Here is a 72,089-nt window from a genome sequence, read left to right on the forward strand (position 1 = left end):
CTTAGATATTACCTTCTTCCTATGGATGCAAGTTCCTACATTTATTAAGTGCCATACAGACTACAGTACATTGAATGAAATTCTAGTGGGTTACCAATTTATATATACAACTTGGACAATGATGCTACTTGCCTATTGTGTATCTGTAAGCTTATGTTTACAGAGATTTTACTATTTATTTAATTATACTTTTTCAGCATTTATAATTTGAGTACTTGCTACAGTGAGGATTGGCTGTGCAAAAGAGTTGCTGTTGTATAAAAGTTGTTATGAGTGTTTTGGAGAGGAAAGAAGACATTATGTTTCAGGACTTAGTTGTGTGCTGAAGCCTTGTTTCTTTTGTATACATTGCAGTTATGTTTTCCCTTGTACGTTGCTCTTATTTTTTTTTTATCAAGAATGGGAAACCCTGTTCCTTGGACTTGGAAGAACTTCTAGCATTTTGAAGCTTTTTGAGGTGGTTGACGTTTGTCAGCTTGATTCTTGCTGGAGGCTAATATTATTAGTGACTTTATCATTTGCTGACATGGGAAAAAATGGGCTAATGTAGCTGGAAGAAGTTTTAGCAATTTCTATTTTTAGCTTACTGTTGATCTAGTTCTTTGCTGTTTTCTTTGCTATAGACAAGGGTTTTGTTCTCCCCTTGATATCTTTTTGTGGATGTAAGTTCCATTTATTTAGACTTCTAGGAAAGTATTTTCTTATAGAAGTTTATTTTTAAGGTTCTAAAGGGAACAAGGACATTAATGTGTTTTTATCATTTTTTATGTTATAAATAGGTGAGAAGGAGCAGCCCTAACGCTAATCTCTTCTAATACAACATGAGTTCTTTTTCCTCTCCCACATCTTCAACCTTTCGTTCTCTATTTCTTCTCTGGTGTTCATGAATTTTCAAAAATAGAAAAGAGTCATGGCTTGAGGCATGAACCAGACAGCAGCCCACCATAATCTCCCTTGTCTCCCCCAAAGAAGTGCTAGTCTTTTCTTTGAAAGAGCACCTGCAAACCTGTATTTTTACCTGCAGTTGGTCCTAGATTAGACTTCTTTTAGCATCTGCTCATTGTTATTTGAGTTGTTATACTCGTTTCAGACTATAGATTAAATGCATTAACTTCAGTTGCATGTGGTTCATTCGGTTCTACTAACTGCATAATACACTAAAGAAGGGACCTTGAACTAGTTTGAGCGAAAGATTCCTGTGGTTTCAGAATCTTGGTCCTTTAGCTATCAGGGAATTAGTAATCCATATGTTCTGAGGATTAATTGATTAGGTCAATGAACTGGTCAAAGTTATGTGCATACCTTTCTGTATTCTGGTGATTATTAGCACTTTCTAAAAGTTAAGAGATATGAATTGTGAACATAAGGCACCTAGCATTTGCCACCTTTTTCATCCTATTTAGTTTCACAAGCAATAGTATGCATCTCTCTCCCTCTCTCTCTCTATCTCTCTCTCTCAATGAATGTAACTTGCCTGAAAATTTACTTCTCCATGCAGAGTTTTTGTCCGATAGTTCTCTTGCATCACCAACTTCAAACTTGAACTTTGAAGCTGAATTGTGTGCAGCAAGGATACATTTGTTAGAGGAAATTGAGAGGCGGAGTAGGGCAGAGCAAGCACTTGCTGACATGTGTAAACAATGGGACACAATTTGCCACAAAATGTCACAGGCTGGCTTATCATTTCCAGTGGCTTCTGCTACTGGTGGGATGCAGCTGGAAACAGAGTTAGCAGATGAGTTATGCCAAGAGGTGGCTGTTGCAAGGGCTGTTGCTGAAGCTGTGGGGAGAGGTTGTGCTCGTGCTGAATCAGAGGCAGCTGCTGAGGCCATAATCAATTCAAAAAATTATGAAATTACTCGACTGCGTGATAAATTGCAGTATTATGGAGCAGTGAACCATGAAATGTCTCTAAGGAATCAGGAAATTGTAGGTATGAATTGTTCACTTACTTTTAGGTCTTTCCATTTTTCTCAGAATGTTACTTGCATGATTATTTGCCTTTGATTCTCCAGAATAAAAATTGGTCTGAGTTCAAATCTTAGAAACAATCGTCTTCTTTGTTTCGTCATAATCTGTTAAAAAGTAAGATTTTACAATGTTTAGCACCAAGGTTATAAAACTTGATCCGGTGAAGCAGACAGGGCCCAGTTGGTTGTTTCAATTGGTGTGTTATGCTGCTATTTAATTTTTTAAATAAAAAATAAAAACTCTTGAGTAAGTAGGCCAAGCCCTGTCCCTCCGCTTTTGTTTTTGCTGGGGGGAGAGGCTGCCTTCCCTCCCATTCACCGCATGAAACTTCTGCAAGATTGAGGGGAGAACAGCAACCCCTCCATGAGGCAGTAAGGGAGAGAGGGCTGGGGTGACCTGAGAGAGTGACTGGGTTCAGTTGAATCCGGTTCATCCAGCTGGTTTAGTTCAGGTTTTATAACATAGTTAGCACTGCTGGGATGTCTTTTTTATTTTTATTTTTTTTTCCTTATCTGTGAATGATCCTTCTGTTCCATTGTTCACTGCATGGGTCCAGAACTGGCTCAGTTGGATGATGTTACTTGATGTATCTTCATATGGATCCTAACTGTATTCATGTTTATGCAAGTTAAGCCATATTTTGGACATGGTATCTGTTATATAGTTGTGGACTAAATCAGATAAAAAGATAAGACTAATAGTTGTGTATTGTTGAGTGCAAACCATGTGTTTTCACACAAATATGTTACTCATTTGGGTTTTCATAAAGTAAATTTACTTGGCTCCAGTCGTGGTCAAGTCTTCGCTTGCATGTGTGCCTTCCCTAGTCCTTTCTGCTTTGAGCATGCATTAGGGGTCTGCTTGGAATCCCTAGAAAAGAAAAGAAAATGAGAATTTGACCATTATTATTCTAAAAAATAGTTAGTGAGAAGGAAATAATGATCAAATTTTCCTTTTCACTAACTATTTTTGGGAATAATAATGGTCAAATTCTCATTTTTTTTTCTTTTCCATGGGTTCCAAACAGACCGTAGTTAGTGAAAACGAGATAATGATCAAATTCTCCGTTTCACTAACTATTTTTGGTAATAATAATAGTGAAATTCTTATTTTCTTTGTTTTTCTTTTCTTTTCCATGGGTTCCAAACAGACCCTAGTTAGTGAAAATGAGATAATGATCAAATTTTCCTTTTCATTAACTGTTTTTGGGAATAATAATGATAAAATTTTTATTTTCTTTCTTTTCCATGGGTTCCAAACAGACCCTAGTTAGTGAAAATGAGATAATGATCAAAATTTTCTTTTCACTAACTATTTTTGGGAATAATAATAGTCAAATTGTCATTTTTTTTCTTTTTTTTCTTTTCCATGGGGTTCCAAACAGACCCTAGAGGAATCTGAGCTGCCAAACAGTAGTGTAGTGGTTCCCATGTATGAATAATTGATTCTTTCTTGTATTCAACTCTTGAGTGAATCTTTATGCATGTGTCTTTTTCACACTCTTTTTTCATGTGTTTTCATTAATATCGTGTTACTAACTAACGCTACTCCGGTGATGCAGAAGCAACAAGACAGAGACGCCATCGGAGGAAAAGAAGGCAGCGATGGATGTGGACGTGTATTGGCACCTCGATTGTTCTCGGAGCATCTTTACTTGGTTACCTGCATCTTCCATGTCCTGGCAAAGCACCGTTGCCAATCTCATCTGAGGACTCCAGTTTACCTTCCGACCCCAGTGCTAGTCCATAGTATTACACCAATTTTTCTGGTCTCCTGGTAGAAGTTACTGTTTTTCCTAGGTGCTTCTGCTCAGATGCTGAGATGAGCTGGCCAGTTTCTCCCCCTGGAGCGGATTTCTTCTTTGATGTAGGGTCGAAAAGTTGAATAAGAGTGTTCAGAATAAAACTTACAAACTGAATGAAAATAAATAGGAATCCGTCGCCTACATTGTCTGGAATGTGTACATGTTGTGATTTCACTATTTCTTGGAAATTTTCACTTCTTAGCATTGATGCTGTCATTAGATTCAAAAGATGGTCATGAATGGTTCCAAAATGACTACTCGAAGTTAGACTATAATTTTTGTAACATTGATTTTCTCCAAAGTTGAACTAGGTTGACAATATAAATGGGTATAAACTTAAACACAGAGCTAATTAGGCCCAATTAAACACACATACTTCTGTACGTGTTTTATTAGGTTTAAAAGTTAATTCCTAATTGATTAATCGTAATAAACATAATAGAATTCTGAATTATTTCACACATTTAACTCATTTAACACAAATAGAAAATCTGAAATTCTAACTTAATCATTAAGGTTTTGTTAGTGTTTTTTCAGGAAATGTTAGAAAAGTACTTCCACATAGTTCTTGAGTTTATTAGTGCACCATTTTTCTAAGAAATGCATATCTGTCCGGAAATTCTTACCTAAAAAATTGAATGATTTTCAAACAAGGTTTTCAATCATCAGAGGTTGAAAAATCACTCACTGTAAAAACGTGGATTTGACCTTGCTCGACTTGATTCTTCCTGCAAGCATCCGACTTGCTACGCCGTCTTCCTTTACGGATGTTGTCTTCTCGTGACACTCTCTCCTCATCTCAATGCTCTCTTCCCGTTCTCGATCTACAAGTAATACTCTCTCTCTCCTCCCCTCAAAGCTCTTTTCTCATCCTTGATCTATAGGTTCTCTCCCTCTCCTCCCTCTCCTGAAAATTAACATCATCCTTTATGTGCTTTGTGCTCATTCTGCCCCTTCCTCTCCCTTGATTTCACCCACCTTCTGTGATGATAACTTCATCAACTTATTCAGATTCATCTTTTCCCCATCTTCATTCAATCTCTCATTCCCCTCAAGAAATTGCACATCATCTATACTCTATTCCTTCATTGATTCTTTCACTTCTCTGACTAGTAATTCTTGGTTCACAGTAAAGCTTGTGTTTTAAATTTTCAATGTATTTTTTTTCTTGATATGGTGATAGAATGCTTATATTTTTAATGTATTTTTTTCTCCATGTGGAGATAGAATGCTTAAAGTTTAATGTTTATTTGAGTACCCATATGAAATGTGAATTCCACTAGTGAAAGCAAGCATCAAACCATATTGTAGAAAGTTTGTTCCTCTTCAGACTCTTTTAACGCTTTGAAAATATATAAATAACTCCTTTCTTAATATGCAATTCTTTGATTTTAAATAACCCCATTTAATCAAGTCCCCGAAATTGGAGTTTCTTTGCCATATTATTTTTGGAATCAACACCGTTTCATATGAGAGATAAAAAGTTTGTTTGTAAAAATCATCGAAGTTCATGATCAAGTTTACTCAGACAGGTCTCTACTCATGGGTAGTTCAAAACTATACTGATTGGAGGCCTTCTGTTGGTACATTTTCCATATCAAATATACCTTAGTTGTTTTGATTACCTGTTTTGTCATGGGGATTTTTTAAATTATTGAGTAATTTTCTACAGATGTTAGGATATATGAGTCAATGAGCCATTATTCCTTAAATCTTTAATAAGAAGGAAACTATTATATCATCAGTTTTCATCAACCTAGCTAAGCAGAACCAGTATATGTCCATTTTAATGCTCTGATCTCAATATAAGAAAGTCCAATACTTCAAACATTGTGGCCCAAGTTTCAGAAGGCTATGAGGACTATACAAACTAGGGAACCGAAGTAAGTTCTCAAAAGGGATAGCTAACATTTTGCAGCCATGAAGGCCTCTCTGGACAGGTTCACTACCTGTTTTCCAAAAGGTAGAAGTCAGTTTCTATAGCTCAGTACTTCCAAAACAAAGTCATAAGAACCCTATGACACAGTGAAAAAAGAGGGTTAGACTTGAATGGTTTTAAACTTTTAGCAATATCTCTCTTTATCCATAAATGTATGAACATAAAAACTTGGTTAAAATCTTGTATTGCTTTTGAGGGACAAGAATTGGGACCTAAAAACCAAACATGTCACATTTCCTTTGTTTGGAAGATAGGGCCCAAACCCACACGACTAAGGAAGGTCTACATATCCAAGTGTATTAGAAGATAACCTCAAACCCATAGACCAAGGAAGACCCATGCATCCAAGAGATATAGAAGACGGGCTCAAGGCCCATAGATCAAGGAGAAGTCCCACATGCCGACATACAATGATGACATGATGGTAAATAAAGGGTCATCTCATAGAGATGACATTGATGTAATTAGATTAAAGTTCTAGGGTTAAAACCCTAAACCCTAAGTTCAGGGGTATTATTATAATATAGTAGTTTCATTAATATATAAATAGAGCTTTAGAGAAGGGTTAGGAGATCAAGTCCATAACATCTTCTTCCTCTAGTTTTCTCTCAATGAGTCCCTTTTTCTTTTTCTCCATGAGCTAAATCCATGGAGTCCTAAAAATCAACATCCTTTGTAACTGCTCATCTATCTAGAATTAACACTAAGATTTCCTACCTTAAATTGACAAAAAATGGAACCAATAAGAGCCAAGTCTTTTTCCTAATTTCTACTTTGAAGTTCTTCTGGCTAGGTTAGGTTACTTACTCTCTTGTTCTCCTCTCTGGTGCTGGGACAGTGTAAAAGAGCAGGTATGGAAGAGTCTTATGTGACTCTCACAACAAGAAATCTCACAAGAGCTATAATTAATATGGTGGAATCTAAGAGGAGTCTCATAGAAGAGTTTCAGTTAAAGGTGACTAACTAATTTTAGTCTTCTATTTATGTTTAGTTGTTCAATTATTCTAAGAATCTTTTAGTGTTTAAATTTGGGAGAAACTGGGATAAGGGTAGTTTAATTGTAATTGGATTCTACTTGTTTCCTCTAATATAAATAGATGCTCACGTACTCAAATTCCATCAAGTCAGTGAATTATTTTTCTTTTTGAAAAATTCAGCATAGTATCAGAGTAGGTTTTGTGAGTTGACTTGGTCAACCCACAAAGATAATATGATATTTTTCTGATCTATCATCTCTAGTAGTTTAAGTTCATATTTTATCTTTTTTCTTTCTTTCCTATCCCAATACCGATTATTTTCTTAGTATTTTCACCTTCACACTAAGATTTTCATATATAAATATATGTTCATAGAAATATTTTCGAGTGTACTTTCCAATGCAAAAATAATTTTGGTAATCAGAATTTTCTAGAAGGAGAAGTAGATATTTTAAGCAGCAAAGGTCAGATTGCAAGAGAGGTTCGAGCAGCAACAGATAGCTTCAACTATCGAGGCATTTTATACCATCAAGAACGATGCTTTCTTATATGGAGAACTATAGATGAAAAGAAATATTTGTAAGTCTATTTTCTTACCTATTCAACCAATTCTCAATCTGATTTTTCTAGAGGGAGATATCAATCTCAAAAGAGTCAATGGTCATGTTGGCCAAAAAACAAAGAGTACTCAGTTCGGCCAGATTAAAGAGTCTGAATTCTAACAAATTCTTTCTCTCAAAAGTATTATATTTTATGAAGAAAAATACGTGTATGAAATTGATCAAAATCTAGTTTCAAAAGTTGAAAATTTTATTTCAATCTGATCTATCTTTAAGGAGATATTTGCATAAGAGTCGGCAATAATAAAAGATTCAATAGGTCAAATTAGGTCATAAAAGATTCAAGAACGAAGTTTTTTGTGTCAAATTAGGTATCAATTTAAATATATTTGAGTCTAGTTTCTTGAGAAACAAACCGATCATGATTATGAGCAATTATTTGGAGATATTGATATCAAAAGTACCAAAGGTCAGTTTTTCCAAAAACCTTTTTTTTTTTTCCTTATTTTCTTTCTTATAATCTCTTCATGCATTGAAGTGAATTGAGTTTCATTTTCTCCTAAAATCCGAGTTTTTTAGCCAAACTTCTTTTCTAATCGGAAGCTTTTGGTCAAAATTAATAATTCCATGATGTGCACTTTCGAGGTATGCAGAAATTTCCGGTTTTGATATTGTTTTCAAATTTTACGTTTTTGTTATTTGGTTTGTGTATTTTCGCATTGTCAACTCCAAAAAATTGTGGTTACCCAAAACGAAGTCATACTTGGTCAAATTTATTAATTTCTACTATATTGTCTCCCCTATTATTTTTTTTTGAAAAGAAAGGTCATATTCTAGATTCGTTTAGAAGAATGAGTATTGCATAGTTGCCTCCTTCCAATTAAAGTTATTTTCCTCTAGTATTTCAGCACTTTTACCCACTACCTAAAAATTATAGGAGTATGCCCAACATCCAACTTGAGTCAAGTCTTTTGTTCTTCACCTAAGAGGTGATTTGTGTTTGAGCTACCCTTAAAAAGCGATTAGTCTTTTTGTTGTGCCCTAAAGTTGGGTTTTTTCTGCCTTTGAAATTGAGTAGATGTTATGGACTCAATAGCACACCGAGTCACCCAGAGGAGAAGACAATGACTCACCGAGTCAAGTAGTTTAACTTTCATTATTTATATTGTTTCAGTTTAAATTTAATTGATTATGTAATAAGCTTGGACGTAGGGGCATAATTGGTATTCATAGCCCTAAACTCTTATGTCGTCAAATACCCTATTTAAGGGTTAGGTTAATTTCGAGTAAGGAGGTTCCCTTGACGATCTCCTAGTTTTGGTCATTGACGTGCATTGTTATCATGGTGATCTCAGTGGACACCTAGATTGATTGTGAGAAGAAGAAGAAGAGAGTTAATCTCTCTTTTCCGAGCAAGAAGAAGAACCTTACCTCTTTCAAGGAAACCAGGAAGAGGAGAAGGGTTGCGTGAACTCTTTCAGGAAGGAGGAGGAATTCGGATTGCTGGATTGGCGTGCACTGTAAAGAGGTAATTCTAAATCCCTTTTTGAGTGTAGAAGGGTTAAAGTTCTGTTTCTTTTACATACATGACCAGTAGTTGCATGGTAGATAAACCATACCCTTGACGTGAATCATTGCAGAGGGGTTTTAAATGTTGGGTCTCAAAGAGTTCATTGATTCTCTGGTTTCATCTATAATTGAGAAAAGGAAACTCCTTTTCAAGGAGAATGATTACAACAAAGGGAAAAGATAGTTCTTTATGCATTACAGTGATTAAAAACTCCTTAACGTGCTAGATCCTCAACTACCTCGCCGAGTTACTAGATCCATGGCTATGGACCATAACAACTTGCTATCAGAGCAGGGTAACACGGCGGAGATCAACAACAATGAATTAAGAGAATTGATCCTCAAAGGTCAGGCAGAGAGTGAAAGAAAATTTGCTCTATTCATGGAGATGTTTTCTAAAATTGATCTTGATATAGAGACATTGAATGGAAGGGTGGATAGCATGGAGACTGGTCTAACAACTAGAAGGAGCACAATTCCAGAGCAAAGAAGAGGGGACCATTCACATAACAGAGGGGGAGATGAGTTTGGTGGGTGCACTAGTTTCTCTGGCTAGCAAGGACACTTCAACCAGGGGGACACTTCAATCAGGGGGGAGGCACGGTACCCAGATATACTAAACTTGATTTCCCTACTTATAATGGGTCAAAAGATCCTTTGATCTGGCTGTATCAGTGCGAAATTTTTTTTCACCATCAAAGAATAGCAGCTTATGATAGACTACAGTTGGCTGCCTTCCACTTACTGGGGGAAGCACAACTTTGGTTTTAGCAGGTTGAGGTAGATAGAGAGGTGGTCGAATGGGATGTGTTTAAGAATGTATGCTCTCTTCGTTTTGGTGCTCTGGCTTACATCAACCCTTTGGGGGATTTGGTTATGTTACGCCAAACTGGCTCAGTAGAGCAATATCAAACACTGTTCCATGAAAAATTAGCACGGGCACACAGTATGGTACGGGGGGGATCAACAAGTAGCACTATTTACGACAGGCCTTACGGAGTCGTTATGGCTAGAGGTGGAGCCCTATGCACCTGTTAACTTATCTAGCACTCTGAATATAGCCCGTGCTTTAGAACTTTGACAGAAAGTCCAACACAGACAACCCCCATGGCCAGGGGAACGGAGCACTTCCTCCACCTCACAAGGAAGGCGCAATTATCCACAAGGGGTTCAGGCAGCAATACCTCCTCCAAGACACACTCTGAGTAATACTTTGACAGGGAATATGAGATCTAGCATTCATCCACCTCAGTACATAAAAAAATTGACAAGTGCTGAGATGGCGAAAAGGAGGTCTAAAAATCTGTGTTACAACTATGATGAACAATTTCGGGTATGTCATCAGTGTAAAAGGTTGTTTTGGCTTGAAGTGGATGAAGTCGATGATCCAGAGGATACAGAAGAGATGATAGAGGAAGAACCACCGAAAAAATCCTTGCATGCCATTACTGGACAGAAATCGCCCAAAACCATGCAAGTTAGAGCTCAGGTCTTCGATCAGGAACTCGTGGGACTAGTGGATTCAGAGAGTACCCACAATTTTCTTAGCTTAACTGCGGCTCAACACCTGCGATTACACATTCTTCCACATCTGACAACCACAGTCTCAGTGGCCAATGGGGAGTTCCTAGCTACGGGATCAACAAGGAGGTAACATTTTCTATTGGCACTACTTTCTTTCATGCTGAATTTTTTGTCATTCCTCTGGCCGATTTTGATATGGTGTTGGGAATTAAATGGTTACTATTTGAAGATAAGATCAAGCCCAAACGACCAAGGAAGGCCCACATATGTAAGATTATTATAAGATGGGCCACATGACCAAGGAAGGCCCACAAGATGGGCCCAAGCGCATAAGAAGTAGGATCCACAATGATTACCAAGAGCTGGCATCCTTATCACATCAGTTGGAAGATCAAGAAGGACTCACAAAAGTATCTTTATCTTAGGGTCACAACCAAGAAGAGTTTTAGTTTAAGTTATATTTGTCTTTTATCAATATTGAGTTACCTAATTATGTTAGGACTTACCTTAAGTGTTAGCGTTTGGGTGTAATTGGGACAAGGGTAGTTTTATTGTAATTGGACTCTACTACCTTCCTCTATTATAAATAGAGGTTCATGTACTCTGATTACAACAAGTTATTGATGTCAATGAAGTATTTCAGTTTTCTATAAATTCAACAGTTACAAACATTGGGACTCATTCTGTGGGTCTTCTCTGCTTTGGCAATGAGTTTTGTCTTGCATAGTAGTCAAGTCTTTCTAAAGGGAAGTCAATTGGACAAACAACATCACATTCATTCTATGACTGCCCAGGATACTTCAGACAACACTATTGATACTCTTATTGATGAGTTCTCCGACCTTTTCTATGAGCCTGTTGTGGACTCAATAGCACACCGAGTCACACAACGAAGAAGACAACAACAACTCACTCAATAGGATTTAATTCTTATATTTATTTGAGTAGGATTTATTTCTTATATTGTTTTAAGTAGGAGTTATTTCTAATTACTTTATATGTAAGGGCATTATAGGGAATTATTGTAACCCTAACCCTAAAACTCCTTGACATGACCTATTTAAGGGAAAGGTATGAATGAAATAGGTAAGCTTTGAGATTTTAGAATAACCTAGTCTTAACAGGTTGAGATCACCTCTTGATCTCGAGTTTAGGGTTTACTCCAAAAATCCAACCTATCCTTCACCCTCCATTGCCATCCATCTTGACCCAAATTCATCCCTCATCATCCATACTAAGAAGAGGAGCTTCCTGCCCCTTTTCTGAGCCCAAAGAGAGGATCTTCTCTCATCACCAGCACCAACAATGAGTTGGGATCAATTTCCATCTTGACGAGTTGCAAAAGAGGAAGAATTCTGGTTCTTTCATGTGAAGGGTTAGAACAACTCTTCTTGCTTGGAATTCATCACAAAAATAGAGCAAGGACAACCATCAATGTGAGCCAAGGCTGCCCCCCCAAGCTAGGCCTTCAAGTCCTAGAATGAGCTGCATCAAATCAGGGTTGAAACCCTGATTTACATGAGCAAGAACAGGTATTCCTCCATTCTTTCTCCACCTGAATTACTTCCATTCTAGCTATAACTTTAGCACTAGAATGAGACCATAAAAAGGGAGACTGATCACTGGTGGAAGAGTACCCAAAGAAGGGATCTTTAACCCTCCTTACCGAGTCCAGCAACTCAGTACCAATACTGGAGTGCTGGATTCACAACTCCCACGCCGTGTTACTCGATCCATGACCCAAGACCGTAACAACTTGGTATCAGAGCAGGGTAATATGGGGGATAATATCAGCAATGAAGAAATCCAAATCAGGATACAAAAGATAGAAGATAGCCTTGAAATAGCACAACCAGTGTTGGGAAAGGTTAGTGGTTTGGAAGAAGAGATGAACCGAGTCATCAGCATGCTACAGGAGTTGAGGATAGAGAGACATCAGAGTCCAGAGGTGAGAGAGGTTGCTCAACCATATCACAGAAGAGGGAAGCAGTGGCCTGGGCGCACTGCTGTCCAAGGACCTCAGCATGGAGGCACAGTCCCAAGGTACACCAAGTTAGAGTTTCCCTCTTTCAATGGTTCTATGGATCCCTTAATTTGGTTGCATAGATGTGAAATTTTTTTTTTTTGAACCAAGGGACTACTGAATGGGATAAGGTGCCACTAGCCTCTTTCCATATGACAGATGAAGCCATGTTATGGGTGACTCAAGTAGAGAAAGAGAGACCGGGAATGACTTGGGGAGAATTTAAAAATCTATGAACAGTTAAATTTGGGCCTCCCGCCAACAGCAACCCCCTGAGAGAGTTAGTCCTATTGAGACAAATGGGTTCGGTGGAACAATATCTAAAACTATTCCAAGAAAAGTTGGCTCGTGCCGGTGAGAGGGTATTGGTTGACCAGTAGGTCTCCTTATTCACAACAGATCTCAATGAGTATTTACGGCTAGAGGTAGAACTCCTTATGCCCACGGATCTAGCTCATGCCATGAATATGGCCCGAGCAATGGAACAACGACAACAGCTGCAACAACGTAAGCCGGGTTGGTCGAGTGAGAGGAGCACTTCCTCCACGTGGCATGGGCACCGCTATAATTCATCTCAGGGAGCATCTACAACAGCACCATGCAGACACACTCCGACTACAACTCGGGTAGCCGATCCCCACCCTGGTAATTCCCTACCGAGCTTTATAAAAAAATTGATGAGTTCGGAGATGGCAGAAAGGCGGTAAAAAAATCTATGTTATAACTGTGATGAGCAGTATCGTTGGACACCAATGTAAACGATTGTTTTGGCTCAAGGTGGAGGATTCAGAGGATCCCGAGGAGCCAGAGGATATTATCGAGGAGGAACCACCAAAGATATCCTTGCATGCTATTACTGGGCAGAAATCGCCTATTACAATGCAAGTCCGAGCTCATGTCATCAATTGAGAATTGGTGGGACTCGTTGACTCGGGGAGTACACCCAATTTTCTGAGTTTGATAGCCGCACAACATCTCCAGCTCCAGATACACATTCATCTGATAGCCACCATCTTAGTGGCCAATGGTGAGAAGGTCCCTAGCTATGGGATTAGTAAGGTGGTAATTTTTTCCATTGGATTTAATTCATTTAATGCGGAATTTTTTGTTATTCCCCTGACGGGATTTGATATGGTATTAGACATTAAATGGTTACAAACGTTGGGGCCCATTCTTTGGGACTTTTCGGCTTTAACCATGAGCTTTGATTTGGCCGGAAGCCGGATGCTCTTACAGGGTTGTCAGGTGGATAGGGCCCACCGCATGCACACTTTGCAGACACGGGATCAGCCTGACAGTACTAGTGATGGCCTGGTTGAGGAGTTCTCTGACCTCTTCCAGGAGCCTTCGGGGTTGCCTCCCATGAGGCACTGTGACCACAGGATCTGTCTGAAACCAGGTTTTGAGGTAGTGGTCGTGCGACCATACCATTACCAACACCTTCAGAAGGACGTGATAGAGCGTCAGTGCCATGAGATGTTGAAACAAGGTCTTATTCGTCCCAGCCGCTCCCCGTTCTCTTCACCCGTCTTACTTGTGAAGAAACATGATGGGACATGGAGGTTCTGCGTGGATTATCGGGAGTTGAACGTGTAGACAGTAAAAGACAAGTTCCCGATTCCGGTAGTGGATGAGCTTCTGGATGAGTTACATGGGTTGTGGTTATTCACTAAACACGACCTCCATTCTGGATACCATCAGGTCTGGATGCACCCCTCTGGTATCGAGAAGACGGCGTTCCGCACCCACCATGGCCACTTTGAGTTCGTCGTCATGCCGTTCGGGTTATCCAATGCACCCTCCTCCACTTTTCGAGCTTTGATGAACGAGGTATTTAACTCCTATCTTCAAAAATTTGTTCTTGTATTTTTCGATGATATTTTGATGTATAGCAAGTCGGTTGAGGAGCACTTGGTACACTTGAGGATTATTTTTGACTTGTTAAGAGCACATCAGCTCTATTTGAAACATTCCAAGTGTTCTTTTGCGGCTTCACATGTGGGGTATCTGGGGATTCATTATCTCACATGAGGGGGTTACGGTGGATCCCGAGAAGATCCGAGCTATTCACGAGTGGCCGTAGCCACAGTCGTGTTCTGCATTACGGGGTTTTTTGGGTTTTGCGGGCTACTTCTGCAAATTTATTCAGAACTATGGGCTAGTGGCAGCACCATTGACGAGTTTACTCAAGAAAAATTCCTTTATTTGGAATGAGGGGGCCACCACGTCGTTTGTGACACTCAAAGCTGCCCTCGTATCCGCGCCAGTATTACAACTTCCCAACTTTGACGAATTGTTTGTGGTAGAGTGCGACACTTCGGGCGTGGGCATTGGGGCTATTTTACAGATGTTGGGCCATTCTATTACGTATTTGAGCAGATAGTTGGCAGTCCGTCATCACAAGCTGGCAGCCTATGACCGCGAATTGATTGGGTTGGCCAAAGCGGTCCAACATTGGAGGCCTTATCTCTAGGGCCGGGATTTTCTCATACGCACGAATCACTACAACCTTCAATTCCTACTAGAACAACGTTTGACGACGTCGCCACAGTAGCACTGGATCAGTAAGTTGTTGGGGTTTGACTTCTCGGTGGAGTATCATGCGGGGAGATTAAATAAGGCGCAGATGCCTTGTCACGGTGTTTTGAAGATCAGCAGTCGGTCTATTCTATCAGCCAGCCGAGATTTCTCATTCTGGACTTGGTGCGAGACGCACATGCCACTAATCCTGCACTGCAGGAACTGCATCAGAAGATCTTGGAAGGGACAATGAATTTGAATGACAGAGATGCAGTTTTCACGAGCACCTTTTGGAGGGAACTGTTTCGCTTGAGTGGGATGAAATTGAAGCTCTCCTCCGCCTATCATCCACAGACAGACGGGTAGATTGAGGTGGTGAACCACACCATCGAGATGTATCTACGGTGCTTGGTGGGGGATCGTCCGCGGCAATGGGTTCAATGGCTTTCGTGGGCCGAATACTGTTACAACACTTCATTCCACTCTGCCTTGCAATCTACTCCTTTTTGGGTTATATATGGCCGGGATCCAACTCCCCTACTCTCGTACAACCCAGGGTCCACCCGTGTGGACACGATTGATCAGGCACTCATAGACCGGGATCTGCTGCTACAGAATATCACAGAATGGCTACGACACGCCCAAGCTTGGATGAAGGATGTATACGACAGAGGCCACCGTGAGGTCTCTTTTGAGGTTGGGGAATATGTGTGGCTACGGCTCCAGCCCTACCGTCAGCAATCTCTTGCAGGACCTCCATGTCATAAACTCTCACCCAAATTTTTTGGACCGTTTTCCATTCTTCAACGCTTGGGACCAGTCGCCTATCAACTCAAATTATCGGACACAGCCAGAATTCACGATGTGTTTCATGTCTCTCTTTTGAAGCCGCATTCCAGAGCACAGCCTACATCCACTCCATTCCAACCACAAGTGGATAATGGCGAAGTTATTCTTAACCCAGCTGCAGTGTTATGCGCGCGGCTGACCAATGACCATTGGGAGATTCTCGTTCAATGGACGGACACTAACCCCGAAGCTGCAACATGGGAACGTGTGGATATCTTCAAACAAGTCTACCCAGCTTTTGAGCTTGAGGATAAGCTCTTTCTCCATGAGGAGGCAGATGTTGTGGACTCAATATCACACCGAGTCACACAACAAAGAAAACAACAACAACTCACTCAATAGGATTTAATTCTTATACTTCATTGAGTAGGATTTATTTCTTATATTGTTTTAAGTAGGAGTTATTTCTAATTACTTTATATGTAAGGCATTATGGGGAATTATTGTAACCCTAACCCTAAAACTCCTTGACGTGACCTATTTAAGGGAAAGGTATGAATGAAATAGGTAAGCTTTGAGATTTTAGAATAACCTAGTCTCAACAGGTTGAGATCACCTCTTGATCTCGAGTTTAGGGTTTACTCCAAAAATTCAACCTATCCTTCACCCTCCATTGCCATCCATCTTGACCCAAATTCATCCCTCATCATCCATACTAAGAAGAGGAGCTTCCTGCCCCTTTTCTGAGCCCAAAGAGAGGATCTTCTCTCATCACCAGCACCAACAATGAGTTGGGATCAATTTCCATCTTGACGAGTTGCAAAAGAGGAAGAATTCTGGTTCTTTCACGTGAAGGGTTAGAACAACTCTTCTTGCTGGGAATTCATCACGGAAACAGAGCAAGGACAGCCATCAACGTGAGCCAAGGCTGCCCCCCCAAGCTAGGCCTTCAAGTCCTAGAACGAGCTGCATCAAATCAGGGTTGAAACCCTGATTTACGTGAACAAGAACAAGTATTCCTCCATTCTTTCTCCACCTGAATTACTTCCATTCTAGCTATAACTTTAGCACTAGAATGAGACCATTAAAAGGGAGTCTGAGCACTGGTGGAAGAGTACCCAAAGAAGGGATCTTTAACTCTCCTTACCGAGTCCAGCAACTCAGTATCAGTGCTGGATTCACAACTCCCACGCCGTGTTACTCGATCCATGACCCGGGACCGTAACAGAGCCTACATGGCTCCCTTCCTTAAGACACTGTGATCACTGAATATGTTTGAAACCAGGGTCTGATATCGTAGTTGTTCGATCAAATATTTATCCTCATGTCTAGAAAGTTGAGATAGAGAGACAGTGCCAGGCGATGCTACAACAGGGCCTTATTCACAGCAACAGGTCCCCGTTCTCTTCACCCATCTTGCTCGTGAAGAAACATGATGGAAATGGCGCTTTTGTATTGATTATCGGGAATTAAATGCGTAGATAGTGAAAGATAAGTTTTTGATTCCGGCAGTGGAGGAGCTCTTCGATAAGTTACATGGGTCGTGGGTCTTTACCAAATTGGACTTACAGTCTGGATATCATCAGCTTCACATGCACCCTTTCGACATTGAGAAGAAAAATTTTTGCACACATCACGACCACTTTGAATTTGTAGTCATGCCATTCGGGTTGTGAAAATGCTCCCTCCATCTTCCAGGTATGAATGAGGTATTTAGCTCTTACCTTCGAAAATTCGTACTTGTGTTTTTTGATGATATACTCATTTATAGCAAGTCTAGAGAGGACCATTTAGCGCATTTGAGGATTGTGTTTGACTTATTACGAGCACATCAACTGTATTTGAAGAAGTCCAAATGCTCCTTTGGGGCTTCTCATGTTGCTTACCTTGGCCATGAGGGGGTCACTGTGGATCCCGAGAAGATTCAGGTCATTCGTGAGTGGCCACAGCCGCAATCTTGCTTAACATTATGCGGATTATTGGGTTTGGCAGGCTATTACCGAAAATTTATTCAGAATTATGGTCCTTTGGCAGCAACTTTGACAAACCTCCTCAAGAGGAATTTTTTTCATTGAACCAAGGAGGCCACATAGGCCTTTCAGGCGCTTAAAGGTGCTCTTGCATCTACACCTGTTTTCCAGGTTCCGAATTTTGAAGAATTATTTGTAGTAGAATGCGACGCTTCAGGTGGGGGCATTGGGGCCGTGTTATAGGAGCACTCACACCCCATTGCTTATTTCAGTCGATAGTTGGCCGCTCACTGTCATAAATTGGCTGCCTATAAAAGGGAGTTAATTGGGTTGGCCAAGGCGGTCCAACACTGGAGGCCTTACTTATGGGGTCGTACTTTTCTCATCCGTACTGATCATTATAGTCTCAAGTTCTTACTTGAGTAGTGCCTCACAACTTCACCACAACAACATTGGATCAGTAAGTTGATGGGCTTTGATTTCTTGGTTGAGTACCATGCCGGGAGGTTAAACAAGGCAGCGGATGCCTTGTCCAGCCGTTTTGATCACCAACAGCTCATATATGCAGTCAACTAGCTTCATTTCCTCATCCTAGACATGGTGCACGATGCACATGTCACACTTCCAGAACTACAGGAGTTGCACAGAAAGATTACAGAGGGGAACATGGATTCTAAGTGGTCTATACAGGATTCACTCATTTGATATAAACAACGGATTTACCTTCCTCCCACGTCAGAGTTGATTCCTGCCATTCTCTCGACTTACTATTATTCTACACATGAGGGGCTATAGAAAACGTTGCAGCGTATTCGGGCAGATTTTTATTGGCAAGCTATGGAGACCTCCATCGCTACATAGGTGGAGCATGCCAAGTATGTCAATGAAACAAAACCGAGCATATGAGTCCCGCGGGACTTCTCCAGCCTCTCACCCTTCCTACTCAGGTATGGGCCGATATTTTGATGGACTTTGTGGAGTGTCTTCCGCTTTCAGCCTGGCAATCAGTTTTATTCGTGGTGATTGATCCGTTCTCCAAGTATGGTCATTTTATTCCGATGGCTCATCCATACACGGCAGCTTGAGTGGCACATACTTTCTTGGAGCATATTTTTTGATTACATGGCATCCCAGAATCTATTGTCAGTGATCGGGACGTGGTTTTCATGAGTACTTTATGGAGGGAAATTTTTCTTCTGAGTGGCACTAAATTGAAATTTTCATCTGCGTATCATCCTCAGACAGATGGCCAAATCGAGGTGGTTAATTGAACCATTGAAATGTATCTAAGGTGCTTTGTTGGAGATCGACCAAAGCAATGGGTTCAGTGGTTACCATGGGTGGAATACTTCATTCCACTCGGCCTTGCAGTCATCTCCTTTCTGCATTCTTTATGGGAGGGATCCCCCATGGCTTCTCTCTTATACCAGAGGCTCCACCCACATGGACGCCATTGATGAGGCACTCATGGATCGTGATCAGGTGTTACTCACTATTACAGATGGCCTACAACGGGCTTAGGAACGGATGACGAGTGCCTACAACAAGGGACACCGTGATGTATCTTATGAGGTAGGGGACTATGTGTCGTTACGGCTACGACAGTACCGGCAACAGTCCATTGCGGGGCCGTCATGCCATAAGCTCTCCCCCAAGTATTGTGGGCCTTTCACCATTATAAAACGCATGGGGCAGGTGGCTTATCAACTACAACTACCAGACATGGCAAAACTGCATGATGTGTTTCATGTCTCACTCCTGAAACCACACAAGGGGTCACCACCTACTTCCCTTCTGTTCCTTTCTCCAGTGGACAATGGCCACGTCATTCTGACACCCTATGCGGTGTTACACGCACATTTGAATGATGATTAGTGGGACATTTTGGTGCAGTGGACAGCTACAGACCTGGAAGCAACTACATGGGAGAGGTTAGAGACCTTCAAACATTGTCCATCCATCTTACGAGCTTGAGGACAAGCTCTTTCTCCAAGGGGAGGCAGATGTTATAGACTCCATAGCACACCGAGTCACCCAGAGGAGAAGACAATGACTCACCGAGTCAACTAGTTTAACTTTCATTATTTATATTGTTTTAGTTTAATTTTTCATTGATTATGTAATAAGCTTGGACATAGGGGCATAATTGGTATTCATAGCCCTAAACTCTTATGTCGTCAAATACCCTATTCAAGGGTTAGGTTAATTTAGAGTAAGGAGGTTCCCTTGATGATCTCCTAGTTTTGGTCATTGACATGCATTGTTATCATGGTGATCTCGGTGGATACCTAGATTGATTGTGAGAAGAAGAAGAAGAAGAGAGTTAATATCTCTTTTCTCAGCAAGAAGAAGAACCTTACCTCTTTCACGGAAACCAGGAAGAGGAGAATGGTTGCGTGAACTCTTTCAGGAAGGAGGAGGAATTCGGATTGCTGGATTGGTGTGCACTGCAAAGAGGTAATTCTAAATCCCTTTCCGAGTGTAGAAGGGTTAGAGTTCTGTTTCTTTTACGTACATGACCACTAGTTGCATGGTAGATAAACCCTACCCTTGAGGTGAATCATAACAGAGGGGTTTTAAACGTTGGGTCTCAAAGAGTTCATTGATTCTCTAGTTTCATCTATAATTGAGAAAAGGAAACTCCTATTCAAGGAGAACGATTACAGCAAAGGGAAAAGACAGTTCTTTATGCATTACAGTGATCACAAACCCTCTTAACGTGCTGAATCCTCAACTACCTCGTCGAGTTACTAGATCCATGGCTAGGGACCATAACAGTGGAGTGTATTTCAGACAACGATTGTTTTAATGTTATATATAAATTTTTAGTTACATAAATGATTTTTCATGTTGATATTGTATAGTTCTTTTTTTTTTTTTGTTTGTTATATAGTTTGATATTGATATTTTATCATTATATATGTGTCAAGATTACCATGATTATTACCAATCAAACTGTTGTTGTAGCTTTGGGAGCAATAAGAACTTCCCTACTTATTATGTTAATTTATTTTAAAAATATATATGCACCTCGAAATGTTGGATTAGGTGGAGGGGTTCATAGACTCTTAATGTGAGACATAATAAACATATGTTTAAACTTGTTAATAGGATGAGGCCATATGTTTTCACTAACCTCTGTAATTTGCTAATAATTATGGAGACTTTTTGAGGATACCATGAGCATTAAAGTTGAAGAACAAGTTGTTGTATTCATGGTTACCATAGGTTAGGCCAAATGTATCCAATGTTTAGACTGTAGTAGATATTTCAATAGAGTACTCAATGCGATACTCAAATTAAAAAATGATTATATACATCCTCCTTCAACTAGAAATGTTCATAAAAAAATAGTGGAATGATATGTATTATCCCTATTTCAAGGTAAACAACTACTATAACTATTATTTATGTATTTTTTATTTAAAAGAATAATTATATTAACTTTCAATGTGCAAATTTCAGATTCGCATTGGAGTAATTGACGGGACTTAAATAAAGGCCCATTTATTGGCAAGGACACTACTAGGTTTTGGAATTGGAAATGAAACTTATCACAAAATGTGATGACAGTTTATAATCTTAATATGGAGTTCACTTTTGTAGTATCAAGGTGGGATGGATCGACAACTGATGCTCGCATTTTGATGCACACATTAGATGCACTGACGAGAATGCAAAATGTCATATTCTTATCCCTTAATTCTAGGGCTTTTATAATTATTTGGTGCCTAAATATACTCATTATTCTTATATTTTGATTTAGGATGCAAATAGAAGTGTTAAGTGCACAATGAAGTTAATTGGGTGATTTTGGACAGTTTCGACATTTTTTCGTAATTGGGACATAACTCTCTCATCCGAGCTCTGATGGATATGATTAAAGATGATATGGAATTAAAAGAAAATTTTCTACAACTTTAATGTTTTGAATTTTGGGCAATACAGTCTGCATCTGGGTTGAAACCTGGCTTGAAGTTGAGGCACGTGCACTGTGACCCATACCGGATGCACGAAAAGAAAAACTGTAAACCAGGAGAAAGAAGGGGAATAAAAGGAGAAAAGGAGTTCGGTGCCCCAGACCTCATTTTCTCTTCTCCAGATTTTTCCTCTCCCTTTTCTCTAGTTTTTTTCTTCAGATTTCTTCAAGGTCCTACATGGCTAAATTTTCAGACTTGGTCAAAGGAAAGTGAAGCCTCAGTATCAATACAACTATGAGATCTGATTTATTTTCATCGTTCAATTTATGTTTTGAGTATCTGATGTTCTTCTGAAATTTTCATTCAAGATTGTCTCGTTTAATCCGTAGGAGGCCTACTAGTTTATTACTCGTTGTAATCTACTACTAGGTTAGATGTCATATCTGTAATTGTTTGATCACTCTAACCTGTGAAGCAATCGAGATTTGATGATTTGCTGCGTCAGGAATTATTAAATCTTGAGATGAACGCTGGACTAAATTAAACGCAGTCACTTGTGTTTGTGTTGTTTAGCTTCATCGATCTCTCTAATTCTTAAGGCCGCTGCTAGATTAAACCTTTAGCGCTTGTCTTGGGTTGTTCAATAGTTAGGGTTAATTGGATCGCCTGTTTTTTAATTAACTACGAGAGGAGAGATAGGAAGATAGTTCCAATGGTGAATATTCTAGTGTGAATTGACATATGCTTGCATCGATGATCAGTTGTGGAATTCCGATGGTGGATGTTGACTTTGACCAAGGTTTGTTCTCTTGATTGATTTTGATTCTTTTAATTTGAATTGTTTCTAAGTTCTTTTTTTTTTAAAAACAAAAGTGTTTTCATCCTTGTTCATGGAGCATAAAAGTGGACTAATCACTCTTCGTGGGATCGATCCTTACTCGCACTACTACATATATTTTTAGGAGTATAGGTTTTATTTATGGTTGCCCGTGACAACACACCAAATTTTAGGGTCGTTGCTGGGGAGTGATTCTAGTTGATTTTTTTTTTGTGCTTCTTGAGATCCTTTCGTTCTTGAAAAAAAAATTAAGAAAAATACTTTTTTGTTTTTCATGTTTTATTAGAGTTCCCTTGATTTTTTATGATTGTATCTTGATCTTCTAATCAAGGTGATTTGCAATGCGATCCAGAAATAGAGAGAACTTTGCGCAGGTTCTGGAGAGAAACTCGAAGGAATTCTGAATCTAACAATCTAGCTTGTGATTCCCCATTTGATAGTGAATCTGATTTAGAGGAGGAGGAAGTCATGGCTGGAAATCGAACTTTGAAAGAGCTTGCAACCCCTGATTTGAATCAACAACCCTTATGCATAACGTTCCCAACTTTAGATACTACTACTACAATTGAATTAAAATCTGGACTAATACATCGCTTGCCCACTTTTCATGGTTTTGCAGGTGAAGATCCTCACAAGCATCTAAAGGAGTTTCATGTGGTATGCACGAGTATGAAACCCACAGGGCTGACTGAAGAGCAAATTAAATTATGAGCCTTTCCATTTTTTTTGAAGGATTCGGCTAAGGATTGGCTCTATTATCTACACTCTGGGAGCATTACCACATGGGGCGAGATGAAGAGATTGTTTTTGGATAAATATTTCCCAGCTTCAAGGGCGTCCAATATTCAGAAAAAATTTGTGGTGTAAGGCAGCATAATGGAGAGTTCCTACTCGAATAATGGGAACATTTCAAGAAATAATGTGCAAACTGCCCCCATCATCAAATTAGGGAGCAACTTCTTATCTAGTATTTCTATGAGGACCTTCTACCCACTGATAGGAGCATGATTGATGCTGCTAGTGGAGGAGCTTTGGTGGATAAAACTTCTGAGGCCGCGAGAAACTTGATTGCAAATATGGCGGCTAATTCTCAATAATTTGGCACTAGGCTTGACCTTCCATCTAAAAATGTTAATGAGGTAAATATTTCCTCCCTTGAACAAAAAATTGCGAGTCTAACTTCTCTTGTTTGTCAAATGGCTGTAGGTAATACGCAAACAGCGAAGGCTTGTAGGATTTGTTCAGTAGTAAGACATCCAACCGTTATGTGTCCAACTCTTCAAGAGGAGCCCACTGAGCACGTGAATGCGGCGGGTGGTTTTCCTGGACAACTGCAAAGGAAGTATGACCTCTTTTCAAACACGTATAACATGGGATGGAGGGATCATCCCAACCTTAGCCATGGGAATCCACCAGTTAATCAGCCCGCAACTCAAAATCACCCAAGTTACCAGCAATATAGGCAGCCATATCCCCCTGGACAACAATCGGGCCAAACTTCCCATTTTGGTATGTCTATAGAAGATATTGTTAAATGTCTGAAGAGAAATATAGGCAGCCATATCCCCAATTTCAACAGGACTAGTATTCAAAGTTTGGACAATCAAATGGGTTAGATGGCAACCACAATTAGTCAGCTAGAGGCACAAAGTTTAGGGAAATTACCCTCTCAAACGGTAGTAAATCCAAGAGAAAATGCAAGTGCAATCTTTTTGAGAAGTGGTAAAGAGGTTGAGATTTCAGTAAAGGCAACCCCTGCATCGTTGGAGCAAGAAAAGGAGAAAAACGTTATTGTAGACAGGAACGTTCCCAATGATGATGACTTACCTAAGCGTAAGTTTGCCCCTCTTTCTGATTATAATCCAGTTCCTCCTTTTCCTCAGGCTTTAGCAGATTCTAGAAAATATGAGAAAAATAAAGATTTATATGAGACTTTCCATAGATGTGAAGAAAATATTCCATTTTTAGATGCTAAATTCTTGAAAGAACTGTGCACAATTAAAAGGAAACAGAACCATAAAAGGATGTGAGAAGATGATAGTAGGGGAGAATGTTTATGCAATTATTCAAAGAAAATTTCTTGCGAAGTTCAAAGATCCAGGTATGTTTACTATCCCTTATACGTTAGGTAACACCAGATTTGAGAAGGCCATGATAGATTTAGGAGTTTCGATTAATGTCATGCCATATTCTTTATATGCTTCTTTGAAACTTGGAGCTTTGAATAAAACTGGTGTTGTGATTCAATTGGCTGATAGATCTATTGCCCATCCAAAGGGTGTAGTTGAGGAAGTTCTTGTGCAAGTTAATGATTTGATTTTCCCTGCTGATTTTTATGTGCTTATGTTATTAACACAATAAAATTATTATTTTATTATTTTTATTTAATTTACTTTATTTATTTCAGTTTAGGCTACATGGGTATTTTTGGAATATTTTATTTATAGGGCTATTTTTGAATATTTTTTTTACAGGGGTATTTTTGTTATATTTTATATTAAATCCTAATAGGGTGAACCCTATTTAAGGGGTAAGAGTAATGAGAAAGACAAGCATTGATTTTAGGGTAAACAGGCTTAGAGTTCTCCTCAACGAGCTCTAGGGTTTTCAAGCTTCTTTTTGGTTTGATTTTCATCTTCCTCTCCATGTCCCCCTACAATTAATCCATGTCTTTCTAAAATTCTCCTCGGAACCGTAACCACGAATCCCTTTGTCAGATCTGGGACCATAACAACTGGTATCAGAGCAGGAACACATTATTATCAGAGCAGGGTTCTTCGACGGAAATCAGCAAAGTGAATTACTTGAGTTGATCCTTAGATGTCAGGCAAAGAATGACAAAAAAATTGATGAGATGTTTGAGAGGTTCTCTAAATTTAATCTCTATAAAGAGAGGCTGAATGGGAGTATGGACAACATAACAAGTCTAACGAGTGGAAGGAACACAACGCCGACACAAAGCCGAGGGGGAGATGAGTTTGCTGTGAGAGAGAAACTCGCTGCTGAAGTCGCTCAAGACGCTGTCTCGGAAGGGCAGGAGACACAAGAAATCAGAGTGCCCTCTATCTCTCTAGCGGCGGCGAAATCCGAAATTGGGGACACAAATCAGAAACCGGACTCCAAACTTGTGAAATCTGACGGCATGGACCCGGGAAATAAAAAATCAGAGGGGTTTTCTGCTAACACCTCATCGGCGTTGGACAAATTGGGTGATACCTCAAATCTAAAATCACACCAACAAGGCTCATGACAAGCAAAACACCTTGCCGAACAGAAGAAGGTAATATTTCCGGCGCTTCTTCTGACCGGGATGTGTTTCCGAGAGCACTCTGTCTCTGAAAATCTCCAAGTGGTGAAGCCTCCAAGGGTTGCTGTTCACCACTAGAGAAGGAGGAGACTCCGTCGGCTCCATCGTACAAATTTCTGCTCAACCTTGCCCTCGGCAGTCCAGCGGGGAACCACCATCAATGTCTTTTGGGGTAAGCTTCAAACATGGCCTCAATCGATTTGTATAAATTTTTTTCCATGGGGGTGAAGGGGCTACCAGGGGCTGGGCAGCAGCACCGATGCTCAAAAATCGGGGACGACAGTTCTCTGTTCATTGGCACAGAGAAACAGTACCCAATTGAAGGTATTTGGGCTTGGGTGTATGAATTTTGACATGTAATTTTTTTGGGGATGCTGGCATTCATAGAATTAATTTTATGGGGACTGCTGAAATTTTTTTTTTTGGAGGGTTATGTTTTGCTATTGATGAGCACACTCATTGTGCGTGGGTTCGTTGCTCAATTGACACACTGAGGCTATTTAATTTTTTAATTGACGAGACCAGTGTGCATGTCCCGTATATGTCTGTGCTTAGTGGGATGCTCTTGCATGATAAACACGTTAATATTGAGAAGGCACCATTCGTTGAGAAAATACAAACAGGAGGCAATCTGAATCTCATTGGGCAGTTTGGAGTTGGTTCCTACTCGGTATATTTGGTTGTTGATGATGTTGAAGTTCTCAGCAAACAAAACAATGACAAACAATATGTATGGGAGTCTACCGCTGATGGAGCCTTTGCAATCTCAAAGGACACATGGAATGAACCATTCGGTCATGGTACTGTGATCAGGTTTCATCTCAGGGATGAAGCTGGTGAATATTTGGAAGATGACAAATTGAAGGAATTGGTGAAAAGATACTCTGCATTCATCAACTTCCCCATCTATCTCGGGGCAAGCCAGGAGGTTGAGTCAGAAGTTCCAACAGATGATGATGAATCAAATGAAGATGAAGCAACTGTATATTTATCAGAGGAGGAAGAAGTAAAAGAAGAAGATGGTGAGAAAAAGCCATTGACAAAAAAAGGGAAGGAAACGACTTTTGATATGGAAGTTATGAATGATGTGAAGGCCATATGGCTGCGCAATCCCAAAGAGGTTATTGATGAAGAGTACTAAAAATTTTACGTTTATCCAGAAAAGGATTTTTGTGATGAAATGCCAATGGCTTGGAGTCACTTCACTGCTGTAGGTGATGTAGTGTTCAAAGTTGTCCTGTTTGTTCCTCCTCAGGCTTCACTAGATTTGTATGAGAGTTACTTCAATACTAACAAAGCCAATTTGAAGTTGTATGTGTGAGTCTTCCTGTCAGATGAATTTGATGTGCTTCTTCCAAAATATTTAAGCTTTTTGAAGGGTCTTGTTGACTCTGATCCCTTGCCACTCAATGTGTCTCGAGAAATGCTTGAACAACACAGCAGTTTGAAGACAATAAGGAAGAAACTCATCTGGAAGGCACGACACATGATCCATCATATGGCTGATGAGGATCCTGATGAGTTTTCCACTAGAGATAATATAGCTGCACTCAGTGATGAAGTGTTTTTGAAGAGAGGATCCTATTCTAAGTTCTGGAAAGAGTTTGGCCAGTCCATAAAACTAGGCATCATTGAGGATGCAACTCACAGGAGAATGACACCAGGGCAAAAGGACATCTTTGACATTACTAGGATTAGCATGTAACAGTTGGAAAAATCTCCATTCCTTGAGAGGCTCACCGACCCAGAGAGGAGGAAGCTGCAAGGTTTGTGTTATGGTCCTAGGGTTAAGTACCTATGCCTTCCGCTCCTAACAAACAGGTCTTTTGGGTAGTATGTTACGGTCCCAGATCTGACATGTGGATTCTTTGGGAGGATCTGCAATCTGCCATGGGTTATGGGTCTTCCAAGCATTACCATAGGGGTAGTAGGAAGACATGGGGAAGACGAAAACGAAGATCAAGCCAAAGGGAAGCTTGATACCCTAGAGCTCGTTGAGGAGAACTCTTAGCCTCTCTACGCTAGATTTAACCTAATTCTTAATACTTCAATGCTTCCTTTTCTCATTACTCTTACCCCTTAAATAGGGTTCACCCTGTTAGGGTTTAATAAAATATTACAGAAATATCCCTATGAATAAAATATTCCAAAAATATCCCTATTTATTCCTTTGTCGCTCTAACTAGGTATGGCTCTAGGTCACCCCTCTGCTAGGTCGCCCCCTCTGCTAAGTTTGCTTAGACTAGGATTCGAACTCACGACTTGGGCACCTTCTGTGATACCAAATATTAAGCACCTAGCCAAAACTACCCAAAATACCAGCATGTTAGGTAATGGAAAGCCGAGTACTTAACCCAGGACCATAACATTCATTTGCAGGAAATGTTTCCTAATGAGAAATTGCTCGTGGTCGCGAGTGTGATATTACCTTGGTATGCGAATATTATAAATTATTTGGTTATTAATATGTTACTTCCTGGTTTGTCTAGGGCTCAAACAGATAAAATCAAGAGTGATGCCAAATACTCTGGGTGGGATGACCCATAATTATGGAAGCATTGAGTCGAGCCAATGACAATAAACAAAGGTAACCCAAGGGGAATTCGTTCCTTTTTCTCTTTATTTTTTTCATTTATATTTTGGTTATTTGTGCCTTCTCTTTACATTTTACCTTACATTGGGGACAATGTAAATTCTAATTGTGGGGGAGGGGATTTAGGTTGTGTTTCAATTCCGCTTAAAAAAAAATCCAAAAAAAAAAAAATTCTTTGTTTTTGTGGTTTTTAATGAATTTTTAGTTGTGTATGTCATGAGCAAGATTAAATTAGGCTCTTGAAAGATTCATAACATGATTGAATAAATAATCTTCCGACTGAGAATGAATTAGTCTAGTTATTTTCTTTGAGGATGGTAGTGACTAAATTTGGTAGACAAAAGCCGGTGAGATTTTGAGCCTATAGACTAACACATCCATATCAGTCTCACTATTGTCTTTCATGAGAGATAATCTTCCATGGATTTGTTTTTAGCCTTGATTTTCTTTGAGGTCACATTGACACGTGCATGCATGAACATGATTTAGGCCCTCTTTGTTATAAGCTACATAAGCCAAATAGCCTACCTTGTAATTATTTTTTTTCCTTTTGTTGAACCCCTTTGAGCTTTATTTTTTTTGTTAACCCACTTTACAAGATTTAAATCTGAAAAAAAACTTTTATCCAAGCCGTAGAGCTAGTGGAGCATTGTTCATCATTATGGTTTGTATGGGTGTGAGTGTGGGGATGTCTGGATTTGTGGTATGGCTATGACCGGTGAAATGGGTTTCATCCTAAATTCATGAGTTCCATTATTAGTAAAAAAAAAAATATCAAGAGAAAAAGAAAAGAAGAAAAAAGTGATGGAGGGAATGGCTTTTAAAGTTACAAACTGTTCGTGTTCATAATTCTTCCTAAAATTCCAAGAAATGGGTTTATTTATATGAGATAGATACAAATTAAAGAAGATGCTGAGTGGAGTGATTGGTTTTACATGTCTAATATATTCGAGCTTGAGTTGATTCATTTTTGCTCCACTAGTTTCAATGGCTTTTGAGCTACATTCCCAAATATTTCCAACCTTGATCCTAAACCATGTTACAACCATTGAAAAGTCATTATGACTTGTGTTATGCATGTTGTCTGAGTGGTGGAGAATGAGAAGATATGCAAGCCTATGGTAGATCATTTTCATTGGAATGAATTTGAGAGAAACACATACCCTTCAAACAGATGAGAGTCGAGTGTTTATTTCAGTGAGGGTCTACTTATTTAGTTTACTCCATCTTTGAATGAAAATGCTTATTAAGTAATTGTAAGTTGTTTAATAATTTTTTTTCATGATATATTATGATTTTTTAAGAGCTTGGTTTTTTTTTTGTTGATGGCGTTACAACCATGGTATTTTTGGGAAAGTGAATTTGAGTTTTGCCCGAGGACAAGCAAAAGCTAAGTGTGGGGGAATTTGATGAGAATGAAAAATGTCATATTCTTATCCCTTAAGGCTAGGGCTTTTATAATTATTTGGTGACTAAATATACTCATTATTATTATATTTTTGATTTATGATGCAAACGGAAGCGTTAAGTGCACAACGAAGTTAATTGGGCAATTCAAGACAATTTCGACATTACTGCGTAATCGGGGCATAACTCTCTCATCTGAGCTCTGATAGAGATGATTCAAGATGTTATGGAATTCAAAGAAAACGTTATACAACTTTATTTTTTTTAATTTTGAGCAATACGGGCTGAATCCGGGTCAAAACCTGGCTTGAAATCGAGGCACGTGCACTATGACCCATACCAGATGCACGAAAAGAAAACCCCTAAACTGGGAGAAAGAAGGGGAATAAAAAGAGAAAATGAGTTCAGCGTACCAGACCTCATTTTTTCTTAACCATCTTTTCCTCTCTCTTTTCACTAGTGTTTTTCTTCAGATTTCTTCATGGCCCTGTGTGGAGAAACTTTCAGACTTGGTCAAAAGAAACTGAAGCCTTGGTATCAATACAACTGTTATATCTAATTTATTTTCATCGTTCAATTTATGTTTTGAGTATCTAATGTTCTTCTAAAATTTTCGTTCAAGAATGTCTCGTTTAATCCCTAGGAAGCCTACTAGTTTATTACTCGTTGCAATCTACTACTAGGTTAGATTTCAAATCCATAATTGTTTGATCTCTCTAACCTGTGAAGCAATTGAGATTTGATGATTTGATGTGTTAGGAATTATTAGATCTTGAGAATAACGCTGGACTAAATTAAATACAACGCACCAATTTTTTGCGCCGTTGCCGGGGAGTGATTCTAGTTTATTTTTTTTTTGTGCTTCTTGTGATCCTTATTTTGCCCTTGAAAAAAAAATTAAAAAAATCTTGATTTGTTTTTGTTATTTTATTAGAGTTCCCTTGAGTGTTTATGATTGTATCTCGATCTTCTAATCAAGGTGATTTGTAGTGCAATCCAGAAATAGAGAGAACTTTGTGCAGGTTAAGGAGAGAAACTCGAAGGAATTCTGAAGAGAACAATCTAGCTCTTGATTCCCTTTGATAGTGAATCTGATTTAGAGGAGGAGGAAGTTATGGCTGGAAATCAAACATTGAAAGAGCTTGCAACCCCTTATTTGAATCAACAACCCTTATGCATAATGTTCCCTACTTTAGATGCTACTACTACATTTGAATTAAAATCTGGACTAATACATCCCTTGCCCACTTTTCATGGTCTTGCAGGTGAAGATCCTCACAAGCATCTAAATGAGTTTCATATGGTATGCACTAGTATGAAACCCACTGGGATGACTGAAGAGCAAATTAAATTACAAGCCTTTCCATTTTCTTTGAAGGATTCGGCAAAGGATTGACTCTATTATCTACCCTCCGGGAGTATTACCACATGGGGCGAGATGAAGAGATTGTTTTTGGAGAAATATTTCCTAGCTTCAACGGTGGCCAACATTCGGAAAGAAATTTGTGGTGTAAGGCAACATAACGGAGAGTCCCTACACGAATATTGGGAATGTTTCAAGAAATAATGTGCAAGTTACCCTCATCATTAGATTAGCGAGCAACTTCTTATCCAGTATTTCTATTAGGGCCTTCTACCAACTGATAGGAGCATGATTGATGCTGCTAGTGGAGGAGCTTTGATGGATAAAACTCTTGAGGCCGCGAGAAATTTGATTGCAAATGTGACAGCCAATTCTCAATAATTTGCCACTAGGCTTGACCTTCCATCTAAGAATGTTATTGAGGTAAATATTTTCTCCCTTGAACAAAAAATTGTGAGTCTAACTTCTCTTGTTTGTCAAATGGCTATAGGTAATACGCAAACAGCGAAGGTTTGTAGGATTTTTTCAGTAGTAGGGCATCCAATCGATATGTGTCCAACGCTTCAAGAGGAGCCCACTGAGCAAGTGAATGCGGCTGGTGGTTTTCCTGGACAACCGCAAAGCAAGTATGACCCCTTTTCAAACACGTATAACATGGGATGGAGGAATCATCCCAACCTTAGCTACGGGAATCCACAAGTTAATCAGTTTGCAACTCAAAATCACCCAAGTTACTAGCAATATAGGCAGCCATATCCCCTTGGACAACAACCGGGTGAAACTTCCAATTCTGGTATGTCTATAGACGATATTGTGAAATATCTTGCCACTAATAATTTGCAATTTCAACAGGAGACAAGGGCCAGTATTCAAAGTTTGGACAATCAAATGGGTTAGATGACAACTGCATTTAGTCAGCTAGAGGCACAATGTTCAGGGAAATTACCCTCTCAAACGGTAGTAAATCCAAGAGAAATGCATGTGCAATCTTTTTTAGAAGTGATAAAGAGGCTGAGATTCCAGTAAAGGCGACCCCTACATCGTTAGAGCAAGAAAAGGAGAAAAACATCATTGTAGACAGGAACGTTCCCAATGATGATGACGCACTTAAGTGTAAGTTTCCCCCTCTTTCTGATTATAAACTTGTTCCTCCTTTTCCTCAGGCTTTAGCAGATTCTAGAAAATATGAGCAATATAAAAATTTATATAAGACTTTCATAGATGTGAAGAAAATATTCCATTTTTAGATCCTATTAAACAAGTACCTCGTTATGCTAAATTCCTTAAAGAACTGTGCACAATTAAAAAGAAACAGAAACTTAAAGGATGTGAGAAGGTGATAGTAGGGGAGAATGTTTATGCAATTATTCAAAGAAAATTCCATGTGAGTGCAAAGATCTAGGTATGTTTACTATCCCTTGTACGTTAGGTAACACAAGATTTGAAAAGGCCATGATAGATTTAGGAGTGCCGATTAATGTCATGCCATATTCTATATATGCTTCATTGAAACTTGGACCTTTGAATAAAACTGGTGTTGTGATTCAATTAGCAGAAAGATCTAATGCCTATCCTAAGGGTGTAGTTGAGGATGCTCTTGTGCAAGTTAATGATTTGATTTTCCTTGCTGATTTTTATGTGCTTGATATGGAAAATGGTGACCAAACTGCTCCTATTTTGTTAGGAAGACCATTCTTAAAGACATCCAAGACTAAGATAGATGTTCATAGCGGCACACTTACCATGGAATTTGATGGTGAAATTGTTAAGTTTAACATTATGATGCCATGAAATATCCTGGTGATGATAATCCTGTTTATTCTATTGATGTGATTGATTCTTTCTCATAGGAAGTTTTTGAACTTGATGGAAAAGATGAATTAGAAGTTGCTATTAGTAAGCATCTTGAGATAGAAAATGAGGAGTTAGCCTTGAGTTCTGATTTGCAGGAAACTGTTGCAGCATTGAATAATATTCTATAGTTACAGCAGTCAGGTAACATTCTTTATATTGCATTACCAGTTTCTAATGAGAGGCCTTTACCCTCTGATTTGCAGGCTCCCACTCCAGATTTGAAGCCTCTCCATAGTCACCTCAAGTATGTGTTCCTTGGAGATGGAGGAATGTTACCAGTGATCATCTTTAGTAAACTTAGTGCACCTCAAGAATAAAAGCATGTGCAGGATAAACTTCATTTGTAGGAAATGCTCCCTAATGAACAATTGCTCGCCGCGAGTGTGACATTACCTTGGAATGCAAATATTGTAAATTATTTGGTTATTAAATGTTACCTCCTGCTTTTTCTAGGGCTCAAAGAGATAAAGTCAAGAGTGATGCCAAATGCTATGTGTGGGATGACCCATAATTACAAAGCATTGAGTCAAACCAATGACAATAAACAAAGGTGCTGCTTGGGAGGCAACCCAAGGGGAGTTCGTTCCTTTTTTTTTTTTTTTTTTGCATTTATATTTTGGTTATTTGTGCCTTCTCTTTACATTTCACCTTACATTTGTGAAAATGTAAGTTCTAAGTGTGGGGAGGGGATTTAGGTTGTATTTCAATTCCGTTTAAAAAAAATTCCGAAAAAAATATATTTGTTTTTGTAGGTTTTAATGATTTTTTGGTTGTGTATGTCATTAGAAAGATTAAATTAGGCTCTTGAATGATTCATAACATGATTGAATAAGTAATCTTCCAACTAAGAATGAATTAGTTCTAGTTATTTTCTTTGAGGATGGTAGTGACTAAATTTGGTAGACAAAAGCCGGTGAGATTTTGAGCCTTTAGACTGATACATCCATATCAGTCTCACTATTTTCTTTCACAAGAGATAATCTTCCATGGATTTGTTTCTCTAGAAATGGCCTTGATTCTCTTTGAGGTCACATTGACACATACATGCATGAACATGATTAAGGCCCTCTTTGTTATAAGCTACATAAGGCAAATAGGCTACCTTGTAATTATTTCTTTTCCTTTTGTTGAACCCCATTGAGCTTTATTTTTTTTGTGAACCCACTTTAAAAGCTTTAAACCTGAAAAAAAAGAGAGAAAAAAATCTTTACCCCAGAATTAGAGCTAGTGGAGCATTGTTCATCATTATGGTTCGTATGGGTGTGAGTGTGGGGGTGTTTGGACTTGTGGTATGGCTATGATCGGTGAAATGGAACATGTTTTCATCCTAAATTCATAAGTTCCTTTGTTAGTAAAAAAAAAAGGTGAAGAGAAAAAGAAAATATGAAAAGAAGTGATAGAGGGAATGACTTTTAAAGTTACAAATTGTCTATGTTCATAATTCTTCCTAAATTCCAAGAAAGTGGTCTATTTATACGAGATAGATACAAATTGAAGAAGATGCTGAGTGGAGTGATTGGTTTGACTTGTCTAATATATTCGAGCTTGAGTTGATTCTTTTTTGCTCCACTAGTTTCGATGGCTTTTGAGCTACATTCCCAAATATTTCCAACCTTGATCCTAAACCCCATTACAACTTTTGAAAAGTCCTTATGACTTGTGTTATGCATGTGATCTGAGTGGTGGAGACTGAGAAGATATCCAAGCCTATGGTAGATCATTTTCATTGGAATGAATTTGAGAGAATCACATACCCTTCAAACACATGGGAGTCGAGTGTTTATTTCTGTGAGGTCTACTTATTTAGTTTACTCCATCTTGGAATGAAAATGCTTACTAAGTAATTGTAAGTTGTTTACGAATTATTGTTCATGATATGTTATGAGTTTTGAAGAGCTTGGTTTTTTTTTTTTTGTTGATGGTGTTACAACCTTGGTATTTTTGGGAAAGTGAATTTGAGTTTTGCCCGAGGACGAGGAAAAGCTAAGTGTGGGGGAATTTGATGAGAATGCAAAATGTCATATTCTTATCCCTTAATGCTAAGGATTTTATAATTATTTTGTGCCTTAATATACTCATTATTCTTATATTTTGATTTAGGATGCAAATGGAAGCGTTAAGTGCAAAACAAAGTTCATTGGGCGATTCTGGATAGTTTTGAAATTTCTTCTTAATCATTGAATAACTCTCTTTCGAGCTCCGATGGAGATGATTAAAGATGCTATGGAATTCCAAGAAAACGTTCTACAACTTTAATGTTTTAAATTTTTATCAATACGGGTTGAATTCAGGTCGAAACAAGGCTTGAAGTAGTGGCACGTGCAGTGTGACCTAGACCGGATGCACGAAAAGAAAAACCCTAAACCGGGAGAAAGAAGTGGAATAAAAGGATAAAAAGAGTTCGGCACCCCAAACTTCATTTTCTCTTCTCCAGCTTTTCCTCTCTCTTTTCTCTAGTTTTTTTCTTCATATTTCTTCATGGCACTGCGTGGCTAAACTTTTAGACTTGTTCAAAGGAAACTGAAGCCTCGGTATCAATACAACTGTGAGATCTGATTTATTTTCATCGTTCAATTTATGTTTTCAGTATATGATGTTCTTCTGAAATTTTTGTTCATGATTGTCTCATTTAATCCCTAGGAGGCCTACTAGTTTATTACTCGTTGCAATCTACTACTAGGTTAGATGTCAAATTCGTAATTGTTTGATCTCTCTAACCTGTGAAGCAATCGAGATTTGATGATTTGCTACGTCTGTAATTATTAGATCTTGAGAAGAATGCTGGACTAAATTAAATGCAGCCACTTGCGCTTGTGTTGTTTAGCTTCATCTATCTCTCTAATTCGTAAGACTGCTGTTGGATTAAACCTTTAGCGCTTGTCTTGGGTTGTTTAGTGGTTAGGGTTAATTGGACCGCTTGTTTTCTAATTAACTATGAAAGGAGAAATAGGAAGATAGTTCCAATGGTGAATATTCAAGTGTGAATTGACATATGCTTGCATTGATGATCGGTTGTGAAATTCCGATGGTGGATGTTGACTTAGACCAAGGTTTGTTGTCTTGATTGATTTCGATTCTTTTAATTTGAATTGTTTCTAAGTTTTTTTTTTAAAAGTGTTTTTTTTATGCTCAAACCCCCCCCCCCCCCCCCCCCCCCCCCCAATCCTTGTTCACGGAGCATAAAAGTGGACTAATCACTCTTTGTGGGATCGATCCTTACTCGCACTACTACATATACTTTTAGGAGTATAGGTTTTATTTTTGGTTGCCAACGATAGCACACCATGCAACAAATGACCTGGTTGTCCCAAGTGGTAATATGTTTGTTTCATTTATTTATTTTTGTACAAGTTAACTTTAGTCATATTAATCATTATTATTGTTTCATATTGTAGGAAACTACTACTTGGTAGATGTTGGGCACCTTATCGTTCAACTAGAGGTCATTTAAATGAATATGGTGGAAATCATCTCCCTTAGACTACAATAGCGTTATTCAACCATCAACATTCATCATTAAGAAGCACAATTGAGAGGACTTTTTGTGTGTGGAAGCAATGATTTTCAATTTTGGATCGAGCACTTCCATACCCATACAAGATCGCAATGATGTCATTGCATGTAGTATTATTCACATTTTTATATGGACACCAGATCGCAATGATGAAGGGATTGAAGGAGAGGAACCAGTAGAAGTTATTGGGGTTGATCTAGAATATGAACAAGAACAAGAAGAAGATGAAGAAGGTTTGGAGGAACTAATTAAATGGCCTACAGTCTCAATATTAGGGAGAAGAAGGAGAAATGAAAAAACTGAATCAGCTAACCATTTTTGTAACAATATTGCAACTCAAATGTAGGATAGCAGTAATAGCCGATCCAGTGTCCACTTAAGGCAAGAACCAGCACCCGTAGAATCACTTTCAGGATTCAGAGATAGTAGTGATGAAGGAGATCAATAGTAGAATCCAGGAATGTCAGATCATCATAAAATAGTTAGCGAAGTCCAACTACGTGATATGATATCTTCAAAAAAAATTCCAGTGGTGAGTATGGTTTGGATCATAGTAGAATCACCAGGAACTGGAATTCTATAAAAATCATTAGTGACCTTTTCCATCTCTCCGCATTGCGATAAGAATGAGCACTAAGGTTTTCATCTCCATCACCAACAAACTCGACTAGGCCACATCCCTCAGTGACGACATTGTTAAAGACGCACTCATTGTTAAAGAAACTCCTCCGTTGAAGTGGACTAGCAAATGGTAGGATTTCATGCCTGGTGTATGCAGATTTCGACAATTTCAATGTCGACACCGAGTTTTTGGTCATGCGACCGCCGTCTGAGTCATTCAATTTCATCACCAACTGCACGTTTTTGCATATGATACCATGTGCTTTCGTCAATAATTATAACCCATTGGTATGTTTTCTATTCTATCGAGTTAACTCAACTCAACTTGAATACAGCTCAAAAGAGAAACCGGAGACCGAGAGTACCAGCTAGATCCATGCGCCATGGAGTGCAACAATATCCACTGATTCAGATTTTCTTTCATTCTCTTTGATTTTTAGGAAGAGTCCGAAGGACTGGTTTCGAACTCTGGTTCAGAGGAGATGGCAGGCAGAGAGTGTAGAGCAAGTCAATGTTAGAAGATAAGATTAAACCCAAACGACCAAGGAAGGCCCACATATGTAAGATTATTATCAGATGGGCCACATGACCAAGGATGGTCCACAAGATAGCCCCAAGCCCATAAGAAGTAGGACCCACAATGATTACCAAGAGTTGGCATCCTTATCACATCAGTTGGAAGATCAAGAAGGACTCACAAAAGTATCTTTATCTTAGGGTCACGACCAAGAAGAGTTTTAGTTTAAGTTATATTTGTCTTTTATCAATATTGAGTTACCTAATTATGTTAGGACTTACCTTAAGTGTTAGAGTTTGGATGTAATTGGGACAAAGGTAGTTTTATTGTAATTGGACTCTACTACCTTCCTCTATTACAAATATAGGTTCATGTACTTTGATTACAACAAGTTATTGATGCCAATGAAGTATTTCACTTTTCTATAAATTCAACATAGTATCAGAGCAGGTTCGTGAGTTGACTTGGTCAACTCATGGCGGTAATGTGATCCTTTTCTCTAAACCCTAAACCCTAGGTCTAGGTTCGTAGTTATTTTTTTTTCAGTCCCTACTCCCATAGTTTTTTATGCGATTTTCACCACTATACGTAGTTTTTCATATTGTAAGATATATATTGATAGAAAGATATTTTAGTTTAATTTCAAAGGAAGAACGATTTGTTCCAATCGAAGTTATCGACAGAGAGATATCGATATTTCAATGACCGAAGGTCAATTTGCAAAAAGATTCGAGCAGCAGCAGAAATCTTCAGAATCTGAGGTAATTTTTTATATGAAGAACCAGAATATATATGAAGAAATATATATCAAAATAAATATATGTAAGTCTATTCTTTTACCTATTCAACCAATTTTGTATCTGATTTATGTACAAAAAGAAATCGATATTTGAAGCAGAAAAGGTCAAATTGAAAAAGAGGTTTGAGCGGCTACAGAAAGCTTCCAATTCCGAGGTATTGTATGCTATCAAGAAAGAGACTTTATATGGATACTTATATTTTCAAAGAAATATATTTAAGTATATTTTCTTACCTATTCAACAGATTCTCGATATGATTTTTTTATAAGGAGATATTGATCTTGGAAGAGTCATTGGTTGTTCTGAAAAAACAGGAGAAACAGAACTTAGTACAATCAGATGACAGAGACCGAAAACTATCAGATTATTTATCTTATGATAATTATATTAAATGAAGTTAATTCATACTTGGACAAAAGATATTTAAGTCTAGTTTCAGAAGGAAAGTTTTTTATCTCAATTTGATCTATATTGAAAGATATATTCGAATTGGAAGAATCAAAGGTCATGTTGGTATCCAGTTGTATAAAAAAATCCAAATTTATGCCGATTATTTTGCGTCACTGTTTGAGTTGAAATATTAGGAAAATATCTCACTTCTCCCTAGTTTTAGGGCTTATTTACAAATATCCGTTATTTGGGATTATTGCTACTTCTATGATATTTAGTTCAAGTTGGGATCACTACCATTACCTCCCAGCTTGAGGGGGAGAAGTAGAACAAGAACAAGAAAGAGGTATCTTATTCCTTATGTTGTGGATAAGTTTATGTGACCAAAATATTCAAGAAAGGGGGAGCACAAAAGATGAAGCTTGTGCATCAAAGAAGAAATTTTTATATCGGATTATTTCATGGGTTCTTTGACAAAGTTTACTATTTGGTTCGCGTTATATGTGTTGGAAGATGGTCGTGTTATATTCAGCTACAACTATTATGTCTCTTTGGGGGCATTGTTATTGAATAAGAGGTGGCCTCATGTCATCATTTATTTTACCCCGTAAAAAAGATCAAAATTGTTTGTGGTTGGGAGTCCATGACAGAGGAACTTCATCCCCATCAAAAAGATGAAAATTATTTATGGTTGGGAGTCCACGACGGAGGAACTTCATCCCCGTCAAAACGATGAAAATTATTTTTGGTTGGAAGTCCATGACGGAGGAACTTCATCCCCGTCAAAAAGATGAAAATTATTTGTGCTCCCCCTTTCTTCACATAAACTTATCTACAACATAAGGAATCAAATACAGATGAAAATTATTTGTGGTTGGGAGTTCACAATGGAGGAACTTCATTCCCGTAAAAAAGATGAAAATTATTTGTGGTTGGAAGTCCATGATGGAGGAACTTATGATTACATCTATGACATTCCCCCCCTATAATGGCTTTTATGTCTCCTACCACTTGAGAGTTGTTATCCTGTGGAGGGACATGGTGGTGGACACTTCAAAGCAATGCCGATAGACACACTACCGATAGCAGTGGAGTGTGCCCTACATCCAACATTAAGAGTGGAGTATGAAGCAATGTCTTACCGACTAGGAGTGATTTTTACTCTCACTTATAATGTCGCAGGGCCTCATGGAAGGACGCAACAGCGTGAGGGGGAATGTTGGAAGATGAAGGCATATTGGAAGATGTGCCATTTAATAAAAAAATATTTTATACATCATTTGCAGCAAGCTAGGAGTTCATGTTGTTCTCTCACCCCCAGCTTGAGGGGGAGTGTTGGAAGATAAGATCAAGGCCAAACGACCAAGGAAGGCCCACAAAATTGACCCAAGCCCATAAGAAGTGGGACCCACAATGATTTCCAAGAGCTGACATTATTATCACATCAGTTGGAAGATCAAGAAGGACTCACAAAAGTATCTTTATCTTAGGGTCATGACCAAGAAGATTTTTAATTTAAGTTATATTTGTCTTTTATAAATATTGAGTTACCTAATTATGTTAGGACTTAACTTAAGTGTTAGAGTTTAGGTGTAATTGGGACAAGGGTAGTTTTATTGTTATTGGATTTTACTACCTTCCTCTATTATAAATAGAGGTTCATGTACTCTTATTACAACAAGTTATTGATTTCAAAGAAGTATTTCACTTTCCATAAATTCAACAATCAATATGAGATTAACAATGATCAAAGAGAATCATCAGATGAAAAATGAGAAGAAAAACAAAAACAAATTATCTGAGTGGTAACATGTTTGGAAGTTTAAAAAACCATAGCTACGAGTCCTAAAAATCAATGCTCTGATACCATGTTGATTTTCAGGACTCCATGGATTACATCATGGAAAAAAAGGAGAGAAAGCATGTTGGGGATAAAATAGGAGGAAGAATGAGGTTATGGACTTATATCTTAACCCTTCCCTGAAGCTCTATTTATAGATGAATAAAAATATTATATTACAATAATACCCTTCACCCTAGAAGAGTGATGAAGAGACAAGAAACTTAAACTAATTACATCAGTGTCATCTTTATGAGATGAGTTCTTATTTACCATCATGACACCTCTCTTGGCTTCCTTGGTCGTGTGGGATTGAGCCCATCTTCTAACACACTTCTCTTGGACGTGTGAGCCTTCTTTGTTCGGGTGGGTTTGAGCCCATCTTCTAACAATTAAATATGACCAATTTGTTTTTAGATAATATTTTTTTTCAAATTTTGTATTTGACTTTTTATTTTACTGAAAATTTATTGGATAAGTATGGTAATGTATAAGACTGATTATTAATTTCCTTTTATTTCCCTCGAAAAGGCACTAATAGGTCCATTTAGTTTTCCTTGAAATTTTTTCAAATGTTCCATGTAATTTCCTTGTAAGGCACTAATAAGATTTTATTTGAAATTTTATTGGGAATGTATATCTTAGGAATTTTTTTTATTTTTTCTTGGGATATAAATTTTCAACTAGGTGCACTAACAGGGCCCAAGTGTCTTAGCTGATTACTAACCTCCTAAAATCACTTTGGGGGTTGGAAATTGCTGCCAACAACGGAATTGGGTGAATGAAAAAGTATTGTAGGGTACTCCATAGCACTTAGAGTGCTCAAAGCATGTTCAATACTTTATGGTTTAGTAACATCTATTCTTAACTTTGTTGATGTATACACTGATATCCTTCTCTACTCCCTTATTTTCATCCCTTTTCATAAGAATCTTAGGTCTTTGGTCATAATTTTCGATAGGTCAAAGTTATAACCTAGCAAGAAGTGTTTAATCCTATACTTTTATTGTATGTTATCGCATCCATTAAAGAGTAGAGGTTGGTAGTAGACATGCTAGTGGCAAAGGCTTGGGAGTAACTTGAGGTATACACTTTAGTAAATCATTAATACTCTACTTAAGACCAAGAAAATCAGAGTATACTTGCTTTAATACCACTTGTTAAGTCCCTAAATATAAACCTAGAGAGGTGGTCAATAATTTTATTAAAATTTAAAGGCTAATTCAATATTTAAGTCACTTCAAAAGCAATTCAATCAATAGACTCAACAATAATTAAATACTCTCTAATGTGCATTGACATTTTTATAGTGATAGACAATCTTACCTTGGACGGCTATGTCAACTTCCAAGGGATTTTCATCTTCAAGTGAAATTCACTAAGTAGACGATATCTATAATGGTAAACCCCAAGGGTTCAAATTACAAGACCAACCAACACTTGGGACTTATGGTTAGTAGCAACTAGGTACAAGCATAGATTTTCAACAACAACTACTAATCAACTTGTCAAAATCTTGATTGGTTTACAACACACTAGGGATTATTTTTTCATATTTAAACTCAAATCCTCTAATATAGGCAAATATTAAAATAACAAAGCACAAGAAAAATACACAGTCACACCCAATCCTAGGTGATACCACTACCACTACAACTAGCAACTCAATTCAATCTCCAATTGGATGATTTCAAAATATAAGTTATGTGACATTTCTAAAACTCAAGAACCAAAGTTTGAAAAGCTATGGGATGATCAAAATATAAAGCCAAATATAATAGACTCAGAACCAAAATAATACTAAACTCAAATTTCTCGATTTCAAAATAAGTTCAATCATGTTCGGTATGAAAAATACTATGTATACACTAAAATTTCAAATCACAAGCTCAAGTACTTAGCTCTTTTAAAATACTTGTTTTGGCATTTCTAAATTGGTCGAAAAGTCACAAAGCACTAAGGATGCAATGGGACTTTTTATTTTTATTGTAGTAGGTTTGGTGAATAGTTTAGGGAGAGAAATCACTTAAATGATTGCAATCAAATGGTTAAAATGAGAGTGGTTTCTCCCAAAAAAATGATACTCTTGTTATTTTGTAAAAATCAACCAATTCAATTTCAAAATCTTTACATGATTGAGCTGCTAAACACAAGATAAATCACTTACAAATTATAGTGATCTATATTGGCCAACCGTATTAGAGAAGTAAAATTGTAATTTTATTTATGTCATTTGGCTAACTCAAACTCTATCGATTGGCCTTCATATTCTGCTTCTTGGTCATTTCTTCAAGGCATTTGGTCAATAGGCCAAACGAGCACTTACAAAGGCTTTTGGCTCTCTCATTTCATCCAACCAAGGCATCTCTAGTCGGTTATATTTCATTGTCATTCTTTCTTTCATTTTGGCCTATTTTGTGTGGATCGTCCAACTGGGGCAGTCAGGTTGATCGTCTTTCTCCGGTGCCTCCTCTTCAAAGTTTTGTGCATGTTACTAGTTCAGTTGTCTATGCAAACAATTACAAACAAAACATTCTCTCTTGTGTCATTAGGTCAAATAATCATCAACCAGCTAGTCTTCACAATTAGTTTCTTAAATATTTATTATCATCAAATTACTTCACGGTGTTCTTGATTAGAAGAGACCAACCTCAGTTACCAAAACATGATCTAACAAATTAGAAAAATCAACGGCAATCTGGTGAGGATAAATAGGTAATTTGGTATTGTAGAATGTGGAGGATGCAAACCAGTAAAATTACTGGTCTTTAAAGAAAGAAGATAAGGAAAGGATGCCGGGCAGACAGTCCAGCATTCTCACTAACAGGTAGAAGACAGGATCGGCCATGGCAGCGGTCACTCTGAACGTCCGCTACCCAGTCCCCCCTGCTCATGCCTCCTTAACCTCGACGACGTCCTCCTTCCTTGCCCGTCTGACCATAAGCCCGAGAACCAACCGACAACCCCTTTACTCCGTCTCTTTCCCTTCGAAACCCCCAATCGCCCCCCGTAGGGGACTCGCTGTTTTCATGAGCATGGAAGCTGGCGTCGGTGTTATGGGGACCAAGCTGGGTATGATGACCTACTTCGAACCCGAAGGCAAGGTCGTCCCCGTCACTGTCGTCGGCTTCCGCGAGGGCAACATTGTGACGCAGGTGAAGAATGTCGCCACCGACGGCTACGATGCGGTTCAGGTAGGGTATCGAAGGGTGAGGGACAAGAAGCTTACGAAGCCGGAGATTGGCCACCTTAGCAAGATTGGTGCTATTCCCATGCGTCACCTGCAGGAGTTCCGCCTCACTTCGGTTGAGGGGTTCGAGCCCAACCAGAAGCTCGTCATGGAGGATATTTTTAAGGAAGGAGATCTTGTTGATGTGTCGGGAACCACCATCGGAAAGGGATTTCAAGGTAAAGAGGACAGACTGCTGAACATTTTTGCCTCAATTGAGATTATATTTCCACTTTTTCTTGTTTTTTCCTTCATTCTCTGAACTGATCGAGATTATAATTGATTTCGTTTCCTGCGGATTTCAATCGAAGCACATCATTGAGACCTAATTTAGGATGTAATTTCTGGTTTGTCATTCATTAATCATTAATTTCGTTTCTGATTGCAGATTAGTATTGCAAAACCAGCATGATTTCCGAATTTCTATTACAAACAGCCGGTCTCGACTCTGTCTGATTATTAACTGATGAAATGCTTGAATGAACTGCAACTGTACCTTACACTACGCTCGTACGTTCTCGGAATGATGCAGGTGGAATTAAACGGCACAATTTCCGACGGGGGCCGATGACTCACGGTTCCAAGAGTCACAGAGCTCTGGGCTCCATCGGGGCCGGAACGACACCGGGGCATGTATACAAAGGAAAGAAAATGCCTGGCCGAATGGGAGGAACAAAAACCAAGATCCGAAAGTTGAAGATTGTAAAGATTGATTCCGATCTCCGTGTGATGATGGTACAAGGAGCTGTTCCTGGTAAGCCTGGAAATCTACTACGCATTGCGCCGGCTAAGATTGTGGGGAAGAACATCCCCAAAAACTAGTGCTGTAGGTGGTTTTGTTTCAAGGTGTTTACTTCTTGGTATTCTTTCTTGTTCTCTTTTTGTGCTTGTTTTACTGAATCACTGATGATTTAATGATATTTTCTGCAAAATTTAGAGACCTTGGAAGGCCTGTAGCTCCCGGAGAACAGAGAGATTCCTCCCCATTCATTGGAAACAGGCAGCTGGGGAGGGCTTTTCCTCCTCTGTTTTTTAGCCCTTAATTTTAAATATATATTTTAATTAAAACACCCTACCTTTTTTTCTCCCTAAAAATGTTTTTAAAATAAGTTAAAATTAATGAAAGCATTTCGTTGTCAATCTAAAATTTTTTCTAAGGCGGTGAATGTAGCAAAATTATAAATCCAGGAGCTGTAAATAGCCAAATCTTCTAATGAATTGGCATGCAACTTTTTATATTTTTTAGATATTTTTTGCTCTATTTTATATTAATCTATTTCCCGTTTTATGTTTATCTTATTAAATTGTTTGTTTAAATTACTCATTTTTATTTTTACTCCTGTTTTTTTATGTTTTTAAAATTTATTGATTTGTTAATAATTTCTATTTTATATCTACCTTATTAACTAAATTTTATCTTTAGTATGACTTCTATTGTCTATTTTACTTGATATTTTTTCATGCATCCTCTTTCCTTCTTTTACGTTATAATTGATTTGTTAGTTTAATTTATTTCTTGTTTGTTAATTTACTGCTTTAATATTTTTAGTTAATTAATTTTTTTGTGTTTATTTTATATTTATTTATTTATTTATTTTATTATTATTATTATTATTATTGGGGTGGAGGGAGGGATTTGGGGTAGGGGCTAACAGTTGGATTTTTTGAAAATTTTGAAAATTTGGCCACGGTCACACTGGGCAAGAACATGGTTGAAGAAAAGGACATTAGGTGGGGTTGGAGTTGACCTTCAAACTCTGAGTTGTTTCAGGGTTGGGTTTAGAGGTTAGGTTTGGGGTGAGGGTAAGATTTTTTTGGCAAGAACAAGTCAAGGGAAAGGGAAAATAGGTGGACAGGGAGTGGGTCAAATTTCTGCTTAAGTGAAATTTTGCAAGCTCGAGTTGGTTTTTGAAAACCCAAACACAAGACAGAGTGAAGCGAAATGAACAAAGATGGAAATGAGATTGGATTTTCAGTCATGACTTTTGAGTGTTTAGAAAAGTTAATTTCATCTATTCTGATTTCTACTAACATTACTACTAATTGTTACCTTTTCTAAGAAATATGCTACCTTAATATTATTATTATATTATAAAATATTATTAAGAATATTTATATTTATTTAATCATTTTTTTTATTATTATTACTATTTTTATTTATTTATTTATTTATTAAATAAGGATATACACTAATTACTACTATAAGTTTTTTCTTCTACTTCTGCCTTCCTTGAATATCGTTTTTAATGTATAACAAAAAAAAAGGGAGAAAAAATGTAGCTTAGATTAAGGGGGAGATAGTATACACTAAATAGGAATATATTAAAATAACTATCTTTGCATGCATAAATTAAGGGGGATTTAATTACAATGCATGTAAAGATCCAGGAGACCCCAAATTTAGGAAGTTAAGTCTTTGCTATAATGGTAGAACATTTAGGACTTTATTTCTTATGTTTGATGAATTTTAGAATTGGATAGAAATATGATTCTTTGGCAATAACGTACCATTTAAAAAATTATCAACATGTGATTTTAATATATATAAACTTCAATCTAGAGATTTTGTCATCGTAAAAAAACAGGGGAGATTATTAGACCAATAGTATAATCATGTTGGTCTTTATTATTTTGACGATAATAAAATGGGTAGTTTAATCTATGTTCCAACACAAATATTATATGGCCTATGACAAAAGTTCAGGACAAAAAGATGACCGATCAAGTTACCAAGTCAAAATAAAAAAAAGCCATATAAAAACATTATTGTTGAGAAGAATAACTTACACAAAGGAGAAGATTAAATATTTGAAGGCCTAGAGCGAAGGTTAAATAAAAATATGTCAAGAATTTTAGTCATGTAAATAGATAGTGATGTGAACACTCGGGAGGAAATCCCTTCTAGTCATGTATATACATAGTGATGTGAACCCTCGGGAGGAAATCCCTTGGAACCCACGATTCAACAGAAATGATGACTAGGAGAGCCACGAAAACCAGGGACTGAAAGGAGTGACGCCACAAGAGAAATAAAAAATCGAAATCCCTAATAAGTCCACTAAAAAGCCAGTTCGAATTTTTACATGCTGCCGCCAGCAGCTAATCCCCCCTCAAAGGAAACCCTAACCCGTTTAAGGCCCACCAAAAGCTAGAAACGGGTCACGGGCCAAAAACAAGTTAAAGCCCAAAACAGAAGTAAAAGTGACCTAGGCTGCCCCAAAAGCTACATAGGCCCAATGCTTGCAGCCTAGAACATACAAAAAATTAGTGCCACATGCCTATACTTAAAAATAAAGAGTCTACACTAAATTAGTCGATTAAACTCTATTTGTTGCTCATATCAAATGGATTAATACTGATCCCGCTCCTTCGCTCTTGTTCGATAAATTTGTAGATTCGGTCCAAGCAGCTTGCACCGGTCCTTGCATTGCTTCCTTGATCTTTTCGGCTCTAGGCCTTGTGATCGGCCCATCTGGAACTAGTAAGGGATCTTCAAGACCGGGTCCACCATGGTGCCCATCATTCCTCCTCAAAAGGATTCGACCTCGAATCGTCACCTACATCAAAGGGGGAAAGATCAGAAACATTGACAGCAGCAGACACATTATACTCATTGGAAAGGTCCACTTTATAAGCGTTATCATTAATTTTTTCAAGGATTTGGAAAGGTCCATCTCCCCGAGGATGCAACTTTGTCCGTCTATGGGCTGAAAATCTCTCCTTGCGTAAGTGAACCCAAACCCAATCTCTTGGTTCAAAGATGACACGTCGGTGCCCTTTAGGGAAACAAACTTTTCATTCTTCTGCGCAATTTGAAGGCGAACTCGCTCATGAAATGATTTCACCAGTTCGGTCTTGTGTCCATCCAAACTACTCTTTTCATCAATAGGTACAGGCATCAAATCTAAAGAAGTAAGTGGGTTAAATCCATAAACAATTTCAAAGGGAGAATAAGAAGTAGTAGTATGCATGATCCTATTATATGCAAACTCTATAAATGGTAAACAAGCCTCCCAAGTTTTTAAATTCTTTTGAATAATAGAGTGTAAAAGTTGGGTTAGGGTCATATTGACTACTTCAGTCTGACCATAAGTCTGTGGATGACACGTAGAGGAAAATAAAAGTTTAGTACCCAATTTCGCCTACAAAACTTTCCAAAAGTAGCTAAGAAATTTAACATCCCTATCAGAAACAATACTCCTAGGCACACCATGGAGTCACACTATTTCCTTGAAGAACAAATCAGCTATGTGTGTGGCATCATCTGTTTTATGTCATGGAATGAAATGGGCCATTTTACTAAATCTGTCCACCACCACAAAAATAGAATATCTTCCTTTCTTTGTCCTAGGCAGACTCAAAACAAAATCCATAGATATGTCTACCCATGGCTCACTAGGGATGGGCAAGGGTGTATATAACCCATGTGGTAAGACCTTAGATTTGGCCTGCTTACATGTAATGCACCTACTACATATGCGAGTGACATCTCGTCTCATCCTAGGCCAAAAAAATGTTCATGCAAGATTCCCAAGGTCTTTCTGGCACCAAAATGTCCCATTAAGCCTCCACCATGTGCCTCACGCACTAACAATTCACGCATGGAACAACTTGGCACACACAACTTCCTTCCTTCAAACAGAAAACCATCACATTTTTAAAACTTACCATATACACATAAAAAAAATCAGCGACACTGGCATACACATCTTTGACAAATTCAAAATCGAGCATTTTAGCAGCCATAGAAGTGACAGGTGATTTCTTGTTACGGTTCCGGATCTGACACATGGATTCGTAGGGAGGAAGAAGAGAAAGACGAAAACCAAGCCAAAGGGAAGCTTGAAAATCCTAGGTTCTTTGAAGAGAATGCACACTCCTGAGCTCGTTGAGGAGAACTCAAAACCCTTGTTTACTCTAAATCCATGCTTGTTTTTTATCATTACTCTTACCCCTTAAATAGGGTTCACCCTTACAAAGTTTAAGATAAAATATTATAAAAATACCCCCTGTAGATAAAATATTACAAAAAAACCCATGTGGCCTATTAGTTCTTTAACTGAAATAAAATAAAGTAAATTAAAAAAAATTAATTAGACTCTTAATAATGTTATTGCATGCATAACATTACACCTTCGGGGAGAAAGAGCTTGTTCTCAAGCTCGAAGGTAGGGTTTGCTTGCCCGTGCCAATGTCTCCACCTGTTCTCAAGTAGCATCTGCGGTATCTGTGTCAGCCCTCTGGACGACAAAACTGGAACATCCTACCAGAGAAGCAATTTTTTTTTTTTGTCGACATTGCCAGCATCACTTGTTGTAGCATACCCCAATTCGGATAAGCAGCCAAACAACAAGTTGAACTATCACCTGCTCCAAACTAGCAACTTCTACTTTGATATGAACCACCCTTGTGTGATCTGCCCCAACGGTTGCCTCATTGGAAAAATGCAGCATGTCCTCGGTAACATCAGTCTTTGGAACCAGTTCATGTTCAGCAAAGTGCTAAGCATTCTTGACTAAATTACCATGAGTGTAAGCACTGAACAAATGTAGGTAAGTGACCTCATCTAGTCCAACGACATGAGTTTCCATTGTTCCAAACAGTTCTAGTGAACCTGTGCATAACCCCTGTGTTGCAAAACCAACAGCTTCATCTTTGGATCCCTTACTGATGAAGTTCGAACAAACAGCAACATACTTCTGCTGTTGAAGTCTTTGCTACAGCCACAGACCAATATGGTGTATGCTTGTATTGGCAAAAACAACATTGCGGGAAATCTGCTGAAAGGACTCATAAAGAGCAAGTAGTGCGCTCTGGGGAATTACTGTAGCAGTAGCGTGGAAGTTGGTAGTTCTTGCCATGTTTGGCATAGCTATTACTGTCAAAAGGACAACAAGGATTGCTTCAATTGTCCCAACTGCCCCAAGGTGATGACCATCAGCTCCCTTTGTTAAAGACAATGAATAAGCCGCTTAAGTTGAAGTTCTGCTCAGCTGCCTAAAAAACCTTTCTCTCAGGTTGCATGTACTAATGTTTGGCACCTTTTTTCACTGCAACAACAGCAGCAGCACCAAACAGCAGAACTGGTATATCATGTTGAAAAATGTGGTGCAGTACAATGTTGTGCAGTACAATGTTGTGCACTGTCACAATAGCTTTGTTTTCTTGGCTATTTGACATCACTGTTTTGAGCAGTGCCACTGTTGTCAGCACTGGTTTCTGCAGTGCCACAACAGCAACACAAAAACATTTGGTGAAGAACTCATGTGCTAATTCAGGTGGCTTGTTATGTGCATACCCTGCTGTACTGAGAACAACTACCCGGAAGTCATAGTTTGCATTCGTTGGAGCCAGTCCAAGTGCCTCGCATTGGCCAGCATGTTGTACTACTCGACCCATTTGCACCTTCCTTAACAGTGACCATATAGAAAGAAGGCTAGATATAGTTACAAAATTGGGATCCCTAGTTTCCCACTTCTTTTCTGGCAAGAACTCTATAGCCTCACTAGGATGACCTCTTTGTGTAGAGCCCAACAGCAGTGCTGTCCATGAGACTGTCTGGAAGTTGATTTGTTTTTTATTTAACAATATGAAAAATCATTCTCCACAGTATTTTCTCCACCATTTTCAGAAAAACCAAACTGCTAAGCATAAAAATCACTGTTTTCAGTCGTGGTTTCTAGCTGGCTAGCAGCAAACTTTTCTGCACTACTACAACAACATTATGTCCTTGGCTGTCTATCAGCACTGTGACAACAACACTGTGTCCTTGGCTGTCTAGCAGCAATGTATTCTGGATTGCCACAATAGTATTGTTTGCTTGGCTGGCTGGCAGCACTGGTGTCAGCACTGTGAAGTGGTACTTCTGTCCATCCAAATAGGTGACTCTTCGGTGTGAAAGAAAGCACTCAACTGGGTTAAAAGAGCCATTTCTGGGTTTGAAGAATTCAATGCAGTGGAATGTCCTTTCTTCCAATAAACACTGCTATTTTGTTGGCCTAAAGATGGATCTACCAGTTTTCTAATTTTTTCCAACTTGTGTTCACAGATCTGAACAACAGTAATCATTGCAGCATGTCCTTGATTCTTCTGAGCTATAGATGCATCCTGTGATTCATTTTCATTTTCAACATATTCTAGGTGCTGCTCCTCTGCATCATTTCTAACAGGTTTTATTTTTTTTCTTTTGAGCCCATTTCTGCATTGCCACAGTAGCAACATTTTGAAAAATTGGAAGTGTCTCCCCTGCCTAACCCAAGATTGCAACAACAACAAAAATTTGAAATATAGGCAGACTGTTCACGTCAACCATAGAAAAATAAGCCATCCCCTTAGAAAAATTTGCATCTCCAGAACTCCCACCTGGTTGACGAATTTTGACAAACAGTGGCCGACCAACATACATATCATCCAAAAAATTTAACACAACGTTTTGAAATGGACTGTTACTGCTGGAAAAATGACCAAAAACAGCCACACTGTTGCTGTGTTCATCCACAACAATAGAATGCGTCCCATAAAAGTGATATAATTCACGGACAAGATCACTCCCGGCACACCGAAAAAATTTTTATCTCCAGTTTTTTCCATGTTGGCTACCTTCTCAAATTCAGAACTCCCACAGACGTGAAAATTATCAACGAACAATGCCCGATCAGCAATTATGGAACCCAAAAAATTAAGCACCACATATTCAATTTGACAAAGAACATACGCACAGGTATTGTTCACATCAACAGAAAAACAAGTCACCCCAATAATTTTTTTTAGCATTCCCGGGATTCCCAAAAAATTCCCCTCTCTCAATTCCAACACTATAACCTGAATTCCGTAAAAAATGGATTGTTTCTCTGCTTCACGAAATAGAAAACCACAGGCCAAAAATTCGAGCAGCGTTGCTGCTACTCAACCCCTTTTAGCCCCATCACCCCCATGAAAGAATCGTTTTGACATCCAAATCGAGGGTGTTTCAGAAACTTACCTGAAAATTTCGTCTTTCACTGTGGTTCTCCTTTCTCTCGTCACCCTTTCTCCCATTTTCTCCTCGCCTTGCCGGCTTTATGAACGATGGACCCCCGCGAAAATGCGTTGCGGTTGGTTGTTCGCTGGGCTTTTTCCGACGACGAACAACACCCCTTTGGGCTTCTCTGCTTGGAGATATTCTAAAACAGAGGTCTCTTGGATTTGTTTGCGTCACCTGTGGAAGACGTATGGCTTCCCATGAGAAGGAGGTTGTGGAATACCCCTCCAATTTCCAAAAATCTGGGCCCTCGCCGTCTGATTTTGAAAGTTCTGAGTCTGATTTCGGATTTGAATTCGTAGGCTCCAATTTCAGATTTGCAGGGTCTCTGTCTTCTGATTTCCATGCTCGGGAAATTAAATTTGTCTGGCTGTCGCTGGACTTCCCTGCTCGGAGATGTTTAAAATTTCTGGCCCTTTGCCTTTATGCTGAACCGAGATAGCGTCACAAGCGAGTTTTGGTCGTCTGACCTTGCCTCTCAATAGCAAAAATTTTAACGGAAGTTCTACGCATTCCATTCCACAAGGTTTCTTTTCGTACTATAAGTCCTGCACGTATTTCTTCGAATAAATTGAGCATGGCAATCCATTTTTCTTGGGATGAAGAATCACTCATTGTGTTCCCGCTCTGATACTAGTTGTTATGGTCCCGGATCTGATACATGAATTCGTAAGGAGGAAGAAGAGAAAGACAAAAATCAAGCCAAGGGAAGCTTGAAAACCCTAGGTTCTTTGAGGAGAACGCATACCCCTGAGCTCGTTGAGGAGAACTCAAGACCCTTCCTTACTTTAAATCAATGCTTGTTTTTTCTCATTACTCTTACACCTTAAATAGGATTCACCCTTACAAGGTTTAAGATAAAATATTACAAAAATACCCCTATAGATAAAATATTAAAAAAATACCCCTGTAGCCTATTAATTCTTTTACTGAAATAAAATAAAGTAAATTATTGAAAAATAATTAATTAGACTCTTAATAATGTTATTGCATACATAACAGAACATACCTTTGTGACAAAACATCAATATCAATGTTCTCCTTACCTTGCTTGTAGTGGATGACATAAGGGAAGGCCTCAATGTATTCCATCCATCTAGCATGCCTCTTATTTAATTTACCTTGACCCTTGAGATGCTTCAATGATTCATGATCGGTGTGGATTACAAACTCCTTAGGCCAAAGATAGTGCTGCCACGTCTCTAGCGCACGAACAAGGGCATAAAGTTCTTTGTCATAAGTTGGATAATTCACAGTCGCCCCACTTAGTTTCTCACTGAAGTAGGCTATGGGACGCCTATCCTACAACAACACAACTCCAATCCCTATTCCTGAGGCATCGCATTCAATCTCAAAAGTTTTGTTAATGTCAAGTAAGGCTAACACAGGTGCATAACATAACCGTTCTTTAATAGAAGCGAATGCATTTGCTTGTTCAGTGCCTCAATGAAACCCAACATTCTTTTTAAGTATTTCAGTGAGTCGTGCAGGAGGGGTGCTAAAATCCTTAACAAAACGCCTATAGAATCTAGCCAACCCATGAAAACTTCTTACCTCAGTGATGCCTGTAGGCGTCGGCCAATCCTTGATGGCCTTGACCTTCTCCTCATCAACCTCTATACCTTTTGTAGTCACAACATAACCAAGAAAAATAACTTTTTCCATGCCAAAGGTACATTTTTAAAGATTGGCATACAATGTTTCACAACACAACACATCAAACACACTTCAAATGCTCAATATGCTCATCTAGGTTTTAACTGTATACTAGGATATCTTCAAAGTACACAACTACAAATTTGCCTATGAATGCATTTGTAAGTCCAAATGGCATAACTAATCATTCATAGAGACCATATTTGATCTTGAAGGTAGTTTTCCATTCATCATCTCCTTTCATTCTAATCTGGTGGTATCCACTCTTAAGATTTATTTTAGTAAAGATACACAAGCCATGCAATTCATCGAGCATATCATCTAATTGAGGAATAGGATGACGATACTTTATAGTGATATTGTTGACCGCTCGACAATCGACACGCATTCTCCAAGTCCCATCCTTCTTGGGCACTAATAGGACTGGTATTGCACATGGACTCATGCTCTCTCTCACGTACCCCTTACTCATCAAATCTTCAACTTGCCTATGAATCTCCTTTGTTTCCTTCAGATTACTCCTATAGGTTGGCCGGTTTGGAATAACTGCCTCGGGTACAAAATCAATTTGGTGCTCAATGCCTCTAAGGGGCGGTAACCCACTTGGCATCTCTTCTGGGAATATATCTTCGAATTCCTGCAACAAGGAAACAACCACACTAGGAAGAGATGGGTTAGTTTCATCAAGATTAAGATAAGATTCTTTGTAAACAAGAAGAATCATAGTTTGATCTGCAAAGAAAGCCTTCTTAACGTCGCTCCCCCTTGCGTAAAAACTCAACTTTGTCTTCTCCTTCCCCTTTGTAGGTGCTCTCCTACTTTTCTCTTGTGGCTCCATTCTCCTTTCTACATTCTCAGCCACCTCTCTTTTTTTCTCTTCTCTTGGTTGGTCTTCTCGTATTTCAACCGTTCCCTAGCTTTAATTGGTCCTCATAGACCTGTTTAGGGGTCAAAGAGGCAAGCTTGATTGTCTTTCCATCCTTTATAAAACTGTACTAATTCTTAATTCCATCATGAGTCACCTTCCTATCATACTGCCACGGCCTCCCCAACAAAATATGGCCAGCATGCATAGGGACTACATCACAAAGCACCTCATCACTATACCGACCAATAGTAAAGGCTACCAAAACCTGTTTAGTTACCCTGACCTCCCCTCAATCATTCAACCATTGTAATTTATAAGGTCTAGGGTACTTCAGTAAAGGTAAGCTTAGGTTCTCAACCAGAGTGGTACTAGCCACATTGGCACAACTCCCCCCATCTATAATCATACTACACAACTTGTTACTCACAAAACATCTGGTATAAAATATGTTTTCTTTCTGGTGTTCCGAGTTATCGACCTTAATTTGCATGTTGAGGGCACGCCTGGTAACAAGAGACTCGCCTTCAACAGGGTATGTCACTCCATCATCATCATCACTAGTATCAATCAAGGTGGGATTCTCACAAACATCATCCTCACTCTTTGTCGACACCTCCCCATTGTCACGCAAAACCATCACCCGCTTGTTTGGACACTGGGTCACGATGTGCCCCGAAGCCAAACATTTAAAAAATTTAATATCTCTATTCCTCGATGGTTGGAAATTGACCTAGGGTTTGCTCTTACTAGTTCCCTCATCCTTTCCTGTAGGTAGTTCGGGCTTCCCTTTTACTGTAGCCCTATCAGTTCTATCCCAATTTTTTTTCCAGGGAGTACTAGGAGCTGCTGTATACCTTGTTGTTCCTTTTCTCTTCAACTGCCTCTCCACCTTCATAGCCATGTGGACCATGTCTTCGATTTCCACATAATGTTGTAACTCAACTACATTGGCTATGTCTCTATTCAAGCCATTAAAGAATCTAGCGATTGTGGCCTCCCGATCCTCCTCTTCATTTGCACGAATCATAACCACCTCCATCTCTTTGTGGTAATCCTTTACACTCCTAGTCCCTTGAGTAAGGGTTTGTAATTTTTGGTAGAGGTCTCAATAATATTGGCTAGGTATAAATCTTCGCCTCATGAGAGCTTTCAACTCACCTCATGTCTCTACAGGCCTCTCATAGTTTCTCCTCTTACTGGTCACTAATTGATCCCTTCAATTAATGGCATAATCAGTGAATTCAATTACCATCAGCTTCACCTTCTTCTCCTTTGAATAATTGTGACAAACAAAAATCAACTTGATTTTCTTCTCCCACTCTAAGTAGGTGTTGGAAGATAAGATCAAGCCCAAATGACCAAGGAAGGCCCACATATGTAAGATTATTATAAGATGGGCTACATGACCAAGGAAGGCCCACAAGATGGACCCAAGCCCATAAGAAGTAGGACCCACAATGATTACCATGAGCTGACATCCTTATCACATCAGTTGGAAGATCAAGAAGGACTCACAAAAGTATCTTTATCTTAGGGTCACGACAAAAAAGAGTTTTAGCTTAAGTTATATTTGTCTTTTATTAATATTGAGTTACCTAATTATGTTAGGACTTACCTTAAGTGTTAGAGTTTGGGTGTAATTGGGACAAGGGTAGTTTTATTGTAATTGGACTCTACTACCTTCCTCTATTATAAATAGAGGTTCATGTACTCCTATTACAACAAGTTATTGATGTCAAGGAAGTATTTCACTTTTCCAGGTTCTGGGTCAACTGATGGAGGTAATGTGATCCTTTTCTCTAAACCCTAAACCCTAAGTCTAGGTTCGTAGTTATTTGTTTTTCTGTCCCTACACCAGTAGTTTGCTTCGGGTGTTTTACCTCTATACGTAGTTTTTTATGTTGTAAATTATATATTTATGGAAATATATTTGAGTCTACTTTCCAAATAAAACCTATTTGTTCCAATCGGAGTTATCTACAAAGAGATATCTATATTTGAATAAGCAAAGGTCAGATTGAAAAAAAGGTTTGAGCAGCAGCAATCTTTCGATTCTGAGGTAGTTTTTGATATCAAGACCAAGACTTTATGTGGAGAAATATATATCAAACGAAATATATGTAAGTCTATTCTTTTACCTATTCAACCAATTTTTTATTTGAGTTATCTACAAAGAGAAATCGATATTTGAAGCAACAAAGGGCAGAGTTTAAAAGAGGTTCGAGCGGCAGTAGAAAGCCTCAAATTCTGAGATATTTTATGCTATCAAGAAAGAGACTTTATATGGAGAATTATATATCAAAAGAAAGATCTGTAAGTCTATTTTATTACCTATTTAACCAATTCTCGGTATGATTTTTTTATAAGGAGATATTGATCTTGGAAGAGTCAATAGTCGTTCTGGAAAAATAGGAGAAACAAAACTTAGTTCAACCATATGACAGATACCGAAACCTATCAGATTATTTATCTTCTGATAATTATATTTTATGAAGATATATTATACTTGGATGAAAGGTATTTAAGTCTACTTTCAGAAGGAAAACATTTCTGGTTAATCTGATCTATATTGAAAGATATATTCGAATTGGAACAATCAAATGTCATGTTGGTATTCTGTTGTATTGAAAAATCCGAATTTATGCCAATTATTTTGCGTCACTTTTTGAGTTGATCAGGAAAATATCTCACTTCTCCCTAGTTTGAGGGCTTATTTATAAATCTCTGTTATTTGGGTTTATTGCTACATCTATGATATTTGGTTCAAGCTGGGATCATTGCCATTACCTCCCAACTTGAAGGGGAGAAGTAGAAGAAGAATAAGAAAGAGGTATTTTATTCCTTATGTTGTGGATAAGTTTATGTGACCAAAATATTCAAGAAATGGGGAGCACAAAAGATGAAGCTTGTGCATCAAAGAAAAATTTTTTTATATCGGATTAATTCATGGGTTCTTTGACAAAGTTTACTATTTGGTTCGTGTTATATGTGTTGGAAGATGGTCGTGTTATATTCAGTTGCAGCTATTATGTCATTTTGGGAACATTATTATTGAATAAGAGGTGGCCTCAAGTCATCATTTATTTTACCCCGTCAAAAAGATCAAAATTGTTTGTGGTTGGGAGTCCACGACGGAGGAACTTCATCCCCGTAAAAAAATGAAAATTATTTGTGGTTGGGAGTCCACGACAGAGGAACTTCATCCCCATAAAAAAATGAAAATTATTTGTGGTTGGAAGTCCATGACGGAGGAACTTCATCCTCGTAAAAAAATGATAATTATTTGTGGTTGGGAGTCCATGCCGGAGGAACTTCATCCCCGTAAAAAAGATGAAAATTATTTGTGGTTGGAAGTCCTTGACGGAGGAACATATGATTACATCTATGATATCCTCCCCCCCCCTTCATGTAATGGTTTTTATGTCTCCTACCACTTGAGAGTCGTTGTCCTGTGGATGGACACGGTGGTGGACACTTCAGAGCAATGCCGATAGACACACTACTGATAGCAGTGGAGTGTGTCATACATCCAGCATTAAGACATGAGTATGAAGCAATGGCTTACCGGCTAGGAGTGGTTTTTACTCTCACTTATAATGCCGCAGGGCCTCATGGAAGAACGCAACAACGTGAGGGGGAATGTTCGAAGATGAAGGCATATTGGAAGATGTGCCATTTTAAACAAAAATATTTTATACATCATTTGCAGCAAGCTAGGAGTTCATGTTATTCTCTCACCCCCAACTTGAGGGGGAGTGTTGGAAGATAAGATCAAGCCCAAACGGCCAAGGAAAACCCACATATGTAAGATTATTATAAGATAGGCCACATGACCAAGGAAGGCCCACAAGATAGGCCCAAACTCATAAGAAGTAGGACCCGCAATGATTACCATGAGCACATCAGTTGGAAGATCAAGAAGGACTCACAAAAGTATCTTTATCCTAGGGTCACGACCAAGAAAAGTTTTAGTTTAAGTTATATTTTTCTTTTATCAATATTGAGTTACCTAATTATGTTAGGACTTACCTTAAGTGTTAGAGTTTGGGTGTAATTGGGACAAGGGTAGTTTTATTGTAATTGGACTCTACTACCTTCTTCTATTATAAATAGAGGTTCATGTACTCCTATTACAACAAGTTATTGATGTCAATGAAATATTTCACTTTTCCATATATTCAATAGTAGGCTTCAGGGTCACTCTTACCTTTGAAAGATGGTATGGTTATTTTAATGTTCCCAAGGCTCTTGTGTACCCCATCTCGAACCCTAGGATTTCTCCCAGGTGCCCTTCCACGCCTTCCTCCTCTAGGCCTGCCCATTCCCACTTCGGATGCTATGTCCTCCTCTTCTGCGTCATCCTCTACGTACTCATACTCATTTTCAATGCTAGGCTCATGCCTCCCTTGTTCTCGCCCCACTTGTATATTTCTAAGATGACTTCTTGCTGATCCATTTTGTCCCTCATCTCCCCCAACACCAAATTCAAACGTGCGAACTGTTGTTGCATTGTTTGCAATACGAAGGATGAGATATCTGCTTCTTCCTTAGGTGCCGAGTCGTTCCGAAGAGACATTCTCAAGGCACAATTTTTTTTGAGATCGAAATTAGAAATTGATTGGAATGGGATAAAAAAATGAAAACGAATAAATGAAAGAAAAATAAACCTGATTCAGGACCTAAGGTCTAGTACCAGATGATGAGAACCCTCAGGAGGAAATCCCTTCGAACCCACGAATCAACAGAAATGATGCCCAAGAGAGCCACGAAAACCAGGGACTGAAAGGGGAGACACCACAAGAGAAATCAAACATCGAAATCCCTGATAAGTCTGCCTCAAATCATTGATAAACGAGAGGAAGAAGGGCTTCTTCGCCTCCAAGGGAGGCTCTGCCTCAACCACTAAAAAGCCAGTTCCAATTTTTACATGCTGCCACCAGTAGCTAATCCCCCCTTGGCAAGTGTAATTGATTGAATGCAATTTTCAAATCCCATTTCCATATCCTAGAAAGGGAAAATTCTAAAAAGAATTGGAATGTATCCGATCCTTTAACCAAAATTTGAACATCCTTAATACCAGGGTGTATGGTCCGCCATTGACCATATAATTCCTGAATGGGTTCAGGAAGAATAGAGATTGGTGGCCCGGATGTTGCCACCATTTATATACCCATCAAAGAATAGGTATTTTTTTCTATAGGTGTTTCTTAATTTCAGCCCCTAGTGTAATAACCAGGTATGTTTATGTGTAGGGTTTTGATAATAAAACATGTTTGACCACACATTGACATAATCCTAGTAGTTATACCCCTTACTAATAGGAGCAATTTCTTATTTAGAAAGATTGTGGACGAATTTGGCTATTTTGCAACTGTTGTAAGAATTTGGACTGTCCAATTTGTTAATATTGGACAAAGTGTGATTATTAGTCATCGATTGAGTATGAACCAAAATTGCCTTATAATCAAACCACAATTTGTGGTTGGTCATGGGAAAGAAAGATTCTTTCAACCATTTGGAACATATTTTCCAAGGATTAGAAGTCACAAGCATATCCTCGCGATTGATGACGAGAATTTCTTCCATAATTGGAAGAGTTGTAAAATTTGGTTTGTCTTGAACCACATCCTTCGTTGACGTTGTTGAGGATGCTTCGAAAACTTTATTTTTCCCTTTATTTATCCCTGTATTAGGGTTTGACCTACCTCAGCCTCTTCTTCCTTGGGTAGGGAGAGGACATCCCTTGCCAGGAAAATGTGAAATTATTTTATCCTTGCAAAAATTCATGAGTGAAAAACTCGGGTAGAGAGTTATTTTCTCCCTTGATATATTTGATATCAAAATCAAAGGCCCATAATTCTGCCTGCCATCAACCAAATATTTATTTAGATGCCATACTTTTTGTATCTTTTTTAAGAATTTATTTGGCAGTAAAATAATCTATTGTTAAAAGGAAATGTTGATTAAGTAAATCCTCTAGAAATTTACCAATGCATTTAACAATAGCAAGATTTTATTGCTTAACAATTGAATAGCTTAATTGCGCTAGTTTCCCAAGGCTAAAATTAAATCATACCAATTCCTCTTTATTTGATCATGGATTTAATATTTTTAATATTCCTACTTATCCAATATGGGAGGCATTAGTTTAAACAACCTTCTTCCATTGAGGGTTGCCTAGGTAAGACAAGGTTATTGTCAGTTAGGAATTAGATGCCCTAATTCCAAACTACCAAGAGTAATAATAATAATCGTAGCAGAAGAAAAAAGCAAGCACAAAAAAACACAACAAAATTTATACAGGTTCGCATCAAGGTGAGACTATATCGTGTCTTCCGATGTTGCAGTAATCTACTATAAAGATGAAAAAGTTTACAAGAGAGATTGCACATACTTACAAGTGTTTTTTTTCTTTAACTTCTCTTGGCCACAACGAATGCTCCTCGGATGATAAAACCGTAATAGCGGCACCCCCAAATATAAACAAAAAATTAGGGCAACTGGATTACAAGTTTCAAATCCCTAAACTAATCTTAATGGAATAGTAGTCAATATATCGTGGATCTCGTGGGGGCTTTACCCACACAGCCCCAGGAGGGGGGCTTCCCGCCCGTTTTCCAACCCCCATAGTGACCTTTCCCCGAAGGGCGATCCTCGTACCGACTCAGCGTAGGCCATTGATTAGGCTCCACAAGTTAACACTATCGAACACGAGCTTTAATTGTTTTAATAGCCATTGTATGATTCATGGTCCAAGATGCATGATTCTTCTTTATTCTTACATACAGAATTTTATAATCCTAGGCAAGATTTGGATAGTAATCTGCAATGTAATTTAGACTACCCAAAAATCTTTGTAATTGAGTTTTATCCCTGATTTCATTAGGAAATTTGGATACAAACGCAATTGATATATCAATAGGAATTATTTTTCTTTGGCTGATGGTATGACGCAAAAATTTGATAGTAGTTTGAAAGAATTGCATTTTTGGAGCCGAAATCACTAAATCTTTATGTTTAATAATTGTTTTGAGAATTTTCAAATGTCTGAAATAAGATTCTATATTTGTAGAAAAGATATGAATATCATCTATATAAAATATAGAAAATTCACTATAATTTCTGAAAATATTGTTCATGATATTTTGAAAGTCAGAGGGATCATTTTTCAACCCAAAAGGCATAACATTCCATTCATAATGGCCAAAAGGAACAATAAAAATAGTCTTATACTTATCCTTTTCATGGATTTGAATCTTCCAATAGCCTGATTTAAGATCAAATTTAGAATTTTTTTTTTTTTGCAGAATGCAATTTGCTAAAAGATCCTTTTTATTTGGGATAGGATATCTAATCCATTTTAGACAGTCAGTATGTGGCTTATAATTTACCACTAGATGAGGAACTCGTTCTTTTTAAGAATTTTTATTAATATAAAATGTTTTACAACTCCAAGGGGAGTAGGATTTTCTGATTAATCCTTTTTCTATCAAGATTTCAATTTGTAGTTTACAAAGATTTGAATATTCCATTTTCATTTGACTCTATCGAGCTTTTGTAAGAATATTTTTCTCCTCAAAATCGTGAACATATGGCAAAGAAACAATATGTTTCTTTCGATTCCAAAAAGCCATAGGAACATCACTACAAATTTTGGAAGTAATTTTTTTCTGGATTAGTAAGTTGAAGCCGCACGAACCTCTTTTTCAATATGACCTTTTCAACTTCAAATATCAATTTCTCTTTGTAGATAACTCAGATAAAAAATTGGTTGAATAGGTAAAAGAATAGACTTAGAGATATTTATTTTGATATATATTTCTCTATATAAAGTCTAGTTCTTGATAACAAAAAATACCTCAGAATCTGGAGCTTTCTGCTGCTGCTCGAACCTTTTTTCAATCTGACCTTCGCTCATTAAAATATCAATATTTCTCTGTAGATAACTCTGATAGGAAAAAATAGTTTTTCCTTGGAAAGTAGACTCAAATATATTTTCGTCAATACATAATTTTCAATATGAAAAACTCCGTAAAGGGGTAAAAAACACCAAGCAAACTACGGGTATAGGGACTTAAAAAAATAACTAGGAACCTAAAGTTAGGGTTTAGGGTTTAGAGAACAGGATCACATTACCTCTGTGGGTTGACCACGTAAATTCACAGAACACGCTCTAATGCCATGTTGAATTTATGGAAAAGAAAAATACTTCATTGACTTATTATAATTAAAGTACATGAACCTCTATTTATAATAGAGGAAGGTAGTAGAGTCCAATTACAATAAAACTACCTTAGTCCCAATTACACCCAAACTCTAAGACTTTACGTCCTAACATAATTAAATAAATCAATATAGATAAAAGACAAACATAACTAAAACTAAAACTCTTCTAGGATGTGACCATATGATAAAAATGCCTTTGTGAGTCTTTGATATTCCAACTCATGTGATAAGGATGCCAACTTGTGGTAATCATGGTGGGTCATACTTCTTATGTGCTTGGGCCCATCTTGTGGGCCTTCCATGGTCGTGTGACCCATCTTATAATACTCTTAGATATGTGGGTCTTCCTTGGTTATGTGGACTTGGGCCTATCTTCCAACAAAAGTATTACTCTGTTTTCATTAATTCATACCGATGTATGGGGACCCTTGAGCATCTCAAATATTTCTCAAGTCCAGTATTTTATTACATTTATTGATGATTTCACTCGTACCACTTGATTGTTTCTATTTAAGGAGCTTTCTGAGATACCATTGATTTTTAAGTCTTTTCATGCTATGGTACTCACTCAGTTTGGTCAGAACATAAATATACTTCGGTCTGATAATGCCAAAGAATACATTTCCAAAGAACTTGACTCTTTTTGTCAAAAAAATGGCATTATCCATTAAACATCGTGACTACACTCCTCAACAAAATGGTGTAGCCGAATAGAAAAATTATCATATTCTTGAGGTAGCTCGAAGTTTATTATATGCCATGAAAGTTCCATACTTTTATTGGCCTCATGCAATCCTTACCACATGCTTTCTTATAAATCGTCTACCATCTTCCATTCTTGGTAATAAATCTCCTTACTCTATATTGTTACCAAATGATGATTCGTTTTCACTGCCCTTGAAAATATTTGAGTGTCAATGTTTTGTCCATATTTTTTCTCCAAAACACTGTAAAATTGATCCTAAATCTATCAAGTGTATCTATCTAGGATACTCTCGTACACAAAAAGTTATGTTTGTTATAATCCCACTCTTCAGTGTTTACTTGTGTCCAGGGATGGAACATTTTTTGAAGACTCTCCATACTATTTTGACAATGCACCTCCAAGTTTGTCTTCAATACCAGGTTCTCCTCGACCGGTTGTGCCCTGTGCTACAGAAACTTTTCAGCCCCTAGAAACACTAGCTGACACCACACCTACTGAGTTTATGGATCCCACCATGGTAAGTCCATCTTTTCTAGTTGTTTTTGGTCTACAATATGATACTCGTCCTATCGCACAAAGAAAAGAACCCAAATCATGCACCATACCCTCTACGTCTCATCCCATATCAAAATTTGTGTCTCATTATCGTCTATCCCCTGCATGTTGTCAATTTCTCTCTGCTATTTCTGCCATATCTATACCACAGTCCTATCAAAAGGCTCTCAAACATCCAGGGTGGAAGATAGCAATGGATGAAAAAATGCAAGTCCTTTATGAAAATCAGACATGGGCTCTAGTCCCACTTCCATTAGATAAGAATTTTGTTGTTTGCAAATGGGTGTTTACTGTGAAACACAATCCGGATGGGTCTGTGGCTCGGCTGAAGGCTCGCCTTGTGGCTAAGGGCTATACATAATGTTATGGCATTGATTATGAGGAAACCTTCTCTCTAGTGGCAAAAATGAACTCGGTAGGTGTGTTATTATCTCTGGTAGCTAATTCTTCCTCGAAGGTATATCAACTTGATGTGAAAAATGCCTTTCTGAATGGGGACATCAATGAAGAAATTTATATGAAACAACCACCTAGGTATGTTGTTGAGGGGGAGTCAGTAAGTCGACTAAAAAAATCTCTGTATGGTCTAAAACAGTCCCCTCGTGCATGGCTTGAGAAATTTAGTCAAGCCCTCATACGGGCAGGATTTTACAGATGCTTTGGACATCACTCAGTTTTTATTAAAAACACACCTACAGGCAAGGTAATTATGGCAGTATATGCTGATGATATCATTTTAACTAGTAAAGATTCCGAGGGCATCCAGGAAACAAAAGAAAAAATATTTGCTGAATTCATGACATAGGATCTTGGACTACTCAAATATTTTCTGGGTATTGAAGTATTACAATCCAGACATGGGGTTGTGCTATCCCAAATGAAGTATGCCCTTGATCTACTGGAGGAGAGGAATGTTGGGATGCAAACCAGCAGACATTCCTATGGACTCAAATACAAAATTATTTGTAGGTATTGGAGAAGATGTAGATATGGGGAAATATCAGAGACTAGTGGGAAGACTTATTTACCTATGTGTAACATAGCCAGATATATCATATGCAGTAAGTGTGGTGAGTCAATACATGCACAAACCACAACTTAGTCATTGGCAAGCACTTGAAAGGATATTACGATATCTGAAAGGAGCTCTAGGAAGAGGGCTTGTTTATAAAAATCATGGTCACTTCAACATTGAAGGATTCTCAGATGCAGACTGGGCCGGATCTCCAAATTACAGGAAATCTACTTCAAGATTTTGTACGATGGTTGGAGGAAATGTGGTTACATGGAGAAGCAAGAAGCAAAATGTAGTAGCATGGTCTAGTGCAGAAGCAAAATACAGAGCCCTGACACACACTATTAGTGAACTCCTATGGATAAGACCCCTTCTCACTGATTTGGGATTCTACAAAAAGCTCTGATGGATTTATATTGTGATAATCAAGCAACTATACACATTACAGTGAATCCAGTCTTCCATGAAATAACAAAGTATAATGAAGTGGACTGCCATTTTATATGAGAAAAGTTCCAAGTTGGTCTTTTATCTCTAAAACATATATCATCACAAATTCAAGTTGCAGATATTCTCACCAAACCGATCACTCACAAGATTATGTCTACCATCTGCAGCAAGTTGGGCATCTACGATGTTTTCTCACCCCCAGCTTGAGAGGAAGTGTTACAATGTGAGACCCACCATGATGCACGAGCTGGTGGGACCCAACATGAGGACGTGGGATGCCAAGAAGAGTCCTCATCCAAGCTAGCATGAGTTAAGAAGATAAGAAGCACAAGCTGAAATGAGTTAGAAGACTTGAAGATCAAGTGGGACCCACAAAGATACCACGAGCTGGAAGATCACGAGGGACCCACAAGGTTAAGGCCACAAGCTCACCTCCTGCCTTATTTCCATGTTATTGAAGAAGAGTTATAGTTCAACTTATATTAGAACTCTATTAGATTGTGTTATCCTTTCAAGATTGACTTATCTTAGAGAGTTAGAGTTGGAATGTAATTAGGAGATTTAAAGGTTACTTGTAGAAGGACTCTATCACTTCCTCTACTATAAATAGAGGTGTTGTAATTCGGAATTAATCAAGTTCTACAATTTTCTCTTCAGTAAATCTCTCTCTTTGTTTGGCGCACACCTTGTTGCTCTTCTCTTCTTCCCTCTACCCGATAGCCTTCTTCCCTTTTTCTCCTTTTTTTCTTTCTCTCTTCCCTTGCTTAGAATATTGGAAAAGGGATCATAAATTCAACAAGAGAATAAGGCTTAATAGTTATGTTTTTCTCTTGCTTGATTTTGTTATGAATTTTATTGTGGTATATCTCAATTAATTATTATTGATCACCTTCTTCATCAATTTCATATAGATGATCCTTCTGTGCTTTGGTAAGTACATTGATTCTTGAATGATTCATTTTACCATAGGATTGATGTTCGAACAGTGACAATTAGACTATTCATCAGAACTTGAATCCTCAGAACTAGATGAAATATAATTGTCTGATTCGGATTTAGAACTAGAATTTAATAAAAAAAATTAATTGGTTTTTTAATCCTTCATATATATTTAAAGAATTAAGCTTTTGCTAATTTTTATAGCGATTTGAATAGTGGCCAAATTTGCCACGTTTGTAACTGATTATCTTTTTGTTTTGCTTGTATTAGATGTTTTATGTCAAAATATTTTAGATTTACCTCTAAATTGTTTTTAGATATCTTTCTATCTAATTTATGTCTATGTTTTTCCTTATAGAATTGTCTACTCTTATGTTGGGAATGAGCTACCTTCTTGTGCTTCTTGTTGGAAGAATGACCTGAAGTACAAGGAAATTGCTCACAGAATTCACCCAATTCTTTTTCGCCTTTAAGATTCTGATTTCTAAACTGAACCTGGAACTTTAAATCTTTATAAAGAGAAAGACCTTGTTTAGTTATGGCACTAATCAGTTGGTTGTATGTGTAGAGATTATAATCAATGGTACCTCCAACTGTATTAATCAAAGTTTGTCTGGCCTTGGCAATAAACAGGAGAGGTAATCAATCAATAAATTTTGATTTTCAATATTCATTATTGGCATCATTTCGTTGCATAACTTTGGTAATAAAGATATCCTTATACCAACGAAACTAGCTAAGTTTCTTACAATGAAGATTTTGAAATAATTATATTACTTGATCTGTGTTGGAAGTAAAAGTTCCAACAAAGTGAATTAGAATGTCTTTGATGAGGGTGTAAAATGCATACTCTCCTTCAAAAGGAACAAGTTGTCCTTTATCGTCAATCAACAATTGACCATCTTCATTGACAATAAATTTCTTTGCAGAAAAAAATTTATTTATGTTGAACTATGGTGAGGACATTATCCCACCAACCTTTCAAGATTCCAGAGAATCCTAAAGTTATCATTTGAGCAATTTGGGACTCAGGATTTTTATTTTGTTTGCAAATACTACTATACATGAGCACTTTGTGTATTGTCTCATATATATGATATTTAGACAAACCATGTATGTTCCATTCATAGACACTTCTTCCATCATAGATTTTTTATCTGTATAAAGATTTTCTTCATACAAAAGGTTATAAGGTGTGGGCCTATGTTAGTAAAAAATTTGGCACGAGTCCCATTGTCTTTGTGACTTTTTATCATAATCCTTTTTTTACAGAAGGTATTTGTTCAAGTTGTTGGAAGGATTCTTCTAATTGACTGATGTCATACTTGACATATGAAGATGCAATTCCAGTGTCTGAAGATGCATTAAAAATAGTATCTTCAGCATTTGTAGTGGAGGTACAATTATCCTCAATTACATTGAGACTTTGATTTTTTTAATGTCTCTAACAACTCCTGAGTAAATTCATGAGGTTTTTGTGTCTTAAATCATTTGACAACAAGAGGTGGTTTAAGTGAAGGAATATTACCCTCAATGGGAGAAATAGGAGCGTGTTTAGGAGCTGAACTGATAAACACTCTTGGCCTGGGTTTTGTGCTGAACAAGTTCTTCAATTATATTGAGTTGTTGACCTATTGTTTGGAGAGGTAAATTGGTAAAGTTATTTTGTTTTTGAACCTAAAAAATCTAATTTGGCGGAGATTCATGTGTTATATATGTTACTGCCTCCAAGGTAATACCATTTCCAGATGAATTAGATGATTCTAATTTGAGAGGTTCAGGAGGAGGATTATAGATTGTACATATGAGCCTGACTGAAGCTGCCAAACTTAGATTTCATTGAGAGTATTAATCTCTTGTTTTCTTTGAATTTGGAATAAATTACACTATACCAATACTCAGATTTCATTGAGAGTATTAATCTCTTGTTTTCTTTGAATTTGAAATAAATTACACTATACCAATATTCGAAGGATGTAATTTTATTTTCTTGAGCTAGGTAATCACACATTTTTTGGCAAGAAATTTCTTGTCTCTAGAAGAAGGATATTTTTTTAAAAACCATGTTTTAAATTTAGCATTATCAGGGTGCAAAAATTCAGCTTGGATAGTTGATCTGTCAACCATAAATTATTTTGTAATAATAATTAGATAATGAAATGAGTGATTTGCCTTGGGGTTGGAGTTGTTTTCTCTTCTTCTTTCCAATGGTAAATTCCATGAGGAATTTGGTTTTGGGAAAGTCTAATTCCTTCCATAGAAATATTATCTCAGGTGACTGGATAAGGTGTTTCGGTTTTGGGCTTTCGAGACGTGGATCCAACATCAGAGTATCGTGATATATGTGGTAATGATACTTGATATTGGGGATGAATGTTGTTTCAGAAATTGAGAATCACATCACCATCCATGGATTCAATTATTTGTTCAATAATAGTATTGACTAATGATCTTGGAGGGACTGCCTGAGGTATAATCCAAGTTTTGGGAAACTTAATTTCCTCCCATGAAATCATTCTAGGAGTGGCAACATTTGCACTTAGTAAATTTGTTTCAATAATATCAGTTTTAGCCAATTCTGGATATTTTTGCACTTTAGGTGGTAAGGTATTCATTACCTTAAAATGGATTCATATGATTATAGAAATGATTTCTCATCCAGGTAAAAATTTATATCCCTAAGTCAGTAGCCTAAGTTGTAATGCTTCCATTAAATTTCTATTTGTAAAAGATAGAGTTAAATTAGGCTGATTATTAAAATTAACCAATCCTCAACTGAAACAGGTTTCAATGACACCCATAAGAGAGGGTTTCCAATCTAAATTTCTACTGTCTCTTAAAATTTCTTGGACGCAAGTATTCCTACCTAAGAGGGTCAGAGGCTTAAAAGCTACTTGGATGCATCCTGTATGCCTGTATTTATATTTATCATGATTTAGATAATTTTGTAATCTATTAACTCTAATAGTTTTAGAGTTGTATCTTGAGTATTTGTATTAATCATTTTTTCCATGATTTTAATTCCCATGACAGATGGAAGGGTAAAAGTACACTCCTTATAAATTGAAGTTAGTTTGATGGACATAATTGTCTAATTATTTAATTTCTAATGTAAATTGAAATCCAATAATTGGGTAAATTTTAAAGAATTATTATTTGTTGAATTTAGAATCCCTTTTCCATGATCATGAACAAGAGAAAGAAGAAAGGAAAAAACAGAAAAGGGGAGAAAAGCTCTTACGTAGAGTGATGTAGAATTTTAGTTACATCGTCTTTAATACCTCGCAAGCATACGAATCATTCATGTAATCTAGCAGTAAGCGAGGGTCATATCCACAGGGAGGATTGAATTTTGTGTATTCTTCAGTCAACTAGCCTAACCAAATATGATGAATTAATTTGAACTAAACATTAATTATATCCTACATTATCAAGCAATAATCTAATTAACTACTTACACAACAGGAAACGTCAACTCTGGATTTTATCGTGATTCGTGCCTCTCTCAAGCGCCATGAAACCACAAATCCGGATTCTCAAACCTTGCATCTAGCCCCTCTCGAGTGCCTAGAGTTAATGACAAAGAGCGGATTACAATAGAATGCAGAGAATCAATTTCCTATTGTGATGATGCTAAAATTATCAACTCTGGATTTTATCGTGATTCGTGCCTCTCTCGAGGGCCACGTAATCACGAATCCGATTTCTCAATCCTTGCGTCTAGCCCCTCTCAGGCGCATAGAGTGAAAGACAGAAATCAGATTAAAATACCAAAATCCAACCTCAATTATAATCCTACCCTAATTAGCTAATTTAATCAAATATCCAGAAAACAAATCTTAAATAAACATTAATTATCAAATCAGATTCAATTAACATTCAAAACTTAAGTTCAAACTATATAAAAAATTAAATTCAATAACGACGAATTACTCCCCTTCTTCTTCCTCTCGCTCGGGCAACTCGTTCTCACGGGTGCTGCAATTTCCCGAAATCAATGGCTTCGGGTTGGCAAGAGTGAGTGGCCGGAGGTAGAGACGACGCCGGCGACGAAGGTTGGAAGCCGACGGACGGAGGTAACGTCCGGCGAAGAACGAAACAGAGATGAAGTTCTCTAACCGGCTCTCTCGAGTCTCGGTCGGAGTCGAAATCGCTCCGGGAATGGTCGAAAATACGTAACCGACGTCGGAGGATGGTCAGAAAGCGGAGTTGGCACCGGAGAAGCCCTCTCGGATCACTTCTCGGCCTGGCGAGCGGCGACTGTCGAACTCACCTCGACGGAGACTCTCTCGAGCTCTCCTCGGATTTGTTCTCGGTTGCTGGACGGCAGTGGACGGTAGTGGACGACGGTGACGCGGCGGAAGACAGTGGTCTGGGGAGTGACGGTGGGAAACTCCTCTCGGGTCTCCCCTATTTCCGATGCTCTGTTCTGGCGAGCAGAAACTGTCGAACTCACCTCGACGGAGACTCTCTCGAGCTCTCCTCGGGTTTGTTCTCGGTTGCTGGACGGCGGTGGACGACGGTGGCGCGGTGAATGACGGTGACGCGGCGACCGACGGAGGGAAACTCCTCTCGGGTCTTCCCCTGTTTCGGTCGACGGTCGTGCTTTGTTTTGTCTTCCCGCTCGGGTCTCCCCTCTCGGGTCCCCCCCCCCCCCTCGGGTCCCCTTTCGACCTCTCTTACTTCCTTTAAATACCATCTTCTTTATTTTAAAACTATTTGACCTAAAAATCACCTCCATTTCACTAAGGCTATTTTGGTAAATATCTCTTTCTCCACCAAAATTCTCCTGAAATTCCATAATTAAATCTATAAAAAGCATTTCAGGAAGAAATAAACCTTAAAAGCAATGAAATATAATTCAAGAGAGAAAAATATACAATATCGACAGTGATTAATGCCAAATTCAATAAATGCTCATTTCATTTGAAAACCGATAAATAACCACCTATAACACAATTATAAAGGTTATTCTATTATAATTAACTTAGTTCTCATGTCAGAATATGACATCTATCATACCCCCAAACCTAAATCTTTGCTAGTCCCTAGCAAAACAACAATCGAACCAAAATTAAGCCTAGGAAAATAAAATGCCACTTCGTAGGGAGCACGATTGCATTTAGCGCATGCAACAAGCCGTTAAACCCCTACTCTGCAGTAGTGGACGAGTTATGTCTCGTGAGGGTTTGCTTGGAATTTACCCACAAAATTCATCTAAATCAATAATATAAAAAGAAAAAATGAAGAACATTTACTCCTCATTAGCATATGACTAACACTTAGTATCATAAAATATCTGAAAATCATATGAGATCTTGCGAAATTTGAAAACCTGTGTAAAATATAGCCTATTATCAACCCAAATACACTCATTGTTACTCCACTTGAACCAATGTGATCCATAAGCTATTACTTCAACAGAACAAAGAGGCAACAAATAACAATAAAATCCTGGTCACATCACAATTAAGAGAAAATAGTAGAGTAAGCCTGTTGTCTAACAATCTCACAGAAGAAATATACCAATTTCAGTCTTGACTTGCAACTTCTTTCAAATTACAATTCATCATCAAAGTTAAGGAAACTCATTGCTTCCAGATTTAAAACCATTTTATGCTATTACCAGAGCACTTTTGCTATTACCAGCGTAATTTTTTTGTTTCACTGAATACTTTTGGTATTACCACCATTTTGTATTCGTCTTCACTGCACATGCACTTATTTTTAAGTAACCGACTGTTTCGGTGCATGTCCCTGGGTTTACCCAGGCTGTTTCTGAAGTTATCTGTCTTTTGCAAGCAAGAGCATTTCC

The 72,089-nt window shown here is 38.0% G+C and overlaps 2 protein-coding genes, 1 non-coding gene and 1 pseudogene across 4 annotated transcripts in view; 3 read left to right on the forward strand and 1 right to left on the reverse strand.

Moving 5' to 3' along the window:
• The window catches only part of LOC137946428 (uncharacterized), a 6,041-nt gene extending 2,123 nt beyond the window's left edge, over nt 1-3,918 (forward strand). Inside the window, exons 2-3 of one of the 2 annotated variants that reach the window (XM_068792711.1) lie at nt 1,499-1,933; nt 3,533-3,918. In XM_068792711.1, coding sequence (XP_068648812.1) covers nt 1,499-1,933; nt 3,533-3,720 — 623 coding nt within the window. In that variant the 3' untranslated portion in view covers nt 3,721-3,918. The remainder of the gene's footprint in view (nt 1-1,498; nt 1,934-3,532) is intronic. The other variant, XM_068792710.1, reaches the window with a different exon arrangement.
• A 19,327-nt stretch (nt 3,919-23,245) lies between these two features.
• LOC137947139 (small nucleolar RNA R71) lies at nt 23,246-23,350 on the reverse strand. Its single transcript, XR_011111186.1, has one exon. It is a non-coding gene; the product is annotated as a small nucleolar RNA R71 (small nucleolar RNA).
• A 2,902-nt stretch (nt 23,351-26,252) lies between these two features.
• Nucleotides 26,253-33,056, forward strand: LOC137946566 (endoplasmin homolog; annotated as a pseudogene).
• A 10,340-nt stretch (nt 33,057-43,396) lies between these two features.
• Nucleotides 43,397-44,781, forward strand: LOC137946012 (large ribosomal subunit protein uL3c). Its single transcript, XM_068792158.1, has 2 exons — nt 43,397-44,018; nt 44,372-44,781. Exons 1-2 carry the CDS (start codon nt 43,457-43,459, stop codon nt 44,659-44,661), a joined length of 852 nt encoding a protein of 283 aa, XP_068648259.1. The 5' UTR covers nt 43,397-43,456; the 3' UTR covers nt 44,662-44,781.
• Nucleotides 44,782-72,089: the final 27,308 nt, after the last annotated feature.

Source organism: Aristolochia californica, unplaced genomic scaffold (assembly GCF_029961685.1).
Source record: "Aristolochia californica isolate CCGP_79_NKW_82.1479 unplaced genomic scaffold, dmAriCali1.0.hap1 SCAF_12, whole genome shotgun sequence".
Classification (NCBI taxonomy): domain Eukaryota; kingdom Viridiplantae; phylum Streptophyta; class Magnoliopsida; order Piperales; family Aristolochiaceae; genus Aristolochia; species Aristolochia californica.

What these genes read in the sequence shown, in the direction of transcription:
- LOC137946012 (XM_068792158.1), top strand. Translation starts at nt 43,457, where the DNA reads ATGGCAGCGGTCACTCTGAACGTCCGCTACCCAGTCCCCCCTGCTCAT. An exon ending in CATCGGAAAGGGATTTCAAG is followed by an intron (nt 44,019 to 44,371) that starts GTAAAGAGGACA and finishes GGAATGATGCAG; the next exon opens with GTGGAATTAAACGGCACAAT.